General features: G+C 40.3%; 1 protein-coding gene and 1 long non-coding RNA gene across 3 annotated transcripts; one reads left to right on the top strand and one right to left on the bottom strand.

The window, feature by feature from the left end:
* Window positions 1-17,801: 17,801 nt before the first annotated feature.
* Window positions 17,802-26,793, top strand: LOC122612764 (protein teashirt). Of its 2 annotated transcripts, none has more exons than XM_043786580.1 (3): window positions 17,802-19,056; window positions 23,200-26,451; window positions 26,639-26,793. In XM_043786580.1, exons 1-2 carry the CDS (start codon window positions 19,004-19,006, stop codon window positions 26,009-26,011), a joined length of 2,865 nt encoding a protein of 954 aa, XP_043642515.1. In that variant the 5' UTR covers window positions 17,802-19,003; the 3' UTR covers window positions 26,012-26,451; window positions 26,639-26,793. The 2 variants fall into 2 exon arrangements, with proteins under 2 accessions (XP_043642515.1, XP_043642517.1); XM_043786582.1 differs by lacking the exon at window positions 17,802-19,056 and adding an exon at window positions 19,575-19,727.
* An 8,622-nt stretch (window positions 26,794-35,415) lies between these two features.
* LOC122614646 lies at window positions 35,416-36,752 on the bottom strand. The gene is made up of 3 exons (XR_006325751.1): window positions 36,436-36,752; window positions 36,188-36,376; window positions 35,416-36,120 (listed from the first exon to the last, which is right to left on the bottom strand). It is a non-coding gene; the product is annotated as an uncharacterized LOC122614646 (long non-coding RNA).
* Between the last annotated feature and the right edge of the window lie 35,337 nt (window positions 36,753-72,089).

Below are 72,089 nucleotides of genomic sequence, written 5' to 3'. Positions count from 1 at the left end.
CCTTTACATCTTGAGCACGCAATCGCAGTACCGCCATACAATATCAGCCACATGCAATGCGAATAGCTGAATGCACCACACGTGGTCCCTTGTCAAAGGGTTCAGTTCAGATCTGTGAGTCTCTGGCACAATATCAGAAAGACAGCAGCGATCGATTGGTTCTGGGTTTGGTTCTACGATACCACAATGAGGGCATATTTATACCCGTTACTCGTAGAGTAAAAGGGTATACTAGATTCGTTGAAAAGTATGTAACAGGCAGAAGGAAGCGTTTCCGTCCATATAAAGTATATATATTCTTGATCAGGATCAGTAGCCGAGTCGATTTGGCCATGTCCGTCTGTCCGTCCGTATGAACGTCGAGATCTCAGGAACTACAAAAGCTAGAAAGTTGAGATTCCAGGGACATAGACGCAGCGCAAGTTTGTCGATTCATGTTGCCACGCCCACTCTAACGCCCACAAACCGCCCAAAACGATTTGCCAAAAAACTTTTTGCCACGTTCACTCTAACGCCCACAAAACCTCCAAAAACTGTATGTGCTAAAGACTCTCCTTCGCACTTCGAATAGCTGAGTAACGGGTATCAGATAGTCGAGGAACTCGACTATAGCTTTCTTTCTTGTTTTTTATGTAAGCTTTCAAAATTTTTTTTTCAAATTGAACTTTTTCAATATTATTTTTTATAAACATCTAAATACCTAACCGAAAATGTTAGAAAACCAAACATACATTACTCAACGTTCTACATACTAATACTAGCATTCAAAAGCCTGGAAATTAATTAAAAAAGTTGTCTATTTTCCTCTACCAGTTGTCAAAATCAGAAGGACAAACACGTATTTGAATTAGGCAGAAGTGTGGAAATCTAGACAACATACCTGACACCTTTATCTCCTCCTTCCGCCTTGAACGCATTTCGCAGAGGCAAATTTTGGTTTAGGAACCAACTTGCCTAATGCCGTCAATTTCAAAGTCAATTTAATGCAAAATGTGAAATGTTTTCCATCTTTGTTGATTAGCAATAAACTAATCTGTTCGACGTTGCTACCTGCACTGCAGCTGACGTTGGCTTGACAATGGGGAGGAACGAAAGGAAAACTATTTTGAAGGATTCGTTAATGCGAGTCTGAGCATTTTTTAACACAGAATACTATCAATGGCCAGCAACAACAACGATGATTGCCCAGTGCGTGGTCAGTGGCCCGGACGAATCCGTTCCAGCGCACCCACTTTGAGATTTCAGAGAAAAAATATGTTTACTTAGAATATCAAAAACCTCATGTAATCGATTTAATAAACTGTCATCTGCATGCGACCCACCGGGCAGTATTGTATTACTGCTTCTCTGCTCCTCGGCCAGGTCATCTCAAGTCACGATAATTGCACATGTATTTCAAAACGAACAGGTCGAGAGCCTAAAAAATCTGATACCCATTGCTCTATAAAAAAATGGTCCTCTGTTTGAAAATACCGTCTGTTGATAGTTTACTTGACTTGAATGCAAGTCGTAGGTATTGGAAAATAAAATATTTCCCAAATAGTCAAGTACGGTCTTGTATCCCACGAGTTACGGATATTAACATTAATGGTAACTGCGGACAATATTTTATATAGGCTTTCCTTTGCGCTTAGCTACGTATTTAGTGTACATGGGTATTTCATTTTAACTGCAGCATCCTAAATTTCTTAAGATTTTATTGCTCGTCGAGGATTTTTTAAATTTTAAACAATTGCTATTTTTTTGGATTATCTTGTGCCACTGTGCAGCTCAGCGAGACGAAGGGGGCTGGACATCTGCTGGATGATATCTACGTGTTATCTCGTTAAGCGCTTCCATGCTAGCATCAGCAGCAGAAAATTTCATATATGCTCTGTGAAATCCTTTATGTTGATTACATTTCTGGGTTTATTTTATTAAAAATACTCTCGCATCGCATCGAAATGCAAGGATAACACACAAGCCCACTCACACCGTCATATGAGGAGAAGAAAAAAGGGAACTGAAGCGAGAACTCTGGTTCAGTCAATATTGGCAGCGTCTGTGGCTGCCCCTTTCAGGACATCCTGGCCTCGTCCTCGTCCTTTCCAGCGTACTGTTCCGACTGCCAAATGCACGTTGCGTGTCCGGCTACAAACATTTGCAATGCAACCCTCCCTCGGGCAGGTGAGCATCGAAAAACCACCAGCTCGACGGGTTGCAAGGATGATGAGTGCACACGAACGCACGAAATGTTGCCTTAAAAGCTGAAAGCCGTTGAAGTAGAAGCGTTGGTCGACAAAAGGACTCGACTTTCAAAAAAATTAGTTCGCAGAGCAATGGCTTCCCACATACAATAAATGTTTATATTATGTCAATTGTTTTGGTGTAGGCGAAAACCAACAGCTTTTCAGCCCTTTCAATGTGTCTGCGACGGAAAAAGGAAGAAGCTCTGTCAGCTGCCACACACTCAACACTTCCCGCATCAATTACGTCATGTTAATCCAATTGTCCACTATATGTCCGCAAACTGACCGACCATACATCACTCACCAACGTGGGTGGTGGTTGGTGCAACATTTTCTGTTGCAATTTAAACAAAAAAAATGACAGAATGCCAACCAGCCGACATTTCAACTGTTTTGAAGTCCCCTCCGTTTGCTCCACATCATTACTGCAGTGCCAGACAACATTTCAATCAAAAGGGCAGCGATGGCCCTTGTGGCTCCCACTGTGAAGCATCCCATTCGCAGCGTCAGCGTAAAATGCGTTTGTGTCCACATCCTGTCTATGGACTTGTCGGCGTCCACTTCCCTGGCTGCCATCAGTTGCGTTTCACTCACTCACTTCAATTCAGTGCTGCCTCATTCGCATGCAAAGGCGGGTGCGAATAAAGAGCAGTCACGGAACAACAGAAAGTGCAGCGTGGAGTGAGTAGAGAAAAGCGGGAAAAACAGAATTCGATTTAATGAAAACCAATTTTCGACTTTGAGCACACCTTACCTAATGTTGACTGAAAAAGTCTGTAACTTTAAATGCTTTTTTGATTGATGTTTTATTCAAAAGCACGCAACACAAGCTATTACTAAGCTATTTATTTAGTGCTTTTTTTTGTATTAATTTTTAACTCCAGTTGATAGTGACTCCATTATTTAGTGCAACTCAGTGATGTGCTCGCAGTTGAGCTCGCACTCGTTTCAGTGCAAGCTGTGGAATTTGCATTTCGTAGCTAGCTCTGGATTAAAATAAAGTGTTTTACATACTGATAAATGTTGATTTAACCAAATCCTGCGCTTTCTGCTATGCAAAGACGATCAAGGGGGCAAACGCCTTTATTAGTCAAACTGATTAAGACGATGAAACGTGTCTAGAAAGTTTCATTAACCAACCACAATAAAGAGCTTATCAAGCGTGAACAAGGAAAATGTTTTTTTTTGCGAAAATTTCAAAAAAAATTACCCTGTTAACTAATTGCAAATTTTTGCTTTAGAACAAGACAGCTCATCTATGAACAACACTGAAATCTTTAAATTTGCTGTTCATTATAGAAAATGTATTGGTAAAATATGTAAACAAGATATAATATATATAATTTACCAGACTAATAAAAAAAATATTAAAATGCATAATAAATTGTGTTGTATGTATACATTTAACGATAATTATTCCCTTAACTCGACGAGTAAAAAGGGTAAACTCGTAGAGTAAATTGGTAAACTCGTAGAGTACAAGGGTATACTAGAATAGCGTGTCCGTCCGCCTGTCCGTTGTTTCTGTCTTGTTTTGAGTCTCAGTACATCGTACCACAATAAGAGTGTTTATTTTATTTAACAGAGCTGCAATCCCGTAACAGGCTTCATATTCGGGCTGTCCTTTATCAAACTTTTCGACCAATTCGCATATTATTTCACGCACTGTTCGCTCTTTCCCTGCTCGCCCGCCGTCCACGTTGCTACTTCACCCGCCGGATGGCGGCTTGGCTCCTTCGTCCATATCGCAAGCCGTGCTGACTTTGCTGTGCAGTGCATTGAAATCCACTTCATTTCGGTGCGATGGCAGATCAGATTGGCAAAGGGCAAATTCAGAGTGACTGCCTCGGCAGGAGAGGGAGACGCGAAAGAGACAGAAAGGGCCCTCGCACATTGAAGGGTATTAACAGTCATTATTCAATGGTATCTGACTGCGGACACTGCAGGATAGGGACATCATCATACGTGCGGAATGTTCGGATTTGCATTCGCAGTTGTAAATGGATCGATTTACGGCCCACTCCTGGCCTCCGCACTTCCACGAGAGGATCAACAGACACTGGAGAAAAAAAACAAACAAGCGCGGATAATCTATTTATTTAAGTGTATCGACTACCAGTTCGTTGTAGTTGTTTCTATTAGTCTTATTAGTTTGTAATGTTTTTTTAATTATAATTAATTAATTATGTCATCAAAACACTTCGTAGTTTGGGAAATCACTATATATATATTGTGTTCGTATCGAATTTAATTTTTTCTGCGTGCAGGTCTGGAGTGGGATGTCCTGGAATGTGCATTTGCATATCCTTAATTATGATTATTGTTATTTTCGACTCCAAACGTCACATTTAATGCAAGCTGAATCTCTCACCACCCTTTCCCACCGATTCGCCGCAATGCCCGCCGTCTATCGTCTGGCTCGTTATGTTGTCATAAATTTTGCGCTTTGGTGGTGGCCAGGATCCAAATGGCGGGCTCCAAAATGACGTCTGGCCCATTAAAATATCGAACGCAGTCAGTCGACTGTCAGTTCACACTTCTGCCCTTAGTGGCCCGCACCACCCTTTTATTGGTAAAGTGCAACATGGAGCCATTTCAAAAATACCATTATTTTCCCGACTCATTCCTTCGCCATCGCGTCAGATGTTTTTGGCGCAGAGCTCAAAATTTTATGTTACTATTCATGAAAGGCAAAACAAAGGCCTTAGCATCACTACAGATTCCTGGCACTAGTAGGCTGATACTGACAGATCTACTTATCTACACATTTTTAAATCTTTTTATGCAAGCAGAGAAAAGGAGAGCTATTTACATATGTTGATAGCACCAGCTGATATTGAAGACTAGGTTTTAATTCAATAACGCAAAACAGTTTTACAACTGTTCAGCCCAACTTCTCTTTTGTTATATCTGGCTGTACTTAGATTAAAAGGGTGTTTGGCTAAAGCAAACGTTTTAATGTTCCCCAATCTATAAGCACCGTAATTCTCCTCTCAATAGGTGCATTAGAATCAGGGAGATCCTGTGTTGAATGGTTTCGGAAGGGCTTCAATGCTTGCACGATTCATTGAACAAACATATAAAAAATCATTAGTTTTTAGAGCGGCTGCCAAACAATCAGAAAATTGCCACTAGAAGGAGAACCCTTTTATTCCGGGGATCTGGTTGCGGAATTGATGCTTTCAGGCCATGTTCGATTTCGGCTTTTATTTTTGTATTTTTACCGTTCTTCCAAATTGTTTGCACTCAGTTCTTTTTATTTTTGCGCCTCATAACGTATTCAAAATGAAATTGCTTTCACCATTCGTCCAACACGAAACTTTTATTTCCTCTTTGAAACCGAGACGAATATTGAAAATAAAAAATCATTTTCGACCAATAAAATAGTGTACTGCTTTAACGCCCCAGCTAAAATTGTTGGGGTCCTGTAGTTGGACTTTCATATAGTGCTGGAGTGTGGTAATGCGTTTCGCCTGAATTGGCGGCCACTCCTCTACCGAGAAACGATTCGATTTTTATTTTTATACCCGTTACTCGTAGAGTAAAAGGGTATACTAGATTCGTCGAAAAGTATGTAACAGGCAGAAGGAACCGTTTCCGAGTATATAAAGTATATACATATATTCTTGATCCACACTTCTGAAATTTTTTTTGATTTTTTTTCATAGTTTTATTAGTCTTACCAATTTCTCTCGATTTGCCAAAAATCTTTTTGCCACGCCCACTCTAACGCCCACAAACCGCACAAAATTGCCACGCTCACACTTTTGAAAAATGTTTTGATATTTTTTCATTTTCTTATTAGTATTGTAAATTTTTATCAATCAGCAGAAAAAATTGTTGCCACGCCCATCCTAACGCCCATACTTTTGAAAAATGTTGTGAAATTTTTTCACATTTTAGTTTGTCTTGTAAATTTAACTCTATATACAAACCGCCAAAAACGGTCAGTGTTGTAATTTCTCTTCGCACTTTCACCAGCTCACACTTTTGAAAAATGTTTTGATATTTTTTCATTTTCTTATTAGTATTGTAAATTTTTATCAATCAGCAGAAAAAATTGCTGCCACGCCCATCCTAACGCCCATACTTTTGAAAAATGTTGTGAAATTTTTTCACATTTTAGTTTGTCTTGTAAATTTAACTCTATATACAAACCGCCAAAAACGGTCAGTGTTGTAATTTCTCTTCGCACTTTCACCAGCTGAGTAACGGGTATCAGATAGTCGGGGAATCCGACTATAGCGCTCTATCTTGTTTTTTTATAAATTTGAAGTTTTTTCGCTTGTTTTGCGTTTGATTTCATTTTATTATACCCGTTACTCGTAGAGTAAAAGGGTATATTATATTCGTTGAAAAGTATTTAACAGGCAGAAGGAAGCGTTTCCGACCATATAAAGTACATATATTATATATATTCTTGATCAGGATCAATAGTAGAGTTGATCTGCCCATGTCCGTCTGTCCGTCCGTATAAACGACGAGATCTCAGGAACTATAATTGCTAGAATGTTGAGATTAAGCATGCAGAGAGACATAGACGCAGCGCCAACTGCCACGTCCACACTTTTAAAAAATGTTTTGATATTTTTGTACATATTTATTCGTCTTGTAAATATCTATCGATTTGCCAAAATTGTTTTGCGACGCCCACTCTAACGCCCACAAATCACCAAAAACTGTCAGTGTTGAAATTTCTCCTTCGCACTTCCATTAGCTGAGTAGTGGGTATCACGACTATCGTGTTCTCTCTTGCTATACCTGTTACTCGTAGAGTAAAAGGGTATACTAGATTCGTTGAAAAGTATGTAACAGGCAGAAGGAAGTGTCTCCGACCATATAAAGTATATATATTCTTGATCAGGATCAGTAGCCGAGTCGATCTGGCCATGTCCGTCTGTCCGTCCGTCTGGCCGTCTGTCCGTCTGTCCGTATGAACGTCAAGATCTCAGGAACTACAAAAGCTAGAAAGTTGAGATTAAGCATACAGACTCCAGGGACATAGACGCAGCGCAAGTTTGTCGATTCATGCTGCCACGCCCACTCTAACGCCCACAAGCCGCCTAAAATTGCCACGTCCACACTTTTGAAAAATGTTTCGATATTTTTTCATTTTTGTCTTGTAAATTTCTAACGATTTGCCAAAAAACTTTTTGCCACGCCCTCTCTAACGCCCACAAACCGCCCAAAGCTGCCACGCCCACACTTTTGAAAAATGTTTTGATATTTTTTCATTTTTGTATTAGTCTTGTAAATTTCTATCGATTTGCCAAAAAAGTTTTTGCCACGCCCACTCTAACGCCCACAAAACCGGCAAAAACTGTATGTGCTGAAGACTCTCCTTCGCACATCGAATAGCTGAGTAACGGGTATCAGATAGTCGGGGAACTCGACTATAGCGTTCTCTCTTGTTATACCTAATATTTTGCGATACTGCATTTTTATTAAAATTCTCAACAAACACGCCTTATTAGCAATTCTATGACCAGGAAATTAAGAAATAGATGATAACGCTTTTTTTATCTAAAAGATTTCATGAATTCGATAGTGATTGGATCCCATTTTATTGATTTCTGTTGAGCTCTGTAATCCGGCCAACTTTGTCCATATATGTTTTACATCCGACCTTAACTCTCTGCTCGCTGTCAGTTCCAGTCTGTCGTCATCTAAACTTTCATTGTCCTTCTGTGTTCTCTTTTCTTCGCGTTTTCCGGGCAGCAGCTACATATTCTTTCTACGTTATTTGACTAACTGCCTGACGTGTTTTCCTCACGCTGGTAATATCATAAAATTTTACTATTATGCGTTTTAGCTGCTCTCCAGCATTTTAATACAATATTTGTTTTTCTCCGTGTCTGAACACAGCGAAGGGCAAGTAAAAGGTCCTGTGGCAGGAGGGCCGGATAGAATTCATGGACATGCAACGGCGTCTGAGCAAATTTACATTCAAATGTGTTACGCTCAGATGCGAAAAGCGTCTCCTCGTCTCTGGAAAAGTACTTCAGTGCAGCCAATTCCCTGGAGCAGCATATGTTTAAGAAATGCGGCAAGTGGAGAAAGAGCCCTTGTGGAAAGAGCGGGTTTTGATGAAATTTCAAAAAAATTCCCACTAAGCAGCAAAACGACTAACATTAAATTGATTTGCAAGCGAACTACATGACGAACGGAATTGTAGAGGGAAAAAGTCGAATTGCGATCTGAGGGAGGATATTTGGCAAAAATCAGAATTCCTTGCACACTTGAGCATTTCATTTAGAGAGCAAATGGGAGTTGAGGAGGGTGGTACGTCGGATTGGGGAACTTGGGAGTTGGAAGAAGAGTGGAAAATATTCGGGTTCCTTTGTTGCTGCTCCTCATTGGGCTCTGGGTGGTAATACAAATTTAAAATTATGCTTCCTGCCCTCCCTGCTCATTTATTCATTTCATCAGTTAGAGGTGGTGTGCGTGTGTTTAGTCTTTGTTTCCTCTCCACTTTTTTGCTTTTTTCCTATACTTTCATAAATTGTTCTTTTGCGTTTTAAGTGGTAACTGAATAAAATAAATTTTTATTTTATGTGTGCAACATGTGAACTAATTCTCATTGGCCTCAAAGACCGTTTTAGATTAAACATTTTCCAAATCATTAAATTTAAGGGGTACTTAAAGTCTTAGCAATAACCTTTAATTAATATTTCTGTATACCCCCTAAACTAAAACGCGTTTTAGTATTATTGAAAACGTAACATAGCTGTGGCAAGAGAAACTGTTGACTAAAATTATGCCACCCTTTGAGATTTAATTATTAACGTGTATTATTATAATAATTTTATCAGCCAGCTTAGCGCTAGAAGTTGGCCATATAAATAATAAAATGAAAAAGGTTAGATAGGTGCTCCTGATTTAGAATAAATATACATTATAGGGCCAAAAACACTTTCCTCATCAAATAAATATTCCTTAAAGGAATCTGGAATACTCTTTTACTCTACAAGTAACGGGTATATATTTAAGAACTAATTTAAAACTGTTACAAATACGTCTAAGTAAATTTGCCTTAAGCTATGTAGCTACATTCTCCTATCAATCAGCGTAAAAAAGTAAGAAGCTCAGGAAAACGACTCAGTTCACTTTTTTGATGTTTCAACTGATGGGGAGTTGATTGATCGATCGCTCGACAGTTGGCCAAATGTTGGAGGGTCTCCGACTGATTATGACGTGAACCTACACCTGAAGGGAGTAGGGGTTCGGCAACTGCGCTGCGTCATCTAAAAACACGCAACGGGAAAGGAGGCAGCTCACCAGTCAGACACTTCGAAATGCGCCAGCACTTTTGATTGATGGTTGGTGACGATTGCGGCTAACCCACAGATTCAGATAGCCACCTAAGTGGGTCGACGAATTATTTCATCACGGGAGGCAAGAGGCAGTGCGCCACGAGGGAATTTGGAGATTTGTGATGGGGTTAGTGTTAGCAATTTTCTAATTGGTGTTTGTAGTATTACATTTAGCGGATCCGAATTTTGAATTTACGATATTATTAGCTTTCTTATACTCACCTTACTTCCTTACTAACCTAAAAACTCACCAGTTTTAAATCGCTTTAATAACAAAATAACAAAATTTAAAATATCAGATCATAAAACTCTTTTCATTCGTACCCTCGTCCATTTAACAATGTGACTTTCGTGGCCGTTCTGGAACCGATTAATTACGTGATTTCTGGGCCTGGAACTCAGAACTGGAATTAGAACATGTGTGTATATTGAAAATTCAGGGCCGAGAGTGCGATAGCTCAGTGTTAACGAATGTATAGTCTAATACCTGATAAATCTGTCAGTTTAATGTTTAAATTGAAATCTCTCACCACGAGTCCGTTTCGGCTTGAAATGCCAGCACTGAGTAATTGCTGGAGATCTGGAAGTTAGAGTAGAAAATGAAAAGCAACGCGACGGGGCACAGAAAATTCAGCGCTGGGCCAATCAAGAAGTCAACGTCTGCGAGGGGAAGTGTTAGCGGGAGAAGACGGCAGAGGAAAATCCAAGTAGAAACAAACAAACAAATCCACCAGATGCATTTGCTTTGTACAGATACAATTTAGATAATTTGTATCTCAACATTGTTGTCAGGCTGCGAGCGTTGACTGACAGATGTTTTGATATGTGGGGGGCAAAAACACATTTGCCCCATTTCTTGGTATGGGAATGAAGTGTATTTGTATGCAGTAAATGGTGAATGCTAGCTGGTATATAATATACCCGAGATGCGCAGCAGTGCCTCATGAAATCAAAACAAATATCGAAAGATGCCTAAGCACCCAATTAAACCGCTAGCCAGCGGAATCAGTGAGAGATTTATGAGCAATGCTCCTGGTATTTATGGCCCACTCTAAAATTCCTGGGATTCAGTAGAGCTCAAGCCCATTAAAAGCGCATTAAACTTAAAGCTAACTAAAAACTTTAAACACGTTGCATGTTTGTGGTTTTTGCAAGTGAGTGAAAATATGTTCCCAAGACCTTATTACGAGCTAATGTATCACAAGTGCGTTGAATTTCGGAAACTATCAGTAAAATTCTGAAATGGAAAACCACTCTCTTCGCATTGTCGATTTTGTTACTAGGTCATCAGTGCCCAGCGAATATTTTAATAATAGACAACAAAATAATAAATAAATAAATTAAGCGAACACAAACACAAAAGAGATCCATGTAGTCGATTTGCTCGACTAACAGATACTGTTTGTCGCTTGTTGTTGGCATAGCCACAGAAATAGCTGAGGAAAATTGAAATATAAAAGAATTTTGTACAATTACTTCTATCTTTTATGTATTCGGATTATTTTTGTATGTATTATAACGGTAATAAGGTACATTTAAGGTCATGTGATTGATCAAATATCTAAAACTGTAAATCCATTGGTCCACTTAAGCATTTTATAAGCATAAATTTATGGAGAACGCCAGGACGGGTTCAACACTAAATAACACGACTGGTAAATACCTTCGAATTCAATTGTATTGCATGGCCCAGGTAAATTAATGACTCCCACCAACACCACCCACTTAGAGCTTCGTGTTTATATGTGCGCCCACATATAACGGCACAACCTTAAAACAATAACCCATTCATACATCAGCGTCACCGCGAGACAGTTTATTTGCTTAATTTTGTTTTATAAACTCACCGGCCTCGGCACTTGCTTTTTTCTGGAGACATCAATCAAGCTGGGGAACGCCGGTCGGAGAAATCGAGTTACTAGCGCCGCTTTTTGTGGAAGCCAAAATATCAAAATATCACCTGCTAAAAGGAGAACGCGTGGCTTAATCAATTTTCCAAGCGGACGAAACCCAAAGCTCGCTGAATGAATGAAAGAGCGATCGTCGGTGATCCATCTACCATCCATCATAATGCGAGTTAGGCCCGAATCGAGAATTAATCCGTCAAAACCGGCCTGCGCGCGGCATATTGCCAAATTTACAATCGATCAATGGGCTTTTGCTGGCGGCAAAGCGCGGTCAGCTGCGGTAAACCTTCGCCAGGCTTTAACCACTGGTCAGCAAAGGCAAAGAAACAGCTGAGGAGCAGAGCCCCAAAACAAACGAGGCAAATTAAGTGGTTTAAGGCACTAAGACCGTTGATGGATGTGCCGCTAGCAAATGCCATATAAAGATATACCTGTGCATGTTATCAATTACAAAGAGGCAGCGCCCACATTAGGACCAATTAGCCAGTCAGGGCAGTCAGGCCAGTCAGCGGTGATCAAAGGGTTTCGCGCCGCTTTCACATTTGAGCTGTTGCCGCTCCACTGGCGCTCACCACCCACTCACCGCTCGAGGAAATGGGGTGGCCATCCCTACTATTCCCAATTTATCCGCGCTTCGTTCCGGGAACCTGCTTTCCACGCAACTTCATTTGCATCTGACGCTATTGGCACATTGGCGAACAGCCAAAATAAACCGCGGCTGACGTCATAGTTATGACCGGCGGTATCGGCCCCAACTTGATAGTTTTTCCCTTGCTCTTATCGTATTGATAATTGGCGGCGCTATTGGTGGATTTGAATGGACAATTCCCGACTCCCCAAGCCACGCAACCAGAGGTATTTTGGTGCTTGTGGCCAGGCCCGGCGACAGGGAATACGGGCCCGGGGGGAAACACCCCGTCCCCACCCCCTGTCGACGGGCCTGCTTGTGGCTGATGGCGGGGTCCAGGTTACAACCACTAAATCTGGCGCATACGTTTCCGCATCGAAAAGAAAGGCATATTGTTAAATAGTTATGTTTTTGGTCGGTATGAAGTTCTATAGTTCTACAGTTCTACACTTGTATTGATTGTAAGCTTGTAAAATTGTATTCACTTTAAATACAAAAATTTTATGAAACTAAGCAAAGAAAACAAATTAATAAACCAGAAATATAATTAAATATATTTATTAATTTATTGATGATGTGATTCCTAATCACAAAAGACCAATGAAAACAATACACAGCTCTTACCAATTTTATTTCATTCATATTTCTTTTTAGTAAGCTTTGATTTCATTAGTCAAGCTCTTTATACATATAAATGTATGTTATATTCTGTTAAGAGCGCAAGTAAAATATGAATAAAATATATAAGTTCATAATTAACCCATTAAATGTTTTTAGTTTTTTATGTCCCAGGCCTTTACAGCCAATTTTTTTGTATTTAGCTGATTGATTTACCATAAAGTAACAAACTTAGTTTGAAGGGGACATCGTAAAGGCGAGCATTCAATAAAATCATTTCACAATTTTCATTTCGAGGTTGTCCAGAATGAACCCGATCGTAAAGATCGGACCTGCATATGTTAACGATCATTGTACAGACATAGCATGCCCGATTCTGGAGCAGAACCAGATTGGCCTTGATAAAAAACCAAACATATTGGAGACATTTTCAAACTTTACAAACATACTAAACAAGACATTGGGCAGCATCAGAATTCGAGAGGGAAATTTTTTTCAAGACTTTCACATAAATAAACAACAGCCCGGAGATCAACAGGAAAGGCTCGATCGCCGAATGTGACGAGCGATTGCCGCCTGCGCGTGTCAATATAAAGTAACAACTTTATTGAACCTTATTTATTCGAGGGCGACCCAATAAAATGGGCGACTTTATAATGATTCTCATAAATAACGCTTGGGCCAAGAACAAAGCAATCCAAGTCGAGTCCCGAACTCAAAGAACAACGCAGGCGCAGCACGCAGACAACTTCATCTCATCGACGCTTGGACTCGAGGATGTGAATCCCGATTGGGATGCTCCTTTTTTTTTTTGATGGCTTACCACCGATGCGGATTCTGTTCGGAAACTTGAAGTTGCGTGAGTGGCGGGCTTATTAAAATAACTCTGTTTAAAGTTCTAACATTAGAGTAAAATTAAAGTTCTGGAGGTATACAAATTTGTTGATATTCTAAAATGTTAACATTAAATATTGTACTAAACAACGGAATTGGGATAAGTTTTCACCAACCCTAAAAACCAAATTTATAACATCCTCACATGAGCGTTTTAATCTGCAGATATATACTTTGGTAATAAATTCGACCCTTGAAAACATTAAATAAAATATAAATCCATCCACTCTTCTACCGCGAATCGTTTCCATTAAAAAACGTCAAAAAGGGTTAGTTCTGAGTTCAGCAAATGCTTCAACAGCTAGTCGTAAACTTTGAAGCCCACTTTTAAAGCACACGTCAGAATGTCCTAAAATCCCTTTCGCCGATGCGTCGACCTCCCCCTCCCCTTTTAAAAGCCCATCGGCTTTGTTGACGTTTAATTTACCGTACAGTCTGCCGATTGATCCAGTAAAGCTTAGCAGAACCGCTCATAGGTTTGCAGCGCCCTGTTTTTCGTACATATATTTCGGCTTAACTAATTTTCGATAGTATGGATTGTGGAGCCGTTAATCCAGCCTGTAAACTATATAAATAATGCCCTTTTATTTTATCCTTAGTTTGCGATCGCAAATCTTGGTAATGTTGGTTGGTGTATTGCAGGTTATTTAAAAGCCATTCCACTGAATTTTACCCAACAATGTTACCTCATCACAAACGTAACATCAAAACTGATACCAAAAATTTGCTAGTCCTCAAATCTGCTTCCGATTTTCTTTGATTCCCTTACTATTCCTTGTTGTTTTTTAGTGTCCGGCTGTATGAGAAAGTATACAGTGTCCGATAAGTAACGACACTGATCGAAATTCAAGTGAAACATTTGCCTTCGTATAATTTAAATTAATTGTTTGTAACCGGCCAAATTGTTGTATTTTTGTTCCATTCAAAATAATGATTAAGAGAAACCGGAGCCGAGAAAACCAGATTTCGATTTCGAGTTGTCATCAAGATTCGAAAATCTCGAATGATCAATTTGTGGAATTTTTGTGGCGGATAAATTTCACATTTATAATTAACAACTTAACTTCTTAAGCTTTTATGTGAGTCTCTTTTGATTGTCTTCCTTTTGCTGACGCTTTTTGCTTTCTCATATTTATATGGACTTTATTTATGGTCGCTCTTTGTGCTATTCAGTTTTATGATTTTTGCTAATTGTAATTTATTTGATTGATTTATCGAATGAATAAATATTGTCACAGCCAGTATCGCAGACGAGTTTCGCAATCAAATCGAGGCTTAGGTTTATCAAGTGACCGAAAATATTTTCTTTAATTCCACAAGTGGATCGCTCTATGGATCAGTATAATATATTTTTCTATCCGAATATTTCATATCTCAACAAAGTAATATTTAAGTTTAAGCTGATATTTGTTGGTGGAGACTTACGACTATTTATAATTTAAAATTGGATGGCGTTGGCTGAGAGTCTTAAACCCCATCATCACCCCTGCATCATGAAATTTCTTAAAAAAAATTAAACCTAAGCACTGCGGTGATTAAAAACGTATGCACAATCGGTACATTTGACTACCCCACTGCGAATAAATCATTGCGCTATTCGTGGGCGAATATTGTCTTATATCTGATGACTGCCGCTCACGCCTACGTTATTTCCCATTATTATACCCGTTACTCGTAGAGTAGATTCGTTGAAAATTCGGAAGCGTTTCCGACCATATTATATATTCCGTCCGTATGGACATTAAGCCACGCCCACACTTTTGAAAAATGTTTTGATATTTTTTCATTTTTGTATTAGTCTTCTAAATTTCTATCGATTTGCTAAAAAACTTTTTGCCACGCCCACTCTAACGCCCACAAACCGCCAAAAACTGTCAGTGCTGAAGACTCTTCTTCGCACTTCAACTAGCTAAGTAACGGGTATCAGATAGTCAGGGAACTCGACTATAGCGTTCTCTCTTGTTTTTCATTTTTTTTTATTACTATTATGCACATAAATCAAAAGATTAAGATTTTCTTTTACATAGAGACATGTACTATAATGCCTGATCATTTTATTACACATCCATATCATAACTTATTTTGCACTCTATGGAGGGTTTGTTGAATAGCCGAAAATTTTGTATTAAACTAAAACAACTAATAAGGAACTTTCCCCATAGGTTTAGCACGGTGCAAATGAGGAAAAAACATATTCCGGAGAATATTCTCCACTTATGAACAATAGTCACGGATGCTTATGTATACAGGAGATATGTACCTTTGGTGAATTCGAATTCCATGATCAAAAACATAAAAAATTAATGTGGCGCAACAAAATCAATAGATGACCCATCTCGAAGAGATCTCCCTGTCACAGTAAAGGCAGAAAAAATAATATTTAATGAAGATTCCCAAATCAAATCATAGAATCGTAAAAGTATTTATTGCCACGGGTACAAAGAGAACTTCGATGGGGATGATACTGGAGACCCAAATGCAATTCTCTCTTTTGGACTCGAGTGGATTCACGTGATTTGATTATTATCGGTTAATTGGTGGATCGTTAAATCTTTAACGATTCCTTCCTCAGCCTATAAAGGAGCCCGTTCTGGAAGCAACAAGTGCAGCAAGGATTCCCATTGGATGATACCCAATGAACAATAAAACCAGCGGCAGAAAGCAGAATAACCGAACCAGTTTTTCGCCATTTTCACTTAAGTAAGGGTAAGGCCCTCTGATGTAGAGTTTTATGCCTCCCCAGATATAATGTTCGGATTTCGATAATGTGTGCTTTTCGTCCACTAATGGACCATTGAAAATAAAATTAGATAAACCTTAGAATGGAAACATTTTAATAAAAGTATTGAGTATGGGTCCAATACTGAATTACTTCATGGAATTCAATTGCACACTGAAGAGTTTCAAATTGGAATCCTTGTTATCTTGGCTTAAAAATGTATAGCCAATATCTTTGGAGCAGCTTTCGTAGAATCGGAGAGACACAGTAGGGCAAAAGAACAGATGATCATGGCTACATTGAGTGTATATATGTATATTGTATGTATGTATGTACATATGTATGTACTTTACATGGTCGCATATTTCTCCTTCACTGCGTTGTAAACTTCTGATAAAAATCAATTTATCCTCTGCAAAGGGATAAACAAAAGATTTGATAACTTGTTGATTATTGTATAAAATGTGTTAAATTTTCTTCGAAAGATACTAAATTTTACGTACATAAATATGTAAATATGCAATATATTAATTAAAGGTAATATGGTTCTGACCAAAGAAAAATGTGGCAAATTAATTAATTAAGCGTAAGCTTAATTAGCAATGCTAGGATGTATTATAAATCCAATACTATAAATGCACCTAAAAATTCAATAAAATGTATACTCCTTTCAGCTTTATACATATACATACATATGTATATACATACATACATGCATGCATAGACACCATGGCATGAAAACTAATAAAATCGCGGCATTTGGGCTTATTTTCAGAGGACAGAACGGCCGGAGTGTCGCTAATTCAATTGTTTTGGCAGTCCAAAAGAAACGCGGAATGAGTTGATTTCAAGTGAGAATTTCCCCAAACCACTTCTCCGCGTTTTCACCTTCTTTCTCGCTCGCACAGCAATGCAACGAAACGAAATAAGCTAAAAAAAAAACGTCATGTCAAGTGGAGTGAAATCCACGAAGATGCTAAAGAAAGGCGAACAAAAGTTGACAGCAGAGGGCGTGAAGAAAGGAGAGCGAGAGGGAAGAGTCAAAAAGTGACGAGGACGAAAGCTCAGAGAGCAACAACTACTGTTTGTTTTGCCAAGAAATAAAAACAGAGCAGGGCCAGCCAAAATTTGAGTGGCTGCGAGCAGAACGGCGCATGCGATTGAGAGCATTTGTGTTAAACTGTCATAAATCTTAATTGTGATGGAATCGGAATCGAAATAGGGACAAAAGAAGGGTGACGAAACGACAAAACAGATTTCCCACACTTTTGGAGCGAGCGAGACGGAGCGGTCCGACAACGCCATCTCTTTTCCTCGCAATTTCCCCTGTTTCAGTTCCCATCGTTCACTTGCCAGCACAGGGGAACAGCCAGGCCTGCATCTGCGCTCTTGTTTCTCTCTTGCCTCTCTCTCTCGCGCTCTCTTTTTGACTACCAGTCGATTTCTTTTCACCAAGTGTCAGTCAGTCGACAAGAAACCGTTACTGCGTACGATCGTGCGAAAAAGCTCGGCCGCGCGCCGCATCTGGAAAAATCGTACGATAATTAGTTAGCCGAGAGCAGCTCAGTCTGCGAGTGCGAGCGAGAGACTAGCACATTTAATCACGCTGACAGCCAGCTGTCCTGCAAGGGTGTGGGTGGCACTCACGGGACACACAGCACACACACAACTGCGCAGCCGTCGCCTGAACGCAAAATCGAATCAGAAATTGCCGTCGCCAAAACGGGGGCTTCGTGTTTGCTCGTCAACAGCAGCGCAGCTTCCAATCGCTGCGCGTCCGTCGCGTCGCTTCATTTTTTCATCCGTATCAATCAGTGACGGCAGAGCAGCAGCGCCCTGTTGTTGTTTGTCAGCTTGACAGCGGCGGCAGCGCAGCAACAGCGCAACGGCAGAGCACCGCAGCAGAGGCTAGTGACGAAGGAAACCGGCCAACGGAATTCAATCGCCTTTGGACTTTCGTTCGAGTAGTGACGACGATTCCGGATGAGAAGACGCACGCATCGCGACCCGCGGTTCCGCCAGAACAGTGAATTCTCAGTTTAAAACGCGCTTTTGGGGGTGGATAGAACGAGTGTTTTCCAGGGCGCCATCATCATATCTAGTCAATGAAGCAGAGGTTTGATAATTTCAAAAGCAGATAGATGCTCGATCAAGACTGAAACACGCGAGAAACAACTACAAATGGTTTAACAAAGTATACGTAAAACTACCACAAGTTAAATAAAATATACCACAAAAATATATTTATTACCAAAACTAAAGATAAACTATTGCATATATTTACATTAAACGGTATTTAACTCAACTCAACAAAACTACACTACATATATAATGTAAGGCCAGTTACTTAAATCAACAAACCATAACGAAGTATACGATTCAATGCAATTACTAAATTAAATTTAAACCCACACAAATTAGGAATTAAAAATACAAACGCCTCGAAACGTCATTTTTGTCTGACATACGAAAGTTTATAAATTAAAAAAACCAAAATATACAAAATAATTGAAGTTATACGCTCCACCAACAACAAGTTCTATACGATAACGTACCAAGTGCAAAACAATAGATTATATGGTTATTGTGTCAAATTAAAGTTGTTCCGAAATCCAACTGAAATCCTTGTGGTTTGTTTCAAAAAGAGCAAACCATCCGAATCCCAACAAACCGTCAAAATTCAGCAAAATTTAAAAATGTTGCACGAGGCTCTGATGCTCGAGATCTACAGACAGGCGCTAAATGCCGGGTAAGTGCCATAGAACAGTGAATATAGTGAATGATGTAGATTACAGAAAATTCAAATGGCCTCATTTGGGTCACACCTTTATTACGATTAGATACAGGAGATCAAAGTTATGTTCATTCTGACATAGTCAAATTTTAAATTCTAAACTAAAAGTGACGAATTTTTGAAATGATAACACTAATCTCATTCAAAGTACATTTTTTTTTTCTATGTATGTATGTGCGTTCACATATCTGGCCTAAGGCTATACATGTATGGTTAAAAAAAATGGTATATATGTATTGAATATATAACCGTTTCAATCAAAAAAATTAACTTCCGATTTGTTATTCCGAAATTGATCAATGCCCATTTAAATATTATTGTAGACTCTCAGCCAGATCGGCCTAATAAATATATCCAGAAAGTATGATTTCATGGCATTTAATGATTAGCATTGGCACCTCGGCGTGGTCGCACACCTGTCGTTATAAATTCAGCACCTCGCCAATAGCGCGACCATATATCACAACACCCACCCGCCAATCCAAGACTACTGAGTCCGAAAACGGTGATTTGCACTCCCTCAGATCGGAAAAAGCAAAACTTGACGTGAAAAGGGAGCCAGGCTCCCAGGGAAATCTGAAAATAACAGAAAATCGCCATAGTTCGATGATGGGATACTAACTTGGGTAAGCGCTTGTGTATCTGTATCTGGGTGTCTCTGAAATTATGATTAAACAAGTTTGAGATATATTTTCACACTTGCACTCGAACAGTATTTTGAGTCTAAGCAAATTAACTGAAGGCTTAAAACGTGTTTTATGACACTATATTTGTAGGGGCGAGGGTATTTCGGGGTGCATCTGGAGTATTAGTAATAAACTGCGACAAATTGTCTCGCTCTCGTTTGATTCGCATGCAGATACATACGAATTTTTAAGATTTTCCAAGGCGATGACGTAGCTAAATTGAATAAATCATGCGAAAAAGTGAAAAACTCTAAATGCGCTACGCTCTGCTTGCCATCTTTTCATTCTCCACCCCCTTCCACCCCCTTTTCCACGTGTGCGCCTATTACGGGCGAGATTTATGTTCACAATTTGCCGCTGGCCTGTGCGTGTGCGTGTGGTTGAGTCTCCGGATGCATGTGAGTGCTTAGTGATATTTACTCTGTTACCTTAACGGATTCGTCGGATTTGGTTCAAGCGAAAGCGAAGGGTTGTTGTCGACTTAAATAGAGCTTCTTTTATTTGTAACCTTCATTTTGCAGAAACTTAGAAAGATCTCAAGCTCCTCGATAGTTTAGTATTCGCTATAAAAGTATATTTGTGAAGAATAATTTACTATTGAAGTGTTTGTCGAAATTATTTAATTTATTTAAGTTACCATTTTTTAATATAAACAAATTCTGATCGGTCAGCTCATAGTCGAACTCGGTGTATTATTATACCCGTTACTCGTAGAGTAAAAGGGTATACTAGATTCGTTGAAAAGTATGTAACAGGCAGAAGGAAGCGTTTCCGACCATATAAAGTATATATATTCTTGATCAGGATCAGAAGCTGAGTTGATCTGGCCATGTCCGTCTGTCCGTCCGTCTGTCTGTCTGCCTGTCCGTCTGTCCGTCCGTATGAACGTCGAGATCTCAGGAACTACAAAAGCTAGAAAGTTGAGATTAAGCATACAGACTCCAGGGACATAGACGCAGTTTCTCGATTCATGTTGCCACGCCCACTCTAACGCCCACAAACCGCCTAAAACTGCCACGCTCACACTTTTGAAAAAGGTATTGATATTTTTTCATTTTTGTATTAGTCTTGTAAATTTCTATCGATTTGCCAAAAAACTTTTTGCCACGCCCACTATAACGCCCACAAACCGCCAAAAACTGCCACGCCCACACTTTTGAAAAATGTTTTGATATTTTTTAATTTTTGTATTAGTCTTGTAAATTTTTATCGATTTCCCAAAAAACTTTTTGCCACGCCCACTCTAACGCCCACAAACCGCCAAAAACTCTCCTTTGCACTTCCACTAGCTGAGTAACGGGTATCAGATAGTCGGGGAACTCGACTATAGCGTTCTCTCTTGTTTTTATTCTCATCTTAGTTGTAAACAAGTCTCCCATATTAGACTTATAAATACAACTACAGTTTCGCTTTACGCGTGCATATCAATATGTGACTCTCGATTATTAATGAGACATTTCAACTTGTAATTAACTGCACTTGCTGGAGTTGCGTATAAATCATTTTGATTTAAGCTTAATCGAATAACGAGATTTCAGATTATGATATGCTAGCGGAGAAAATGTGTTGTCAAGTATTTCATAGTAGTGTAGCAAAATAAAGGGGAAACGAGCGGGTTTAATCGCCCCTTGCAATCTGGATAGCTAATTAGCGGTGAGTGATTGCGCAGTGCGTGTAATAACTATCTCTGATATGCTGTCACCTGGCAGGTAACTGAGCTCCAAATAGGCTGCACATGAATCAGATTTTGTTTCGACGTTCCTTAAGATACCATCAATATTGTGCTAGGCCGGATTTGTTAGTAAACAATCCATCAATTGAATACTGACTTTCTGAATGGTCCCCAGTGACAAAACTCCTCCGAATCTAACAATTTAATGCCGGTAAAAAATTTTTTTTTCGGTGAACGATCGTTTGTCGCACAATAGCACATGACAAATACTTGATATCCGAATCTTTGACTAAAAAAGACCCCATAAACTGTGGTTATTTATTAAGTTCGGTTATTTCCGCTCGACTCAAATGCAAACCCAAACAGCAAAGCACAAAACGCCCACACACACAAATACATAGTTATTATATAGAGCTATCATCAACAATATATAACCTTTGCATATACTTCAAAGCTAATCAGGCAATCATTCAAAATAAGCTAAACGAAACCCGCTGAATTATGTTTCTGTGAAATATTTTCTAAGCAAACAATCGGGGCTATTAAAATTATAAGTGGTTTTAATTTAAATGTTACACACTTGAACGAATCAAGGAAATAAAGTTTAGAGATTCAGTCTCTCTGATGGTAAATTATTTTCCTTATTCTCTTTTTTTTTTGGTTTTCTCTGCTACGAGGGCAATAAAATTTTTTTTTTTCATCTCTATTTATGCACATTATTTACCAGCCCAATTAATTTATTCAAACCCTGAGGAATTTGTGGTCGGTCGGTCGTCTAAACGATAGTTGCCTCCAAGTTTGTCAAATACTTAAATCTCTTCTCAGATTCTTATTTTTGATTATGATCCGCATTGCTCATAACGCAGGCCTAAAGTCTCGAATTAATCGCCATTCTTTCATTTGAATTTTTACAACCCTCGAACCGACTAAAATACTAAACCACAGCTGTCTGCGATAGAGTTTTATTTTTTCTATTCGCGTTTGCCTTATGGCGCTCATAAATTTGAATAACAAATCGAAATGTTGACATATGTTGGCCATTGATGGCATTGTAGGTTCCCCTGTCCGGTTTATGATTTAGCACAGAACGATGCGAAATAAAAATTAAACCGATCTATAATGATTTCCAATGCTTTTGATGGCTTATCTACATCTCATCAGCAGAAATGATTGTCCTGCGAAAGTCGGTTAAGATAGCTTTGTTGCTCAAATTGTTTTAAAATTCAGCTATTTAGAGGTGATAGATTGGTGATTAGGTCTCAACGATTAGCTTAATTGTCTGACTGTGGCGAATTCGAATAGTAAAATAAAAAAGTTTTTAACGGTCAATAGGTTTTGTTAAAAGTGTACTAGTCCTATAAAGCTCTATCAAGGCTTTTGTTTGTTGGTTATTCTTTTGTACTTGGTTTGGTATCTGCCGCATTTATATTTACCATTAGTTATTTCCTTTTTTGAAATTCAATCCTCTTCTACCTAATGGACTATAAGTATATGTATGTTATCAGTAATGTATGCTATTTACTGTAGTAACACGTACCTATTGTTCTTAGGAATTCTTGTTGAATTATGTTGACATAATGTATTCGTCATGTCATATCTATGTCATATCACGTGTATTTTCCTCTAGTCTAACTTTTTTTAAGCTATGAAAAGTGCAAAAATATTTTTATTTTTTTTTGGATTTTTAAAGATTAATAAACTTTAATTTAATTATGAATACACCCATTTTTTTATTTGCAGCGCTCTGCCCACAGCTCGTCCGCGTTCCACTGAGTCGGCGAATTCCAGCGAGCGGTGTCCATCGCATGACTCAAACTCTTCAGACAATGGTGGTGGTGCTGCCAGCGGCGGAGTAGGTCATAGGTTAGACGCAGCCACTCTATCCACCGGAGTGATGCCCGGAGAAGGGCCCACCACACTACACTCATCATTTCCGGCAGTTCCGCAGTCCCTGCCCGCCCAGCCGCCCTCAATGGAGGCGTACTTGCACATGGTTGCAGCAGCCGCCCAGCAGTATGGATTTCCTTTGGCCGCTGCTGCAGCTGCTGGGGGGGGTCCACGGCTGCCACTCCCACTGGCTAATGAGGCGGCGGCTCCATTTAAACTTCCTCCACAGGCTTCGCCCACTACATCGAGTAATAATTCGGAAGCTCTGGACTTTCGCACCAATCTGTATGGAAGGGCGGAATCGGCTGAACCACCTGCTTCTGAGGGCGAGGAGGAGGACTTTGATGACGGTGCCAACAATCCACTTGATCTCTCCGTAGGAACCCGGAAACGTGGTCACGAATCGGAGCCTCAACTTGGTCACATACAAGTTAAGAAGATGTTCAAGTCAGACAGCCCACCCGCAAATTCCGTGGCTTCGCCTTCAGCCAGTCAATTGTTGCCAGGAGTTAATCCTTATCTTGCCGCTGTGGCAGCCGCCAATATTTTTCGAGCGGGACAATTCCCCGACTGGAATAGCAAAAACGATTTGGTAATGGATCCGCTAGAAAAGATGTCTGATATTGTAAAGGGTGGAGCGAGTGGAATGGGTACCAAGGAAAAAATGCACTCCTCCAAGGCCACGACCCCACAGGCAGCATCTCAGCCACCAAAAAGTCCGGTTCAACCAACATCCAAACAGAATTCCGAATCCGGAGGAGGGCCCGGTGTCGGTGGTGCTGGTAGTGGCACAGTGACCAAAGCAAGGCATAACATTTGGCAATCCCACTGGCAAAACAAGGGTGTGGCCAGTTCGGTGTTTAGGTGTGTGTGGTGCAAGCAGAGTTTCCCCACTCTGGAGGCCCTAACCACTCACATGAAGGACAGTAAGCATTGTGGGGTGAATGTACCACCTTTTGGTAATCTGTCAAGTAACAATCCCCAGCCGCAACACCACCATCCAACTCCACCGCCACCGCCGCCGAATCATAACCTCCGAAAGCACAGTTCAGGAAGCGCCTCCAATCACTCACCATCGGCAAATGTGAAGAATGCATTCCAATATCGAGGCGATCCACCCACGCCACTACCACGAAAATTGGTTAGAGGCCAGAACGTTTGGCTTGGCAAGGGTGTGGAGCAGGCCATGCAGATCCTTAAGTGCATGCGTTGTGGAGAGAGCTTCCGATCTCTGGGCGAAATGACAAAACACATGCAGGAGACCCAGCACTACACGAATATCCTATCCCAGGAGCAGAGTATATCTATCAAATCAGGGAATGCCAATGCCATCTCAGATGCCAAGGAAAGCCACAACAGTCTGAGTTCCGAAGAAAGTCGCACTCTTAGTGCAGTCCTCACGTGTAAAGTTTGCGATAAGGCCTTTAATTCTTTGGGTGATCTGAGCAACCACATGGCCAAGAACAATCACTATGCAGAACCGCTCTTACAGTCTGCTGGAGCGCGAAAGCGACCAACTCCTAAAAAGCGCGAGAAATCGCTGCCTGTACGGAAACTTTTGGAAATGAAGGGCGGATCAGGAACGACGCAGGAAGATCATTCAAACGAAAAATCCTCGGTGCAAGGAAAACCCGGCTTGGGACCTGGGGGAAGCGATAAAAACGATGCCGCTCTTTTTGCCGAACGCATGCGGCAGTATATTACAGGGGTAAAAGCCCCAGAAGAAATTGCCAAAGTTGCTACTGCCCAACTTTTAACGAAAAACAAGTCCCCAGAGTTAGTGGAGCAAAAGAACGGCGGTAGCGCAAAGGCTCCAGGTGCTTCTTCTGTTTTGAGTGCCATTGAGCAGATGTTTACAACCAGCTTTGACACCCCACCCAGACACGCCAGCCTGCCTGCTAGTAGTCCATCAAACTCATCCACCAAAAACACTTCGCCCGTGGCCTCCAGCATACTGAAACGATTGGGGATCGATGAAACTGTAGATTACAACAAGCCATTGATCGATACCAATGATCCCTATTATCAGCACTATAGATATACAAGCAGCGAAAGGAGTGGCAGTGAGTGCAGTGCAGAAGCCAGGCCGAGATTGGGTCCACCGACTCCCGAAAAACAGCAGCAAGGGGGAGGGCAAGAGGAGGAGTCGTCAAAGCCAGCAATAAAGCAAGAAAGGGAGGCGGAGTCGGAACCTATTAATATGGAGATCAAGTCTGAGTTTGCTGATGAACAAAATGAAGCCGAGGAGTCATCCAAAATAGAGACAGCTGTGGTTAATAGGAGTGCCACCAACAATAACAATAATAATGTGGAAAGGTGCTCCCCGAAGGCACCGCCATCGGCAGAAAGTCCTCAGACTAGGTTGCTACCTCCTCAAAGCCCTGCCGAAAGTCAGAGATCTGGAACTCCTAAATCACCCGCTTCTAGCCACAAATCCTACGATGGGAGTTCGGAAAGCACAAAGAAGTATCCAAGCGATTCGCTCAACGCATTGTCATCTATGTTCGATTCCTTGGGTAGCAGTGGCGCCGGGGCAAACTCCAGAGCTAAGTTAGCAGCCGCAGCTACTGCCGGAGGATCAGAATCCCCAGAGAACCTCAGCTCCGGCGGAAACTCCTTGGCGGCCTTGCGACAATTCTGCGTAAAGAAGGAGAAATCCGCCTAAGTCCGTGAGCTGATACGAAAAGCGAAACCGAATCATTTGCCTTGTTTTCGTTGTTTCGAGCTAAACGCATTTTCAACATTTTTTGGTTTGTCAGCGCCTTGCCTTCGCCCCGAACCCAAATACCCTCCCCCAGCGCTAGTCGGGGTTTTGAGTTCAGGCCTTTGGTTTGGCCTGGTGAACCGAGATTCAAGTCAAAAAGCCACGGATAGAGCCACTGGATGAATCTGCTTGTAAAATTATGGCGGGCAAGATCTGTTTTAACTGAACAAAGAAACCGATATGTTCAGAAGAATCCGCCGTGGAAACTGACGATTGTGTTAGCAACTATACAGAATGTTAAAATACACGCTGCAGTGGGGGAGATATTTTGGCCCAACACGATTCCTGCCGCGTTCAGTTGGTCCGGCCCTTCAGCAAGCCGTTAGGCCTACTTTTTCAAGGTAAGTGTCACAGGAGATTTAACAGTAGTAAAGAGTATTTCCTTTATTTTAAATAATTTTTCATTTTTTATTTGCAAATTATTATGTTCGTTTTATCGAGAGTTTTAAAAAAAGTTAAAATTAAATACTGTTTAATGCTCTATAAAAAAGTTGTACTGAAAATTCCCTTCCGTTTTTACCATTTTAGGATAGAAAACAGAAAGCGCCATAAAAATTCCTTGAAAGACTGGTTCTTTCTGCTGATCGGAGGTGGAATGGAAACTGGATGAACCTTACATCCAAAAACAAGAGTCCTTGTTGGGGCTGTCACATGCCAAGGCAAAAAGATATAAAATTGGATAAGAAAACATTGTGATCAAATACAAGATAAAAGTTTTTATGCAACTAATTAGAAAACATTTTCTGGGGGGGACATAACGAGGGGGACATAACGTGTCAGTCAAAAAGGGAAAGTTAAATCAATGAAAACAGTTCGATTTGTTTCTTTAGTTGGTTGTTTCCTTCATTAGACTTAAGGCATTTTTTCCCCGAAAAGTGAGAAGATATGTCGCTAAAATCCAAAAAAATCGTGGATTTTTGAATTCCTAATATTATCCAGATCCTTCTTCGCTTCGGGGTCTTTGACCATTTTTACAGCTAGCCGCATAAGAAGGGCGGCTCTACCCAGAGGTAAAAAGAACATCGATAAATCGCCATTGTTTTCTCTTTCAGAATTGCTTTCGACGGTTGAGGGGTTGAATATGAAGTGTATACGGTACTTGATTGATCAGCGAACGCTGAATGTAGTTTACTTTGCGGGGTTTTCCTTTGGCTGAAAGTTAATATCCGGGTGCTCAACCTACAGGATTTGGCTCCCATTGGGCATTCCAGAAATCAAAAACCTCCATCCAAACGCACAAATGACGCTTTGTTGATCGACAGTGCTAGATAACGAAGACAAGCCCTTTGCAGTTTCCATTTTGTCTACTTGTGTGGCGTTAATCCGACACATTATTGATAGAATAACAATAATTTTTTTAATTTTTTGAGTTTAAAATATTGGTTAGGAAAACAAAAAAAAAAGATCCTTGATTATGATTTTTAAAGCAATAAATTATAGGTTACTGACTTAAAGTTTAAATATAATGTTTTACTTTTTATACCCGTTACTCGTAGAGTAAAAGGGTATACTAGATTCGTTGAAAAGTATGTAACAGGCAGAAGGAAGCGTTTCCGACCATATAAAGTATATATATTCTTGATCAGGATCAATAGCCGCGTCGATCTGGCCATGTCCGTCTGTCCGTCCGTCTGTCCGTCCGTCTGTCCGTCTGTCTGTCCGTATGAACGTCGAGATCTCAGGAACTACAAAAGGTAGAAAGTTGAGATTAAGCATACTGCCTCCTGAGACATAGACGCAGCGCAAGTTTGTCGATTCATGTTGCCATGCCCACTCTAACGCCCACAAACCGCGCAAAACTGCCACGCCCACACTTTTGAAAAGTGTTTTGATATTTTTTCATTTTTGTATTAGTCTTATAAATTTCTAACGATTTGCCAAACAACTTTTTGCCACGCCCACTTTAACGCCCAGAAACCGCCCAAAGCTGCTACGCCCACACTTTTGAAAAATGTTTTGATATTTTTTCATTTTTGTATTAGTCTTATAAATTTCTAACGATTTGCCAAACAACGTTTTGCCACGCCCACTTTAACGCCCACAAACCGCCCAACGCTGCTACGCCCACACTTTTGAAAAATGTTTTGATATTTTTTCATTTTTGTATTAGTTTCTATCGATTTTCTATCGATTTTCCAAAAAACTTTTTGCCACGCCCACTCTAGCGCCCACAAACCGCCAAAAACTGTCAGTGCTGAAGACTCCTTCGCACTTTCACTAGCTGAGTAACGGTTATCAGATAGTCGGGGAACTCGACTATAGCGTTCTCTCTTGTTAAATATAGGGTTGTTTTGGTCTAAACACTTTCATGACGGATCATAAAACACTAACATAGTAATTGGTAAGGGTAAAGTCATTTTAAGCGTTATTTCCATTTTTTCAAAATCTCAAGAGTGTTTGAACTGCTGGATGAAGTCAAAATTTAAAATGCCGCCGGCAAATTGCCCTTACTGAGATACATATGGCTAAGTGCAGCGTCTGATAAAACTCAGACGTAGAATAGCCTCCAAGAACGTCAAACCCTCAGGGACCCTTTCTAAATAATAGCTTCATAATCGTGACCTAAGCTACTTTTGTTCGCCCATCTCTTGCTGTACATATGAATTCATTGAGCGGATTCTCGGCTTGGTCTTGACTCCTTAGCAACTTGGCCAAATTGGCACTTGTGATGAACGTTTTCAGCTTCTGTGCCGCGCGATGGTAAGACGGTCATTTTGCAAATAGCCAGCGAGATCTCAATTATGTTCAACATTTTGGAGCGTGCGCCAGCAATTTATCCATATAATTTGAGTCGGCCCGGATTTCCAATCCCAGATCCCGCACTGCAATGCCGCTGGTGTCGCCATTATGGCAATTTCGTGTTCATCGTTTGATTTAGCGCCACCGCATTGGGCTCGTATGTCCCCTGTCGCATTTTTTGTATTTCAATTTCCTATCCGCTCGATCTTCCATTCCCTGGTCTTCGATCTTTGTGGCTGCCATTAAAAATACTTATTCCTTTTGTGATCTTGATGTTCTGCTCCTGGCTGCGCTGGATTGAGCCTGAAAATTTTAATTATAGTTTGATTGTATTATAACGCGATCGGGGGGTGGGGGAGCTTTCTGATTCAGATTAAGACGCTATAGTTACTTCAAAAAACAAAGTGATACGAAAGAACAAAGAACTGCCACTGATTGAATCGGGAATGTGCAAATGCGGATTCACTTAACGTGCCAAAAAAGATCTTTAAGTCGTCCCCAAACAAATTTTAACAAACTTTGCTTAGTGAAATCCGAAGTACGGTTCAATTATGGGTTGTCTTTTTTAAGCAAAGACGAACTTTCCTAAAGCATTTATAAAGCTAAGTGTTCAAATTTCAACCTTCATACTAAATTTATTGATTGGTTGGCGAAATGAAACTAACCTGATCTAATATAAAGCTTTTATCAATATTTCTTTTAAGATCTATAAATAATACCAATCTAATCTATATGAAAAAAGACAAACACAATATGATCAATAACGATCAAAAACAATGTGTAAATCAATCATTGGAATTGATAGCTAATGACTGATTTACGATGTAAGACTCATATCTGTGCCGTAAATCCGCCTGCGCAATTATTATCAATATCATTATTGTCGCTATTAGAAGGAAGAATTCTGAATACTTAATCCTTATCCATATCGGCAAATGGGCCTGTTCATTGACTTGGAGAGCTTTAAACATTAAAACCATTTTAGCGATTGCAAGATAATCGTTTAACGACTTCGTCGCCGATAGGACAAAGAGATTTACTGGACCCTTATCGAGGGAGCGGGATTTCTATCTGCAGTAAATCACAGCGAACGTGCGGAACTTTCAAGCAAATGTCGCTTCCCTGAAGACCCTTCATAACTGATTTGCTAGGAATTGTTACGTGGCCTGCTGACCACAAAATTCATTCCACAAAATCGGGGCCCACTGACTCCCATAAATTTAAAAGAACCTTTGTCTTTTATGCGGAAAAAAGATACTTTTAAATATTCATGCGTGATATTTGTCGCAGCGACAGGATCGCTTTCAGACCCAACGATCGATTGTTTCTTCCCAAATCGAAACAGAACAACGAAAGCATCCCAACCCGATGTCAGTCAGACAGAACAATTGTTCAGGGGCCAGCGAGGCAGCTACACAATGGGTCATTTAGGCCGAACTCACTCTTGCTCCTGTCTCTTTGCTTGGCTTAGCGATCACGTTGCCCATCATGGCAGCCAACAAGTATTGCATGATCCCCAAATTCGAATGCGAATACGATACCGATCACGGGGTGGATCCCCTCGGGCACCTGGTGGTGTTGTCCTTGTGAGTGATTTATTTAGTTTGTATCTATTCCTGAAATTATTGGCCGCAACTGCAAAATTGTTTTTGCTTTGGTCGTGATGAAGTATCCCTAAATGTCCTAATACACTCGTTCTTCCGTAAAAGATAATTTCACAGAAGGTTAAATAGCAAAAGTAAAGGCTTTCATGCTAATTTTAGCTGGGACTAATACAAGATAGGATAGGGTTTGAGAATTAAGTATATTCAAATGATTATAATCAATAATTCCCAAAAATTGGATAACCTGAAACGATCACTGTTTAGTATTCCAACGGAGGTTCTTTTCAGACATATCCAGTGCCCGAAATACATAATGTATTAGGCATAGCAACTTTTTATTAATGATACTCATGTAAAGGCCATGCTGTAAATATTTCGGCCACTGGCAGCTTCAGATATGGTAGATGCGTTACGATGATGAGGCAGCCAGCAAACAAGATGGAGCGGAGGGAATACACTCCCGTGGATCCGCGGACTGGGTGCATTTTAAACAAGTTCAGGATGCAAACAATGGATCATTATCCGGGCACGAATACTGAAATAAAACCAAAAGCGAAGCAGATACAATCGAGCGCAATCGCCACGGCATTCCCATAGGTTACACGGCCAGATGGGAGATGCCATAGGTCCAGGCCAACATCCCATCCCATCCTGTCCAAAGATCCCGAAGAAGCCAGACGCCCAGATAGTGCGACTGAGAGAGAAGCTCCGATGGCGATGAGTCTCGTTGTTTATTGATTACACGCTTTTGGGGAATGTGCATTGCATTGGGCCACGGTGGGCTACTTCCAGCTCGCGACTCTTGGCCATAATGGTGCGGATGCCAGCGGCTGCAACATGCGCCTGTCATGCGATCGCCGCCAAGAACATAACATTCATTACACAGCGATCGACTGCAGAAGCGGAGCAGCGACGAGGACGCATTCGATTGTGAATGCCATTTTGAGATCGCTCCTGCTAGGGTCCAAACATTGGGCAGGCACTGCAATATGAAATTCAATGCCACATATGCCCCATGAACTAGGAAACACTGAAAGTGTTTAATAGATGAACAGTGGATACTCTTCTGCGGGGTGGTAAAAATAGTTTAGTTTTCAAATGTATTAAAATTTTAAAGGACTAAAAAGGTAAATAGATAATAAAACCAATCACCTAACAATCACGAAATAACAGGATATATGTTGACATTATAGCTAAGTACATAAATGTTAATGGAAATATTATTACAGAAAAATAAACCTTTAGCGGACCTGTTGTTAATGGCATATACTAATCACAGCTCTTGAAACTCTTTCGTACAGACTATAATATTAAAAGAAGCAGAAGCAGCTGCTGATGTTGAAGTTGCAGTTTTAAGAATTGCTGAGTTGGTCTCAGCGCCTGCCTCCCGTACATTTAAATACAAAAAATTTCAAAATTAGCATTTGTAACAATGGCGAATTGGCCCGAAAGTAATGGAACTGACCTGGCCAACGATCATGACCAAGGCATCGTTATTGGCATCTCTACAGTAGTTGGTAGTTCGGCTCGTAAATCATTCGTTGGGTGGGAGAGTTGCTTGGCCAGGAAAAGGCGGGAGTCGGGGATCAGGGCCTTCTGGGGCACGCAGACGACGATGACAACGAGGACTACGAAAATAAGCAAAATTCTTTCTGCACCAGAGTCCTGTGATCAAAAACAAAACCCAGCCAACAAAAGTGTGTGACGATAGGGACATTTGCAGCAGCTACAGGTCGACCGGGCAGCGAAAGATCTTGGCCATTTGTAACCGGCACTTTGGCCAATCCGGGTCGCGATTATAACCACTGACATTCAGCCTTAGACGCAATCAGTAATCGCATATGAATGCTCAACGAATTTGTACAAGGGCAACATGGAACTGGAATATCCATTCCCATATGGATGTACAAACAACTTGATGTGGCCTGCTTAAATAACTCTGAATCGAATTTTTCTGAGTTGGAATTACCAACATATGTATACATATACAAAGATACAACCGTCTTAGAAAGTGAAGGTACTTGATTTCCGACTACTTTAAGAAAATAAAGAATTGTTCATTTCTACTTCATGCCTTGGAAAACAATTTCATAGGCAACCAGCGAGTTAAGACAATAATCCATAAGTATTGGCATCATAAGCTGGTAATTTACGATCGCGCGATCGATGCATTGAATTGGCTTAACTTGCATTGAGCGAGAGGTACCCTCGGGCGGGGTAAACGAGTGCATTCAATTCGGGGAGGTTTGGGGGCGTAATGCATACGTAAGAGCGGGCCATGGAGGACCGTTATGATTATGGTGTTCATTAAAGCATTTTGCACTTAATATAATTTCTAAGGCAATCGAACTGGGGCCTAAACAGCAAGTGATAAAAGGGGTTTGTGAGTTGGCAGTGGCGTGGAGTTTTGTGGGGTGCGGAAACGGGATGTAGGGGCGCCACATCAAGCGCACTGGCCGCTGGGGGCGTGGCAGCCACGGCCGCTGCCTCCAAGGCTGCTGCTCGATATTAGTTTCATGGAACTACAGTCACGATTTGCCAATAACGTTGCTTAAATGCGCTCACCATTCGTACTGCAACTGCAACTCCGTCTGCGAACTCTGAATCGGGGGCGCACCGTGGAAGAGATGAGGTAGTACAGTGGGACTCGGCTGGCTGGGAGCACCAATTGTAAAATATTCGCTGGCAAGATTTGTTTGCGGGATAAAAATAAAATTGTTAATTTAAAGTAGCTGCTTCTGTGCTGGCTTTTCACCCTTTCTGTGTGGATTGCAGTTTTTGTTCGATCTCTTGCCGCCTTCAAATTGGCTTTGTTTATGGCCGGCCAGTACAAAATGCAGCCAAAACCTTATCAATCCCGTTTTTATTGGGAGTCTTTGATTAGATGTTTATATTACAGTTGTAACGAAATTGTTTTATTGTTTTGTGTGTTTATGAGGCCAAACAAGCATTGCAAGTTGTTTTTTGAGAGTGTCACGAACCGAAGCAGTTGTCGATACGTTCGATCGCCGATACTTAGCGCAGCCTGGAGAGATACTGCAATGGCCAGAGAAAGGAAACTGGTGAAAGTTATTGCTCCAGAGACTTGTTTGCTTTTGTGCCTGGAATGTGCCTGGAAAGCAAAATCTGAAGGAATTGTGTACAGGTGTAATCACAAGGCAATCACACATTTTTTTCCCTAAGTACATAAGTTGTATTAGAATCTTTGTTGAGTTTCAAAACTCACAGTCCTACATAAACAATGATCTATCTCTGGAGGTTAAAATTTCATCCGCCGCAATATCGGGAGTTCCAACCCAATATAGTGCAGAAATCATAAAAACCAGCTGCATCCGACCTAACTATCGTCTGAAACGTACAGAGCCTTTAAGTGTCTCAGATATGTTACCGAACAAAAAATAATCCAAAAATATAACCGAAAAGAAAGCCAAAACATCCTTTCTTCCTCCTCTTCACTCTTCTACTCTCGAGGACAGTCAACGGTAGAGAGCTGCCAAAACCCAATCCGAATGTGTGTGCGTTGAATTGTTTCAGAACGGCAGGAGACTGTTTTCCAAAATGGAAAGCCATGCCAAACCGAGGCACACCGCAGGAAAGTGAAGCAAAAGAAACACGAATTTTTCGTCTATTTCGATAGCAATAATTCAAAATATGAAGACGGCTCGATAGTCATAAATCTGTCAAAAATCCATTTCTTTCATTTTATCCCAAAAGCAGCACCGACTGGCGTTTCCTTGCCTTGATTGTGTGAGCGTCTGCTTGCTAAGCGTATCTTTCAGATACACAAACTGGCACTTCAAAAACGGGCAGAGGGAAAAGAAAATGAAATAGTGTCCGCCTGTCGCCGTCTCTTTTGGGCTCTGTTTTCAAAAGATCCACTTGAAATAGCAGCCTTCCTCCACCCAGTATGATTTTTCCGAAATACGAAGACGAGAACAAAACCCATCCAATCAACTCGAGCTGAAACACAACTGAACGGAAAGTGCACCAAAGTATCTGGTAAGATGCTCGTTTGCTCACTTCAATCCAAAAGATTCCTCCCCTCCCACCTCTCGCTCAACCACAAGTAGTTCAAGATGACGGAAAACAGCCATCGCACCATATTTCAGTCAATTAGAACTGTCATAATTCATTCCTCGAATCTATTTTGTTTTACTGTGCTGCCGATCTTGCTTTTGGGTTGTTTCCCATGAACGGCGCATTAATAATGCTTGCCCTCATTAGGAGTGCCAGCAAATTCAAACATTTTCGATCTTACTGAACCCCAAAAATATAAGAAAACTGTTTTAAATGGCTACAGATAATCACAAATGTTCGTAGGTTTTGGGGGTGGCGTTCAACCAAAAGGACAATTATTCTGAAAATATAATATACAAATAATTAAATCGATGATGAAACTTGAAGGTCTCGGTTGTATGATACCTATTACACAGCATGTTAATTATACATCAATACATCCTCAGATACATCATTATATTCTTTGCCTTTCAATCCGAAACTTTATGAACTGAATTACTTTCTTTTTAATAACCGTTACTCGTAGAGTAGGAGGCTATACTAGATTCGTCGAAAAGTATGTAATAGGCAGAATGAAGCGTTTCCGACCATATAAAGTATATATATTTTTTATCAGGATCAATAGCCGAGTCTATCTGGCCATGTCCGTCTGTCCGTCCGACTGTCCGTCCATCCGTCTTTCGGTCTGCCCGTCTGCCTGTCCCTCCATATGAACGTCGAGATCTAAAAGGAAGAAAGTTGAGACTCAGCATAATTTTTCATTATTTTTTTTATTTTTTTGTTAGTCTCTTAAATTTCTATCGATTTGCTAAAAAACTTTTTGCCACGCCCACCCTAACGCCCACAAATCGATCAAAGCTGCCACGCCCACACTTTTAGAAAATACGTTGATTTTTTGTATTTTCTTGTTAAACTTGTAAATTTCTATCGTTTTGCCCAAAAACTTTTTGCCATACCCACCCTACCACCCACAAATCGCTTCAAACTGCCACGCTCACACTTTTGAAAAATGTTTTGATATTTTTTCACATTTTTGTTAGTCTAGTAAGATCTCTCGATTTGCCATACAACTTTTTGCCACGCCCACTCTAACGCCCACAAACCGTCAAATACTGTCAGTGCTAAAAGTTCTCCTGTATTATCGCTCGTGCGAATATTATCTTATGCCACGTTCGTAGAAGTGAGTTATATATGTATATGAAACTATTGAAGTTGTCACGCTTATCGCTCTCATATAATCCAGCTTATTACATAATTCATTTGGCTTCAACATGTATAAATACCCTTCCATCCATCTATACCACCAATGGCTTTCTCCACTTCCCGTCTACAACAAGGACTGGCTTTCGGAATTGATGCCGCCAATTACCAGGCGTTGAAAAACATTTCGACCAAATTGCATAAGCCTCAGGACGGAACATAAACTGCTGTGTCACGAGAGCTGGCAGTGGGTGGCAAATGAACACCTCTCAGTCACGGCTCTCCACAACGAAACCACACGCATATCAGCACTCCGAACATCCGACACAATCTGATGTTGATTACCACACAAAAATCCAGCAGAAGGACCTGACTCCTTTCGTCCACTCGCCTGGGTCAACAATTTTTGATTGCCTTTCTGTGTGAGCAAGCACGGCGTGAAAATTATTCCTAAAACAAATACAAATTCATTTTAGTGGATTTCAACTGCAACACCCCCGCTACCCCACTCGCCAACCTCAAATCCTTTTGGTCCTCTTTGCAATGCATTTTATGCGTTGCGCCAGCTAATGGGCAACGCTCTCTGCCGCCGACGATGATGATTGTCCTGCAATTTGTGTCCTGACCGTATCGAACTGGTCGGCTTGGGGACGGGGGAATGGGGATCGGGTGCCGCGGGGCCATTTCGCTGCGCAATGCGTGCGTGCTGGAAATTGTCGCTGTTATTGCCTTTACGAAAAATTATTCCTCGTTAATGGCAATTACCACTTATGTATGTACCGGCTGCAGTGCTCTTGGTCCTGCTACCGATGCCCTTCCTCATCCTCATCCTCCGCCTCGTCTCATGCGCAAATGCAACTCGAAATTATTTTGAAAGAAATGATTTCCAGTTAATTTATGTTAAGTGTAGTTAAGTGAAAATTGTGTTTGAAAATTAGCCAAACGCATCGCGTGGTTTATGCGGCAACTCAATTAGCTATACTACTTAAATGCTGCAAGTACTGTACGCTGTCGATACTGGTGGCCAGATGACACGGAACGGCTTATTCTACGTGAACTATAAATGTGTACTAGAGACACATTTTTCCATTTTCCAAGATATGTAATGTAGGGACGAAAATGCATTTGGGCTATTTTAATCGATAATTAAACTTCTAATCATGTTAAAGCAGTCAATTGTATTCATTAAATACAATTTTAGTATGTTAGTAAAATGCACAAGATGTTGAAACTCAACTAAGAGAAATAACATCTACTTGTAAAACCTACCATGTACATACATATGTAAATACGACCTTTAAAATCTCTGGAAGCTTAGACACCCTTTAAATTGGTTTTTTGACCATGTCACGCTTATCTGAAGTGCAATGCTTGCCTCGTCCCATTTTAATAATTTTTTTTAAGGTATGTTTTAAAAATAATGTTGGAAATAGGAATACAAATGTAAAGTTTTATAACCATGTGCTTTTCACCAAAACAAACCGCCGACAAGTTTTCTTTTCGCCTCATTTTTGACCTTGCCGCCTAAAAAAAATTATAAAAAATAAAGGTATGGACAATTCAAATTATTTTTTATTTTTGGTTGGGAAAAATATCTAGCATTATGCGAAAAATCAGTATTTGGTACTATCGGTACATCAACCTTAATTTATTTGATCGAGAACAAAATACGTTATGGTGGTGCTATTATTTTTTTCGCAACTGTACATAGGCGTTTACATATCGCTCTTTACTGCATTTTAAATTTCTTGATGTATGTAAGTGCAAGGGTTATTCAACCGTTGAGGCGAGTTTTTATTAAGCTGTACGAAGTCCTTATCCTTGAGAATGATTTCTAATTTCTTTAACTCCCTTAATTTTTAGTACTTTCTTGCCACAGAAATTTTGGACTTTGTCTTCAGTCGCAAAGAAACATCAACCAAAAACTTGAAGTTACAGTTCGCGAGACTGCCCTTGGGTGGGGAAGGGGTAGCTTGGTTGGCGAGTGGTGGGCGTGGGTCAGGAGCTGTAGGGACTATAGGGGCTGTAGTGGTCTTGGCCATTCAGCTAGGGGATTCTACCGACTCACTGGAAAAGAGCGAATCGGCATCTACGAGTAGAGGAGGGGACTGAATACCAGTGAAGTGAAGGCAAGTGAAGGATCCTGGCAACAATGGCACAAGCAATGGAGACGGGAAGAGTGAAACAGCAACAATTGGAATGAAGGCGAAGCGACGCTTTCCAGAAGTATCTGCAGCGAATCAGCAGTAAAGAGGGATCAATAACAAGAGACAGCAGCAGACGTAAATGTCACAAGCCGTAGCGGAGACAACGATAGCTGCATATGTATAAGAAAATGCAAAAATATTCTGAGTCATAAGACGTTTCTTTTCGTGCACCACAGTTAGTCGAAAGCATCAATATTTAATATAGCAACAGCATAGCGTGAATGAAGCATCAATAGAAAATATAATATACATAAAATAACCACGAGAATAGCGGCAGCAATTGCCACTAATGCATCGTCGACAGAGGAAGCTATAATAACAGCAACTATTTAGAAAAGCAGCATAATCTCAAGTGTACAGAATTTTGTTGTTGCTGCCGTGGCAGCAACTTATTCTTCTTGCTCTTCTTGGCGCTGTTTTTTTGATGACCAGAACAATGGTAAAAGGGGTGGAATCGTTGAATCAACGCACACCAACACACTTTCTCTGAAGAGAACTTGTGCAAGGAGGGATGGGGAGAGACAGAGAAAGAAGCACAGACACAGACACAGAGCACACAGCAAAACGAAAATACAAAAATGTCGACCGAGGGCAACATAAAAATTGATGGATTCTTCTTCAACGCTGCGAGAGCATGATACGGGAGAGTGGGTGGTTCGGTTTGTGCGTTTGAGGGTTGAGGGAGAAAGTTCGTTTTGCGATTCGTTTAGCTTTGTTAGCTGAAACAGCTGACATTAAATGAATAAAAGCACTAATACTCGGATTTTGGCGTTAGTGTTACTCTCTTTTATTGTAACGTCCTATCCCGCGACTCGACACTCTTAATTGGAATAATTCATCTTATTAAGTAATCAATTAAGTATAATACCGAATTATTTTTCGGTCTTTGTTTCCCATTAAGAAACTAGCTCTATTGCCTCTTAATATAACTTTCACCTGAAAATATGGCAAACCATTCGAACCCAGCAGGTTAAGCTATAGTGACACTTTTGGCAGTTCGCTTAGTAATGCTCGTATGCATGTGTGTTAGTGCACCTTCTGTTCTCCCTTTCGCACAGGTTGCTGGTGTCCCTCTCCGTCTGCTGTGTTCTGGCTCGGACTTAAGGTTGAGTTTTTTTTATTTTTAGAGCGCATTGAGCTGTCAACTTCATGTCTCAGCAACTTTTCGTTTTCGTTTGCCCCGAAGTTGTTGCCTCTTGGACGCTGTTGCTGTGCTGCTGACGGAATCTGGCCAGAGCAAAGACCAATCAGGTCGGTTGCTGCCTCCTTCCGGCCTAAAGGATTTGCACTTGCCACCTCGCTCACACAAAATGGAAACCATCTACTCGGATACTTGCAAAGTGTATATGTAGGAAGCTCTGGTTTGTTTTTTGCATCTGTACTCGCGTATCTATATTTTTGGGACTTTTCTGTCATTCTAGTCACATGAAGAAACAATTCTTTAGATGGGTACAAACTGAAAGCTCGAACTCAACAAAATATCGTTAAGAGGGGGTGACAAATTGACCCTGACAACTTGAGTCACGATATGATTTAATTACGAGTTTCCACGCGCAATTAATAATGCCTCTTTTTTTAAAAGCAGCCAAGTCGCAAGTGCAACATTGCAGATGATGAGGACTTACATATATACGTATATACATATGTATGTACATACGTTAAAGCGGGGCAGGAGTTCATTTGGAAGGTGAACCACGATTTTTTTTTAGGTTTCGTTAAGCGAAAATTGGGCAAGTAATAATCTTAATGGAACTATAACACGACCCCATTTCTCTTGTTAGTGACAGAAATTGCAGTTTATTTAGTTTTAGTATCTCAAAAAAATATGGAAATTTTGAAATTGTTGTAATTAAAGTTGTTTTTTAAATTAAATTCTATCGTCATATGTAAATTAGTTGAGTTTCTCTTTAATCCCTTTTTTTTTTTTGGAAATATTCAAAGTTATTGTCCTACTGCATAAACGGTAGAGGGAATTCTAATACCTTTTTTTATACCCGTTACTCGTAGAGTAAAAGGGTATACTAGATTTGTTGAAAAGTATGTAACAGGCAGAAGGAAGCGTTTCCGACCATATAAAGTATATATATTCTTGATCAGGATCAGTAGCCGAGTCGATCTGGCCATGTCCGTCTGTCCGTCCGTCTGTCCGTATGAACGTCGAGATCTCAGGAACTACAAAAGCTAGAAAGCTAAACATACGGACTCCAGAGACATAGACGCAGCGCAAGTTTGTTGATTCATGTTGCCACGCCCACTCTAACGCCCACAAACCGCATAAAACTGCCACGCCCACACTTTTGAAAAATGTTTTGATATTTTTTCATTTTTGTATTAGTCTTGTAAATTTCTATCGATTTGCCAAAAAACTTTTTGCCACGCCCACTCTAACGCCCACAAACCGCCCAAAACTGCCACGCCCACACTTTTGAAAAATGTTTTGATATTTTTTCATTTTTGTATTAGACTTGTAAATTTCTATCGATTTGCCAAAAAACTTTTTGCCACGCCCACTCTAACGCCCCCAAACCGAAAAAACTGTCAGTGTTGAAGACTCGCCTTCGCACTTCCACTAGCTGAGTAACGGGTATCAGATAGTCGGGAAACTCGACTATAGCGTTCTCTCTTGTTTTTCATTGAGTAGACACTCAAGCGACTTTTTCCCCTTATTCCATAGATAGTTCCCCTCATAGTTTCACCATGCCGACATCTGACATTTCAATTATTCAAAAGAGTAGTCTCAAAAAGACCTTCCTTTCCAGGTTGTTCTGGACGACATTTTGTGAGATTAATGCGGCAATTGTTCCCATCATCATTTTTATTTTCCCTCTATCAACTCATCCTCTCCTTCGTTCCTTTCTCCTCTCCCTCGTCGGCATTCCATAATAATGCAATTACGATTTGAAAAACGACGTCTGACAGTTTTGAATTTGTCATGGTATTTCTCAAAGTCCCTTCAGACCATGCCGTATGAAGAGCCCACGAGATAAAGTTAAAGATGGGGGTGCTCCAGAGAAAGGAAACATTGAAGATTCAGAAAATCCCAATGGGACTTGCAACCTGCGGATTCTGGGGAGTTCAAGAAAAAATGAAATTGTCACTGAGATTGCAGGTAAATCAGTTCCATTTATGTATAAAGGATTTCCATTTGTATCTGGCATCTTTGCCCATCTCCATCTTATTCGCTCAAGGTTAACTTTTTGAAAGCGTAGCATCTCGCTTTAATAGCTATATTCAATCAGCGATAAAAGGAAGACAGCTATTTTCATTAACGCTGCCAGTTTTAATGCAGTTGCCAAAACTTTTTTAGGATGATTTTTCATGCAGAGTTCCTCAGTTTTTTAGGATCAGAACTTAATTTCTTCTTATTTTATTATCGATTATAACAGAGATCGACTACCATTCGCCCTTCATGTACATACATATGTACATATGTATGTGATGATAGCTGTGAAAAGGACCAGATATAATGGTTTAATTTGGTTACACACCTTTAAATGACATGAAATATGGAAGTGCAGCAAAAACCTAAACGGGCAAAAACAATGGCCAGTAAAATAATAATGGCAAAAAGGGGAATCCGCAAGATAGTCGCATTCACAGCGGTAAAATCATCTAAAAATCTGTGACGCAATAAAACCGAATTAATGGAAACGGAATTATGCGACTCTTGTGGGGCAACAATCACAGGCAGACAGATTTCAAATGGGATCGGGACAGGACAGTGTCCAATGGTAAATGTGTGTGTCTGTCGCATCTAATATTAATATAAATATATCTTCAATCTGCTGTCAGAAAGTGCAAAATAGTTAGGGTACGATACGCAATTAAAATATGGCTAAAAACCAAATGAGAAAAAAACAAGGGCGAGAGGAGGGCGGGGGAACGAAGTGGCGGAAACTACAAATACCCCTGACAGGTAATAAAAGTAATTTATGCGCGCTAAGGGTTGTAAATGCGACATCAGGAGGTGGTTGCAGATTGGAGTTGGAAAAGAAGGAAACCACCCAGCCCGCGTTTTAATGGTGATGACGATGACACGACGCCAGCGCAGCAGTAAGTTCATTCCCTTCCCCCCAAAACACATTCCCCGTTTCCATATTTCATACAAGCTAAGATCACAAATCAAATTTTTAAAAAAGTGTGATGGCAGAGGCATAGCGGTATTTAGAACTTCAGCTTGGGATAGAATGGGTGTTAAGCAGCATAACAAATGACTAAAAAGGCAGTAAATATAGTATGCCATAACTATAAGAAAACAAGAGAGAACGCTATAGTCGAGTTCCCCGACTATCTGATACCCGTTACTCAGCCATTGGAAGTCCAAAGGAGAGACTTTAACACTGACCGTTTTTGGCGGTTTGTGCGCGTTAGAGTGGGCGTGGCAAACAGTTTTTTGGCAAATCGATAGAAATTTACAATACTAATACAAAAATGAAAAAATGTCAAAACATTTTTCAAAAGTGTGGGCGTGGTAGCTTTGGGCGGTTGGTGGGCGTTAGAGTGGGCGTGGCAACATGAATCGACAAACCTGCGCTGCTTCTATGTCTCTGGAGTCTGTATGCTTAATCTCAACTTTCTAGCTTTTGTAGTTCCTGAGATCTCAGCGTTCATACGGACGGACAGACGGACATGACCAGATCGACTCGGCTATTGATCCTGATCAAAAATATATTTACTTTATATGGTCGCAAATCTAGTATACCCTTTTACTCTACGAGTAACGGGTATAACTAAAGAGAACGCTGTAGTCAAGTTCCCCGACTACCTGATACCCGTTATTCAGCTAGTGGAAGTGCGTAGGAGACTAGATTTCTTACTAGTTTCGATGAAAAGTATGTAACAGGTAGAAGGAAGCGTTTCAGACCGTATATTTTTGATCAGGATCTCTACCCAAGTCAATCTTGCCATGTCCATCTGCCAGTCCGTATAAAGGTAGAGATCTCACTTTAACCATCACAAGCCGCCCACTTTTAATAGGTTTGGTTTTTATACCCGTTACTCGTAGAGTAAAAGGGTATACTAGATTCGTTGAAAAGTATGTAACAGGCAGAAGGAAGCGTTTCCGACCATATAAAGTATATATATTCTTGATCAGGATCAATAGCCGAGTCGATCTGGCCATGTCCGTCTGTCCGTCCGTCTGTCCGTCCGTATGAACGTCGAGATCTCAGGAACTACAAAAGCTACAAAGTTGAGATTCAGCATGCAGACTCCAGAGACATAGAAGCAGCGCAAGTTTGTCGATTCATGTTGCCACGCCCACTCTAACGCCCACAAGCCGCCCAAGACTACCACGCCCACACTTTTGAAAAATGTTTCGATATTTTTTCATTTTTGTGTTAGTCTCCTTAATTTCTATCGGTTTCCCAAAAAAATATTTGCCACGCCCACCCTAACGCCCACAAACCGCCCAAAGCTGCCACGCCCACACTTTAGAAAAATATTTTGATATTTTTTCATTTTTGCATTAGTCTTGTAAAATTCTATCGATTTGCCAAAAAACTTTTTGCCACGCCCACTTTAAGGCCCACAAACCGCAAAAACTGTCAGTGTTGAAGACTCTCCTGCGCACTTTCACCATCTGAGTAACGGGTATCAGATAGACGGGGACCTCGACTATAGCGTTCTCTCTTGTTTATTTAATTTAATTGATCGTCTTGCAAATTTCTATTGATTAGTTAGGGATATAAGCGGTTTTTTTTAAAAATCAAATTAATTTTCTTATGATTTAACTTGATGTGTGCTCAAGCAACAATAACCGGCGAAAATACGGTTGCAATAAGAAGTCAAGCCGAGCAAGTCGAGGTATGTGGATGCAAACGCCCAAAACCATATCTAAAGCCACATCGAAGGACATTCAGCCGTTGTGGAAAAAAAGAGCAGGAGAGAACAGGATATTATTTTTAAGATATCTGTGTCCAATCTTCTGATTTATTCGGTTGCACGAATCGGAATTATTTTATTCATAGCGAACAGCCCTAAATAACTGAGAGTCTGACTTAACTGACTGCCATTTTGGGCGTCCGCCCTTTTTCTGGGATTTGGCAGTGGCAACGACGTCCTTTTTGCCTTTAATTTTATACAATTGAGTGATTTATACGTGTCAGAAAGTAAAAAAGAATTATGACTACCCACCCGACCGGGGGAATAAGGGTCAAATTCCTGAACCCCGAAAGTGTTTGCCAAAAACTCGAGTTTGTACGGTGGATGAAATTCACAGGCAAGGCGGACTGGGAGGACTGAAGGCAACAGCGAGAGAGACAGGAATAAAGAGCGAGACGAGTTCGAACATGCTGCGTGGCCATTGCTCTGCCTCTTGGGTCCTTCGATATTCTGGCTGACAGCCTGTCGCTTCTTCATCGTCATTTTCGTTGTCGTTTTCATCGTCATTTTCGTCGTCGTCGGCCATGATGGAATCGCCAAAGTGTGAGTGGGCTTGTGTGTCTGTGTGCCCTCTCCCTATTTCTTTCTAGTGAAAAACCCACTCAACATTTCCTCCGATGCGGGTTTTCATTAAAAGGTTTTCTGCTTTTCAAATTGACGAAAGCAAAAATAAATGAAATCTTCCGCAGCCATTTGCAATGTGTGGATATTTCTCGATTAATAATACATTTAAAGGGTTTTCGATTTTGGAAATATGGTAAAAGTTTTTGTACACATATTGTTCTCATCAAGACTGAGAGCCTGATTGAAAAATAGCTTTAATCATTGTGGACTGCCTTCCACGTAGGGACGAAGCGAACCAGGAGTGTGCGAAGACGACTACTATGTATAAACAATCTCAAGAACTATAAAAACTAAAATGTTGAGATTAGGCATGCACCTTCCAGAAACATAGACGCAGCGCAAGTTTGTTTCCAAATGCTGCCACGGCCACCCTAACGCCCACAAACAGCTCAATACTTTCCACAATTCTGAAAATTCTTTATATTTTTTTACCCGTTACTCGTAGAGTAACTACTAGATTCGTTGAAAAGTATGTAACAGGCAGAAGGAAGCGTTTCCGACCATATAAAGTATATACATATATTCTTGATCAGGACCAATAGCCGAGTCGATCTGGTCATGTCGTAGGAACGTCGAGATCTCAGGAACTATAAAAGCTCCAGAGACATAGACGCAGCGCAAGTTGGTTGACCCATGCTGCCACACCCATTTGATATGTTTTTATTAAACTTGTAAATTTCTATCTAAAAAACTTTTTGCCACGCCCAGTCCAACGTCCACAAGCCGCCCAAAATTAAAACTCCCAAATTTTTATTTTTTTCTACCGATGTTTCAGAAAATTTTAAAAATCATTCACTCTTCGACTACCTAAGTAACGGATATCTATTAGTCGTTGTTTTTAGATGTAATGACAGTGAAAAGGGTTTTAATGACTTTGATAGTTACGTAAGTCTCTGTATTCCTTGAGATATCCTTATTTTAAGTACAAATCATTTAAACTTTTGGAGTTGAACGTGTTACTTACCTCGCTCAGGGATAATAAAAGTACAGCATGTACATAAGTGGACAGGTACACATTTAAACATAAATAAAATTATAATATAAAACATTTAAACAATTTATTATAAATAAACATTACCTCAAACATTATTTTTACTGCAAGAAAGCACGGAATAACACTTAATACCAAAATGCCAAACATCTCAGAGTTGTTAGTGGACAGGCTGAAAAATCAAAATTTATGACAAATGATGATTACAAAAAAAAAACAAGCGAACAGATGCCGTTGAACAAAGCTTTATTCACATGCAGCAAATCATACGTTAGATGGGCAAACGAACGGACCTTTGATAAAGAAAGAGCCGCAGAGGAAATTTCATGAACTGAAAACCATTAATTTAAAAATTGACTTTCAACCAAAAGAAAAAAAAACAAGGGCACGGAAAAATGTCTATAAATCTTCAGCGGGTATTTAGAAAACCCAGTCAGTCACCTTAAAGGGACAAATGCAAAACGGAAATGTACATCATAAAAATATTAAAAATTCTCTCCCATTCTTCTAATATTGTCTTTTTAGACATTCTTGGAAAGATAAAAGTCAGTGCCGGTTGGCCGTCGTTCCAGTGCATTAGAGATCGCGTTTAAAATGGTACCCCGATGGGCTGCCAAGGCCGTAAATCTACAAAAGGGGCACTCTTTCCTGCCCTCTCGTATAGCTCTAGTAATTTCATAATTTTCATATTTCTCCGTGGCTCGGCAGCTGCGCGCCTGCGCCAAAGTGTTTGACGGATGCGGCGCATTCGATTTCGTTCTGCCAAATTAGCCGGGCTCTGTGATTTATGTCGTCCTTTTGGCCCTTTCAGTCAGTCCTCGTGACTCGAGCGTTGCATCACCGTTCCTGCGGGGTGTCCTCTTTCGTAAATTTTCTACATTTACAGGAATTAGTGGAGAGAGCGTAAAGGAAAGCACAGCATGTGGTCAAAGGCGGGTCACCTTTGTCACCACCAAGGGTTCTATTTGCTGCCATGGTTACTTTCAACTTTCTTATCTTACAGTCCCCTATCACATATTTTCGAGGTTAACTATGTAGTCCTTTAGTGCTCTATTTTCGATTGAGCTCTCGCTCAGTTCGCCCTCGCGTAAATCATTCAAATTTTGACCTTTTTCTTCTTTTTATTTTAAATTGCGAGACATTTTGTGTATGTTAATTTTTGGATACGGAGGCACTTTATTAAGATGAAACTTCGCCAACGCCATCGTCAACTAATGTGGTCGGCCACAAAACTGAACTCAGCTGGCTCCCGAGGTAGATTTCCACTGTCAAAACTTGATTAGTTGCTTTCGATTCTGTTTTCTGTTTTCTCGTTTCTTCCTGCCGTCATTCCCTAAAGCGATTTAATTTCCTCTATCATAAATCTAATTAAAAGCGGTTACATTTAGTACGATTTCGTGAATTACGTGAACACGCCCATAGGACTTCTATGACGGTTTAACGGCGAGATGAGAAATAGGTACTTATAAAGTCTTGATACAACAATATATTAAATAAAATGTTATTATATTTCTTTATAATATTATATAAATAAAACACTATTGAAAGCATTCGGTGGCATAACTCCACAAGAAACCAATCAAGGCAGAACCAGTCTGAAAACAAGAATCTTCTTTGGCCGACTATCTTTTTAAATCGTTCATTATTATTATTATTATTGTATTGTATTTAAACTAAGTAAGACAAAGTAGGACAATTATTTCATGAGGTCCATAGCGATGACTTGGAGGCAGTAAAAACCTTTCTTAAGAAGATGAAAGCAATTAACTAAATCCTAGCTGGTGAACGCCATTGGTAAACGACTTACAGTCACCCTAAAAACGAATAACATCCGTTTGGGTCCTGTTCTTTGCGATCGCATTGAATTATAATTGGGCTTATTTAATGCCATTAAAGTCACTGCAACGATTAATGACTAATGGTGGTCGAAGGGGGTTGTTTTTTTTCAGTGTTTGTGCGTTTCGGGATTGATAGAATGATTTAATGACGCCAATAAATGGACGGACAAGCGAGCGGAGATGTGGGACATATTCGAAGCGCTGGGCGACCCGCATGGCTAGTCCAGAAAAACGTAAGATGGCCGCACCAGGGAGGCTTTTCTATAATGTATGATATTGTAAAGCATCCAAATTCGAAATTCGATCGGGATACTATATAAGCAAAATCCCTGGGGAAGGCAGTTTAAGTAGTGACAATCAAACAAAAACACCTCTTAACTTTTTAAAAAATGTTTTTTTCAACTAAGAAAATAGAATATCAAAAATTTACCTACGCCTACTTGAATGCCCACAAGCCACCCAAAAACAATGAAATCAAAAATTGAATGCAAAAACAGGAGGAACTTGTAATTGTCATCCCCTTTCCAATAATCTTAACTCTAGAGTAGATTCGGAGTGAGTTTTTTGTGAAATTGTTATCGCTGTTATCGACGATGTCCTTTCAGCCTGTTCTATATTCCTCCGTATAGTACTGTGCAACTCGTACGCGTGTGTTAGTACGTATACATAAATCTGTCAGTTGGCTTTCTTTTTGTCACTGCCTGGCTGTCAATTCACACAAAAATTATGATCCTGAAAAGTAGATTATCCTTGATTTATCGCTGCATCATTGGAAAGTTGAAATTGCGTTTCCCACACACACACATAAAATCAAGCGCGAGATACAGAAACATACATATATCGTGTATCTCTTGTAGCCTGAATGTGTCTGTCTTACAGAGTTACAGCCTTTGAATTTGGAACCACACACAAATAAAAATTTGTTGACATTTCTCTGCGCCTTCTTCCTTTTCAGAACCTTCCCAGGATTGGGGTTTATTTATTACCCTTAGATGTATCTCCCAGGTCATTTCTTGTGCTGACTAGATAACAGAAGAAATCAAAATTATTTTCTTGAGTGAAAGTCGGGGTAGATTGCAAGTGTGACTATGAAGGAAGCAACACATAAATAAATAAAATTGAATGTGCTTTTGTTTGTACCCATTGAATTTTGTGCGTGTGATTTGATGTTCAAACGGACTGGCTTTAAAAATTTAAAATTCGTCCGCTCATATATATTGGGTTGGTGCGATTTTTTAAAAAATGTTATGTTTTTCATTTCTATTTAAAATGTGACAACTTTCTTTCGTTTATATCGAAAGGAAAATTAATTTACAAGTATTTTTCAGAACAATTAATTTATATTAAAATCGAATACGCCTTTTTTCTTTAAGGCCTAAAATCAGGCCGCAAAACGAGCGTCCAAAACAGAGCGTCATATAACAAGGCGTCACACAATTTTTGGTGGTAAAATTTTGTTAAAAGTCTTTGGGCAGTTAAGGAGGTAAAAAAAATAATAATACTAAATACCGTCGAAGAAATATACATATATGTAATTTTATATATTTCTTGAGCTTTTGAGCATTCTTGATAGATCACCGATTAATTATACCCTTACTCGTAGAGTAAAAGGGTATACTAGATTCGTTGAAAAGTATGTAACAGGCAGAAGGAAGCGTTTCCGACCATATAAAGTACATATATTCTTGACCAGGATCAATAGCTGAGTCGATCTGGCCATGTCCGTCCGTCTGTCTGTCTGTCCGTCTGTCCGTATGAACGTCCACTAGATGATTAACGGGTATCAAATAGTCGGGGAACTCGACTATAGCGTTCTCTGTTTTTTAAATGTAGAATTATTATACTAATTCGGTAATAAATACTCTGTTAGGCCAGCATTGATTAGAAACTTTCATAGATGCACACGCGCTTTATGCCATGTTTTGGTTATATGGATGCGCTCGGGTACAGGAGAATGGCGCGGCAGCTTCCAATAATGTAAGTCAATAAATCGCCCATTAAGCAATCAGACACAATTTATTTCTCTTCTTAATTATTGAGGAGCTGGAGAAGGGCACTAAAGCTCCAATCTCCCAGGAACCTTTGAAGCCCCTCCCTACCACTCAATCACCCCTCCACAAACCAAATGCAGCCGTGTGATTATGACGCTGCTGTTCGACGCCCTGCAGCGGATGGATCTGCCGGTCCACCTTACTAATGGGAAAAAGTCGGGAGGTGTTAAGGCATTGTCTGAGAAAGAGACGGAGCACTGGCACGCACAGAATCGCGGAGGCAGTCGAGATTCCACTTCGCATCATTCTTCTTATTTGATTTGTCGTATAAGGAGACGGTCAGCCGAAGGTTCGTTAGGGAGAGGTGATTCAAGCTTCTCCACCAGTCAAGAGAATTATTAAATTAGATGTAGTTGTCGTTATATAATACACTCTCTATAAAGGGGGACAGCATTTTAATTAATTAATTAATGAATTACTCAGTTAGAGGAAGGGCGTAGGTGGGCGTTAGAGTGGTCGTGGCAACTTGGGTCAACCAAATTGTCTCTTGAGTCTGCATGCTAAATCTTTAGCTTTAATAGTAATAATAAGTAGGAGTGAAACATCTATATGATCGTAAGTTTTTATATAACTAAAAGAAAAATTTGGTGTGCAATGTGTCGGTCCACTACTGCTCGCTTCATTCTGTCTTTGGCCCATTCTGTTCAACGTCTTTGAAACATTTTGGGTAGGGTTCACATTTGGAATTTCATAGTCCATTTTAAAACGTTCTCATCGATAGTTGGTCCTCTGGGCCATCCATTTTAAACCCCAACGCTTGCAGATAAAAAACAGGTAAAGAAAACATTTTGGCCACGCCAACTCTAACGCCAAAAGCTGCCACCCCCTAACCTTTGAAATCTTTTTTGAGTTTTTATATTTTTAAATTGTTTTCTATCGATATGTCAAAAAAAAGTTAAAATTTTCTCGTTCGTAATCCCACTAACTGAGTAACAGGTATCTAGGGGGCGATTAACTTATGGAGAATATAATCTAATCGTAGTTTCTTGAAATTATCTCGATTTAAGTGTTATTTCTCGAAATAATAATTTTTTCAGTCTGGAGCGCTAGAAATTGTATTGTCTAGCTTATGTATACTTTACAATGTTCTACATTTCTGACCAATGTTTTTTTCAAATGATTAGGGAATTACTACTCACTTATTTAAAGTTTTGTGTTGGCATATAGCATTTAAAGCAATTAAGAACTCATAAAAGTTATTGAAAACAATAAAAAAACATCTAAAAGGTTTTTTTTAGTTTAAAATAAATAAAATAAAATACATTTTGACTGCGATAAGACGAAAAAAACGACAAAAAATGCAAAATAAACTATTGTCTTGACGAAGTATTTGATTGTGGGATTTGGATCTTGCGGGTGGCCATTGCACAGGCTCTCACATGACACTTGAATTGATTGTTGGTCCAAATTTTAAAAAAGGAATTTATTTAATTTACTTAAATGCTAATTTATGGCAGATTGATGCTCAGGTAAAGTCTGTGTTTCCGCCGTGTTGTTCCAGTCTAACTGCGATCAAATTAAGGAGGCTGTGCCTCAGTATCGTCATCTTTAGCTCGCTGTCAGTTGCAGCAATAAACATGGGAGGCATGCCCAGATACAGAGGTATTCCTTCGAGGGAATCGAGCACGTTTTGCTGTGTGGGTGAGGCCCCAGGAACCGCGTGAATTCAACAAATGAACGCACCGCAGAGAGTGAAAAAGACTGGTAACCAAAATGAGACGACGTGGCTGACCAACTGCTGCCATCGTTGCCATCACTTGCCACCTTGGCCAAGAAGCGACGAAGGTGCCCCTCTCAGTTGGCGGCGGGCATGATGGACGTGGCGCATTTCTCGGCACTTGGGATATCACCATTGGGTCTCGGATCGCCAGCTGCCTCTATCCCATGTAGAAGTTGCCGCTTCGAGCATATACTCTTGCCCAAAATCGCCACACAAGGAAGGCGTTTCGTTCTTAGGAGTACCTTAAGTTGCAAAACAAAATAAGCGATCTAAGGGATTCTGAAATTTTCGAATTTGCCCACTATATCAGAATGGTATATTAGCTGTTTGAATGCCCGACCCAAGGTCATGATTCTCCTTTCAGGCAATAAAAGCTGCGTTTAGTTGGCTCAAGAGGCTGTCAACGTATCATTGACAGAATACCGATATCAGAAAGGGAAGCCCAGTTGGACTGCCATCAAAGTTGGTCAAAGGCAGACAATGCAGCTGCCTTGATCCAAGGCGCAAAGAGGAATGGTTCCTCGCACTGGCGGACGAAGAGAGACAGGAGAAGCAGCAAGAGCAGGGTCTGCAGCGGCGGTGGGTATCAGAAAGACCGTCCCACCGTCCATAGAAAAGTGGCACAGTCATCGCCAATTGCAATGGCACTGAAGCCTGTGCAACAAGTTCCAGTTCCTGCTGCGTTGCAGTTTTAATTGACAGCGACAAACGTTGTGCGACCACCACTGCCACCCACCCGGCTCTGGGGCACCCCCTCGGTACATACATATGTAGATACCCCTCTCCACACTTTATTCAAACAAAGCCAGCGAAACAATGCGACGGATAGGGCCCAGTTTCCCTTCTCCGAATCGTCACCTCGGCTTTCGGATTTATCGGACTGAGGCGGCAGGCTAAAGTGCAAATGGTTCTCGGCCGAGGTATGCAGAATAGACTAGCCCGCTCAATGGTCAAATTTGGCTTGTGGAATTATTCAGAGCTGTTCGTCATGGTTTCTTCTGTGATTTAAATAAGCGAAACTTCTTTAATATTCTTGCATGGGGTGTATATACATATATCTTTTATCAACCGCCGAATCGATATAGACATGTCCGTCAGCCCGCGCTAGTCTTTTACTACGCAAACGAATGTCTTAGTTTTAAAGCTTTTTGCAAGGAACTTCCCAAAAGTCTTATTTCTATTGCAGGTAGTTGATACATAAGTTAAATGCTGTCATAGGAATATTTGATAAAAGTTTTTTGACCATTTAGATTAAGAGAAATTGGACGACTGTATCAAATAGTTGGAAACAGTAGGAAAGGAATTAGCTAATTAATGATAACTGAAAAACTCAAATAACAGAAAATAAATCAATTTCGTATTCAAATAATAATATTCAAATTAATTAGTTCTATGCATTTGGGAATAATTTTTTTCACTATGTAATTTAAGTGAGTAGCTCGTGCAAGGGCTCTTCATATATAATATATGTCATATTACCCAAAACTAACTTCGATTTGCCTTGTTTCTGGTATCTAGACACATTCTAAATCGGCACCAGAAGCCTTACGTGCAGTTCGTTCTTATTTGAACTCTTCGATTATCGAAAAGCGACAATTTGGTTCTCTGCGCCCCGAATGAAAAGCACTCAAAAAGACGTATTTGCACAACAGTGCGTCGGACGTGTAACAGGTTGCCTGGCTTCGATGGCTGCTGGAGTGTTGCATTCGTATGTGTCGTGTGTGGTTGTGTGTTTACTGGCCAGAACTGCAGCCCAAGCCGAAAATCCCCACCGCATGGCGAAAGACCATCACCGTTCTGTGGATCTACCGCCTTCTTGGATGTGCCTTGATTTTATGGCATTCGCTTGTCGAATTGCAGAAAGCAGCGGTGCGGCCGCAGAAATTCATCAGGCGCAGCTTGATGCATGTAACTTGTCGTGCATAATATTTTTTTTTAACATATTCAGCACTGGACGTGCTACATAATTTTGCCACAACATTCGAGACAGCAAACGGCTTGGGGCGAGGAGTCGACTGGGCAAGTGTAAGGGAGTGGCTGGGCAATATGGTTTATTGTTTATAGAAAAAAATCGAAGGAAATCTGGCGTTATGCTAATTTTACTGCCGAACAAGCCAAACCCAAATTGTGTTACCGGTAATTAAGTGGGTTTCCATTGATGGTGTTGTGTGAAATCCCGGGACTGTGTGAAATTTCCTACGCAAGGCTAGCGAAATCAGTAGGCAAATAACTACTTAGAGGGCCCGACTAAACAGTGACAAATCTCTCTGGACAAAGAACTTTAATGAATCTTGTCGAGAGTTATGAGGGCTGAAAGAAGAAGACTTCCCAGTCCTCTGATGATTATTTGCGGAGGGAAACGCTTTGAATATCGAAACCACATTTGCGCCACATATTAATTGTCATGCCGAATTGAGGAAATCAGTTCCTTTGAACTAGCTAATAAGTTCTCATAATTGTTTTTGTATCTCGGCGGGAAGCAAACACAATTTCGGCCATGGTGCTGGTCTCCTCCCGGCGATTATCAACCGGATACATTTTTATCTCTGCTCGAGATTGTTGTCCGTGGCCGAGGCGGTGGCGGTGGCGGCAAAACAATTAAGAAATGAACTATCACCACCGCCGTAATTCCCGAAAGGGATGGGTGGCAGCGGATTGTGGATCGTTTTTGGGATGCCAATTAGCAGGTCGCAGTGTTTGCCGATCAAATATGGAAGGTCTGAAGCCCGAATGGACCACTTTCTCGGCGGTTTTCTTTCATTAACTGAAAATCGGGTGGGGCGTATGTGTTTACATACGGCCGCTGTTGCCTGAGCTTTATGACCGCCTTCCGGTTGCAATATTTACACGGAGTTTAAAAAGTCATAAAGCACCTATTATGGCCTATTTTTGTCTGGCATGTGTTTGTCGAATATTTACCAACCTAGTAAACTATGCGATTCTATCAAAGGCGTTCCGAGGTAAACCTTATAAAATTGTAAAACGCCGGTTGGCCGATCGCGATCCCATGAACAATATTTGAACTTGTTTCTAATTAGATCAGAACCTAGTTGTAGGTTGCTGACGTAGTTAATTATGCAGCACAGCATAAATATTTACCTTATACTATCTAATACTTCTTAAATGAATTGCTAAAGGCGAGTTCTCCGACTCTCTGATACTCTTTACTCTGTTAATGGAAGTACGTACGAGAAATTTCAACAATTTTTGGCAAATCAATAGAAGTTTGCATAAAATATAATAAAATTAAGGTAAATACTTTTATGTAAGCGTGAAAGATTTGAGCGACTTTTGCGCGTAAGAAGGGGCGTGGGCAAATTGATTTTGGGATACCAATAGTAATTGGCAACGTAAATAATAAAACGAGAAAAAATTAAAACATTTTTCAAAAGTGTGGGCTTGGCAATTTCGAACGGTTTCTGGGTGTTGGAGTGGATGAAGTACTTCGGCAAATTGATGTAAACCTATAAGACTAATAAAAAACAAGAAAGAACGCTATAGTCGAGTTCCCCGACTATCTGATACCCGTTACTCAACCAGGGGAATTGTGAAGCAGAAATTTCAGCACTGACAGGTTTTGGCGGATTGTGGGCGTGGCAAACGTTTTTTTTTTGGTAAATCGAGAGAAATTTACAAGACTAATAAAACTTTGAAAAAACATCTGAATATTTTTCAAAAGTGTGGGCGTGACAGTTTTAGGCGGTTTGTTGGCTTAAAGTGGGCGTGGCAATATGCGTGGCAACTTGCGCTGCGTCTACGTCTCTGAAGTGTGCATGCTTAATCTCACCTTTCTAGCTTAGAAAGTTCCTGAGATCTCGACGTTCATACGGACGGACGGACATACGGACATGGCCAAATCGACTCGGCTATTGGTCCTGATCAAGAATATATATACTTTATATGGTCGGAAACGCTTACATCTTCCTGTTACATACTTTTCAACGAATGCAGTATACCCTTTTACTCTACGAGTATAAAAAAAAACAAAAAATACAATTTTTAAAAGTTTAGCCATGGCAGTACTGGGCGGGTTGTGGGCATTAGAATGGGCGTGGCAACGTTCTGATACTTGCGCAACGTAGGCGTCACATGAAACTGCATGTCTAATCTTAACTTAACTGCAGAATAGATCCTGATTATTCACTTCCTTCTACACAGTACATACTTTTTAACGAATCTAGTTTACCGTTTTACTATACGTGTAACGGGTTAACAAATACATAAACATCAGTTACAATAGTCATTTCAAAGAACCTTTCTATAATTGATATTTACAAAATTACGAAAGAAATAACTATTGTTAACAATAGTAACCGCAAAGTTATTCACATTTTTATACGAATCCATTGATTTCCTCCCTTCAGCTAAAAAACCATTTTCCCGACTTACGTCTGGTTCCCCTCCAATCCCTACTCGGCCCCTGTAGTCTAGGAATTGATCAGGTGTACAGTCGTCGTCGCAAATCATGACATGAGTTCAATTTGTGACCATTATTGTTGCAACATTTCAAATCGAAGCATTTTGCATTCTGCCTCAGGCGGACTTGGACAGTTGTGTGATTTTTATCGTTTTTCATTCGATTTGAGTTCAGTTTTTCCGACTCTTTATATTTTTCATTATTTTTCCCAACTTTATATACGCTTTTATGCAGCTTTTGTTGCTGTTTCTGTGTCGATGCTGATGTTGATATGGCCGTGCTATTTAAACATGCTACATATGCAAAACCTGGCTGAGTTTCCGCTGCCTCCTTTTTTAGCACATTCATTTTTTATTGAAAATTTCTTGAGCATTTTTCAAACACATACATATATGTATGTAAACGGTAAATACGCTAGTGTGAGCATTAAAATTGGACGTTGACTTATAATTGCATTTCGTATTTCATTTCATATTATTGTCGCATTCATTTATCATCTCATTTATCTCATTTTGAAATACTTATCTTTCCTTGATAGGACTCTCTCGTATTTGTTTAGTGCTAAATCTTTTCTTGCCCAATTAAATCAATGGTACGATCTTATTCCTTAGATGTGCTTATTGTACCATACATGATAAGCAGACTAAAAGCAGTCTGAACGATCAGAGCTTTAGATTTTGTGTGGGAGAGCGAGAGAATGAGAGAGCGGGTGCACAGTGCAGTTTATGTGCATACTAAAGCAACACCAAGCAGCACTGCAGATAACGCACCAAAAAGTAAGTAAAGAAAACACCAAGACAGAAAAGCTAAAGATTTAGTTAATTTGTTTAAACTTGTGCACAACTCAAAAGAGATTCACTCCCAAAGCGAACGGAGTTGTAATAATTATGTTTACAAAATATAACTAAAAAGAAATTATAATAAACCCTTGCTGGAGCGCAGAAAAAAAACACGACCGTTCGCTTTGATGCTCCGAAGACAATCTTTGCGTAACTAAATCTATATTCGGTGAGGTCTACACTACGTTACTTTATTATTCTTGCAAAACAGAAGTGTAATTTAAGTCAAAAGTTTGTAACACACTCAGAACACAGAATGGAATGCAAATCGAACTTATTTTGCCCATTGCATTTTATTATCATTTCCCAATAAAGGTAAACATTTTTAACCAACGCCCCAGTATTGCACATCATATTTCGTTTAAATTTGGTTTAGATATGTGAAAGGAAAAAGAAATTTAACTTTGTTTTTCCAAAGCTAGCATCGGTTTTTTGTTTTCTTATGTGAAGTTTAGCTCAATCTTATACTTTGTAAAGATGAACACCATTCTCATACAATGCTTTTAAAACCACTTATTTCGACTTTTTGAAATATAATTTTTTGCTCAGCTTTGCGCTGAACGTGGACACGTTTTGTGTCGCACCTGTTTGCCAATTTGAAATGAGGTTATGAACCCAACTGTAGTTTCTCAACCGTTTAGAATAGCAACAATACCAGCCGCGTTGACCAAAACGCATTTGCCCACCTCTTAGCCGGTTTTCCATCGCTCGCCTCGCTCCCTGCAAATTGACCCGCGGCGCAAGCGCTTTTCCTTTTGTGGAGACGGAGACCAAAGAACTTGTTGGCCAGACCGAATGGTTGCCATGTGGCTCGGATGAGATCGGATCGCATAGGATATGCTCGGATCGGTGGCTCGGAGGCTTGGAGGTTATATGCAGCTATAGCTTAGTCGGCCAACACCGCTGGAGATTGATGTTTGGTGCCTCTGACATTTGTTTCGCGCGCCATCTCATCGGGCGTCCCGCTCGCTCTCGCACGATTAATAACCAAACAGGTTTTCGCTCCCGTGTGCTTTAAATGGTTTTTTCTTTTCTTGTGCAGCATAAAGAGTTTTAGTGGATTTACTGGATTTTCCACTAAAATGAAAGATTGCACTCATGTAAACAAATTCATTAGGCTATGAAAATATTTTAAATATTTAATAAAATTTCCATACAAACTTCTTTTAAAACCTAGATTTTACATTTGTATAAGTCTAGAACAAGCAAAATAACGTATTTAACGAAAATACTAAGTGCTATTGTAAACAATTTTATAAATCTTAATTCGGAGTTCTGAAATCGAAAAATAATTATCGAAGTGCTTATCAAATTAAAACCGAAATGATAAAAAAAAAGGCAATTTGTTTATGATGATATGGCTTATAGGCAGGTAGTACCAGAAGGACCTAGAGAACTCAGCACAGTCGACCATTCCTAGAATAGGATGTTACATTTTAAAACTCAGACCTAATTTGCGCCGAAACAGACGGCTGAATAGGGGAACTGGGGCTTTGGAATATGATTTAAAATGATCAGTCTTAGTACCTTCGTAATAAAATATATGTATCCAGTTATCTATTGTTCATCAAGCAAATTCATACTTATTTTCTTATTCAATCAACTCCTTCTGCAGTGAGGGTTTTTGTGGCATCGATATGTGCGCACAAAACGTCAAATGCCAATTGGCCGGCAATTGCGTATAGCATTTCGCCTCATTCAGCCATCATACCAACATGTAAATTTGCGCTCCTTGTGCCAAATGGATGAGAAGTATTGAAATGTCGGCAATGACAATGCGGCTACATATTCCATTTCCGTTGCATCCAAATGTACGAGGCCTTTAGGACAACTTCTTCGGCCAAGTTCCGTGGTTGTGTGGAGTGAAAAAAGGTGCGGTGGCTGAAAGGCGACGATTGCTGCAATTGCACATAAAGGTGTCATTTGTGTAATACATGCATTTTCCGACTGGGCAACAAATCGCTGCGATGTTAAAGGCGGGTTCAGAATGCACCTACGGCGGGCAAATACCATGAGAGTGCCTGTGCTTTGGCACAATGATAGGAAATTATTACAAATTTTTAATCACAAATTATTATATTGCCTATATTACTTTTATAAATTGACACTTAAAAACTTATAATTTCCTAAAAATAATACGTTGATTTACCATACGCCTGTTAATTGCACACAATCCTCTTTCTCTTTTCAGGGAATTATTTTAGTTTTTACAACAGTTATAGACTTTTTTCCGTTCTGTCAGTTGTACTCACTTTTGTTGTTTTTATTTTACTAGCCGCATTTTGTACAATTCTAACATTTTAACAATTTATGAAGAGCTCTGATAGCAACATAGCTTTGACAACGAAATTCAATTCACACATCATACTTATAGAGGTGGTTTTCTCTCCAGTGATGGCACAATTATTATACCCGATATTTTTGTATATACACGAAGTATTACAATTTGTTTAGATTTTTACTATTCGGGATTAGGATAAAATTATACTAACAATCTATACTAACATTTCAATTTGTTTTACCGTTAGCATTTCATTTAAAGCTCGTGAGAAATGCCCTACAGATCAGACGGTTAAAATCCTAAAACAATAAAAACGAAATTCTTATTTCTTAGAATGCATTTAGAAAATAAGATATTTAATTTTATATCGGAATATTGCTTTTGAATGGCTTCCGAGGATCTCATCACTTGAGAAACCACCTGGCTTTCCACCTGTTCGGAAAACTGCGTGTGTCAAAGTGCGTGTGCAGCGTCGCCGACATTTGTTTCGACTGTAACGGTATCCTTGTCCACTTCAGTTTCTCTTGCAGTTGTCAGTTGCGCTTTGATAATTTCATGTTGTCCCACTGGCCCCATGTGCAATTCAATACAGGTGCTTAGTTCCCTTTTCCACAACTCCATCGCGCAAAATGGCTATGGACTGGTTTGGTTTCCGTCTGTCCGTCTGTCCATCCGTATAAACGTCGAGATCTCAGGAACTACAAAAGCTAGAAAGTTCAGATTAAGCATACAGACTCCAGAGACATAGAAGCCGCGCAAGTTTATCGATTCATGTTGCCACGCCCACTCTAACGCCCACAAACCGCCCAAAACTGCCACGCCCACATTTTTAAAATAATGTTTTGATATTTTTTCATTTTTGTATTAGTCTTGTAAATTTCTATCGATTTGCCAAAAAACTTTTTGCCACGCCCACTTCAACGCCCACAAACCGCCCAAAGCTGTCACGCCCACACTTTTGAAAAATGTTTTGATATTTTTTCATTTTTGAATTAGTCTTAAAAATTTCTATTGATGTGCGAAAAAATGTTTGCCACGCCCACTCTAACGTCCACAAACCGCCAAGAACTGTCAGTGTTGACAGCTGAGTAACGGGTATCAGATAGTCGGGGAACTCGACTATAGCGTTCTCTCTTGTTTTTAATTCTCAATAGAAGATTTTGTTTATTATTGTTATTAACTTATAATTTGACAACTAGTCTAGTACGACATCCTGTAAATCCCCATTACCGAAATGTTTTTGAATGCCAGATGTATGTTTCTGTTGAGCATCAAAATATTTGTTGATATCGGGCTCGCCTTTTCGGTGCCGCCTGAGTCAACGACATTCCGGATCAAAACTTTACGGCGCTTAATCTCAAATAACTCTGAGCTGAGCATCAGGGAGTCAAATGAAATGAACAACAGCCGCCAAACATTCTCAGCCTTCGAAATTTGTATACCCATTACTCGTAGAGTAAAATGGTATACTAGATTTGTTGAAAAGTATGTAACAGGCAGACGGAAGCGTTTCCGACCATATAAAGTATATATATTCTTGAGCAGGACCAATATAGCCAAGTCAATATGGCCATGTCCGTCTGTGCGTTTGTCTGTTCGTCCGCATGAACGCGAAGATCTCAGAAACTATAATAGCTAGAAAGTTGAGATTCAGCATTCAGACTCCAGAGAGTTTGTTGACCTATGTTGCCACGCCCACTCTAACGCCCAAAAGCGACCAAAGCTACCACGCCCACACTTTTGAAAATTTTTTTGATATTTTTTCATTTTTGTATTAGTCTTGTAAATTTCTATCGATTTGCCGAAAAACTTTTTGCCAAGCCCACTTTAACGCCCACAAACCGCCAAAAACTGTCAGTGTTGAAGTCTCTCCTTCGTACTTCTTCTAGCTGTGTAAAGGGTATCAGATAGTCGTGGAACTCGACTATAGCGTTCCATCTTATTGAAGTTGTATACGTAAATGTACGTTTTTTCGTTTTTGTCTTTGCGTTAATTTATAGTCACTGATTGGGGCGTTATTCTTATTGATCCAGGCCATAAATTAGGAGAACCCTGACATACCACATACATTACCAACATTTCAGCGTTTGATTTGTTATTTATCATACAAGCGTCGGGGCGAAAGAGACGGCTGCAGCGGTTACCGAGTGGGAGCGAGAGAGAGAGCCGCGAGACCCAATGGCGATGGACGAATCTCGTAGCATCTGATCCGATCTCAGCTACATCTCGGGGCTTACCTGTAAAACTAGTTTCGATCTTTTCCAGCATTTCGTTCTTCGGCTTAGCGCTCGGCTCTTATTTTGCCTTTTTTCTTCATTTTTTAATGATGAAATATACATTTTGAGTTTAATATATCAAATCGAAAGGCGGGCAAGCGAATGTTAATTTGATCCGTATTTTTGCGAGCTTTTTTTGAGCACTCGTTTACTACGTTCTTTTTTCTTGATTTTGATTTATTTCATTTTAAAATTAAAAATCGATTGAATAACGAAAAATCTGTCGATCTGTTCGCTGTTCAGCGAATTTTAATTTTCGTTTAAATATGGATTTCGGTTCCGATTTAGATTCACTTTCAGATTCGCGATCAGAATTCGATTTTTGTTTTTAGGTAGTCAGAAGATCGTTTAATATGCAAAGAGTTTCTGATAAGGCGATCCAAACGTGTTTGTCGTTCTACTTGTATCTGTATCAGAGTCTCCTCTGCGGTTGCGTGTGCGTGGTTTTTTGAGTGATTAATTAAAACTATGCCCAGAAAGCGAACTAATGAGTTTAATACGACGAAGTCCATTAATTAACTATGAAGCCAGCGGCGGGACGACGTTGACATTAAGGCATCATCAGCAAAGTCGACCTCTATAATTAAGGCTGAACCCGAGAGAGAGCCACAAGAGCCGCAAAATGTGGACAAGAACAATTGAGGAAACCTGTATCAATGCATCGGAATAAGACTATGGTGTACCCAGTAGTAAATCGTTTGAAAACGATTTCGGAGTCGAACCTTTTTGCTATAAGTTAGAACAAGTAACGAAATCAATAAAGAGTTTGGCTGATGAATAATATATTCAAACCCTCCTTACTGTTAGTTAGTTAGTTCAATACTCGCAAACCATTTAAAATACATATATGCCCTTTTCAGTAGCGAGTATGGAAAGAAAAACAAAAGGCGGGAGTCGAAGCTTCAACATCGCCATCATGGATGGAGATGAAGTCACAGAGCCACCAAATGAGCGTTGATGAGTTCCATTTAAATAAAATCTTGATCGGCAGGCAGACCAAGTCGCGGCATCCGTTTTGAGGCCCATAGAGACCATGCTGAGAGGCAGTCGGAGCAAAATTAATATCGTAAAAAGATACATCCGATAATTTATGAAACATAAATAACTAAAACAAAAATACAAATCATTTGTCCGATGACAGTTGCTGCTTTTTCGAATTGATTCCGTTGCTTGATGGCGTTCATCGACGAATTTCGTTTCTCTGTGGTTTTTTATTATCTTTCATTCCCTTGGTCGAGTCCAGCTGGCATTTGCTTATTATTATTGGTTAGCCCGTATCGGGACCGTTTCATCTTGGTGGTGAATCGACGGATGGAACGTTGAATTTATGTAAATCGGGCCCTCTGAATCTGAAGTAGGAAGTCCATCTGGGAGAGTCAGGTTTCTTCTTGAGCCGCGTACCCCGACGAATTATAAATTTATTGTGGCTGTTCAGAGGATTTTTGTTTTATTTTTGCGGCACCTATCTGGAAAGCATTGATATTGATTCCAGATACATAGATGCAACGCAAGTTTGTTTCCTGATGGTTCCACTTCCCTTCAAACGCCCACAAACCTCCCAAAAACGCCCAGACTTTGAAAATTCTTGTTGGAATTTTTTTGTATTCGAAATTTTTTAATTTCTCGCTCGCACTTCCACAAGCTGAGTAAGGGGTATCTAAAAGGGGATTGTTGGATTCGTTGAAAAGTATGTAACAGGCAGAAGGAAGCGTTTTCAACCATATATAATATATATATTCTTGATCAGGATCAATAGCTCAGTCGATCTGGCCATGTCCGCATGAACGTCGAGATCTCAGGAACTATAAAAGTTTGAAGATTGAGATTAGGCTTCCAGTCTCTAGAGATATAGACGCAGCGCAAGTTTGTTTACCCATGCTGCCACGCCCACTATAAAGCACACAAACTGCCTAAAAACTGGCACGCCCCCACTTTTTAAACATTTTGTAATTTTTTTCCATTTTATTCTTTTTATACCCGTTACTCGTAGAGTAAAAGGGTATACTAGATTCGTTGAAAAGTATGTAACAGGCACATGGAAGCGTTTCCGACCATATAAAGTATATATATTCTTGATGAGGATCAGTAGCCGAGTCGATTTGGCCATGTCCGTCTGTCCTTCCGTCTGTCCGTCCGTCCGTCTGTCCGTCCGTATGAACGTCGAGATCTCAGGAACTACAAAAGCTAGAAAGTTGAGATTAAGAATACAGACTCCAGGGACATAGACGCAGCGCAAGTTTGTCGATTCATGTTGCCACGCCCACTCTAACGCCCACAAACCGCTTAAAACTGCCACGTCCACACTTTTGAAAAATGTTTCGATATTTTTTCATTTTTATATTAGTCTTGTAAATTTCTAACGATTTGTCAAAAAACTGTTTGCCACGCCCTCTTTAACGCCCACAAAACCGCCAAAAACTGTATGTGCTGAAGACTCACCTTCGCACTTCGAATAACTGAGTAACGGGTATCAGATAGTCGGGGAACTCGACTATAGCGTTGTCTCTTGTTTTTTTTTCTATTTTAACAATGTTAAAATTTCTTGTTTGCACTTCCATAAGCTGAGTAACGGGGTTAGGATAGTCGGGGAACTTGACTATAGCGTTTTCTCTTGTTATTATTATTATTATTATTATTATCTTCCATTCTTGCAAACAGATATATTTTTAGTCATCTTAGAGCAATGGTCACTTGCTATTTTAGCACAATGTAAAAACCGAAACTGTAGCTAGAAGTCTCTGAATTTCTGCAATCGCTACCACGGCAACCTCCTATCTCAAGCGAATGGAAGCGCGGGGGACAGAGCAGCGAAGATGTAGAGGTGGGGGGGGCAGGAGAAAGGTTAATAACTGCCATAAGATGATGCACAGCATGACGGGGCACAGAACAGTTGACAGTTGACTGGCAGCCGGGTGAGAAAGAGGAATGGTGAATGAGGAAGCCATGTTCTCTCTTGGCAGCCATTTTAATGCCTCTGGGCGGCGGACGTGAAATTTGGCCAAGTTTAGCCAGACCACCTCCCCCGCACTACCCCCAAACAGGCGCTATAATCGCACCTTTGCACCTTTCTGCTAGCTTGTCTGAGCGACTCAGGTGTGCCACGAGCACAGGCACAGCCGCATCGGGGCACGGACGCAGGTATAGATACAGGCACAGGCACAGACACAGATACAGATAAATTGGCGACTGGGTCTACGGGGCAGCCAACCAGCGAGTGAACTCAACTCTTGCCAGCGGGGTGCATTTTCATTAAGAATGAAAAATGATGAGCAATCAATCATGTGCCCGGGAGGGTGTTTCTTATATACAAGTATGCTGCCTTCCCTTCCCCGCCACTCAGCTCCATTCCATCCCTTTCAACAAACTGTAGTGCCGCCTCTCTCGCACTGCAGTGCCTCTGTTAGATACAACTTGTAGATTGATAGCATTACCTGCCTCTGGTGTTCGGAATGGCTCGCCGTCTTCCAGTCCTCCATGTTGTGGCTGCTCTTTGGTTGGTCAATGCCTACCATTTCGTAAAATTTACATCTTCATTTTCATGTATATAGACTCCTCGATTCGCTTGAGGTCTGTGTCCCTCTTTGCTGAATTTATATCGCTCGCCAAATATATTTTACTCTTCATTTGTGGGCAGTGACGAACGCAACCAAGTGCAAGGGGGCTCGGATGTGTAATATGCACTCCAAGCAAGAGACTGTAATAAGAAGTCGTTCGCCTCCGTTGTTGTTAGATTGATGATCTCAAAAATTTGGTCAAATTAACACAGCGTCGATACCGACTGCGAGGGAAAAAGGCTTGCGTGAGGTGGTAGGGTAGATGGAAGAGATGGGAAAACGACACTAATAGGTGTTAGATCCCACTATACTCCTCACAGAAATCATTTCGGTGATTAGATATGGGGTCAAATGCGGAACTGTCGCCTACTCTGGTAACGGGCATTATCATTAATCATTTTTATTTGCACGCCAAATGCACGAGTTTTAAGGAGCAGCATAACCACCCTCGTCAAAGACTAAAATTCAGCAAGTTTGTCACATTGCCGGGCCACGCAGCGAACCACCGAACCAGTCTGCCATCATCAATAGCATCTGAGTAAACAACTGAACATGGACAGTGAATTGTAGTCGTCATAATGTTGAGGGCGAGCAGCACCGACAACAGTAGCAACAGTATGAAAATCGTGAACGGCAACTGTATAAATTATTTCAATGTGTACTCTTTGCGCACATAAGAATAAATATTATTTATGATTACTCGCATGTAGAATATATAGCGCACTATTCTGTGAAACATCTTCTCTCCTCCTTCTACCCCACATATACCACTCTTCAGCTTGTTCATCATCGAGCTCTACCCCATAAACTGATGTGGAAAGATGGGAGGAACGTGTGCAGTGGACCCGCTCAGAAAGCCAAAAACACTCTGAACCTGTTAAATATAAAGAAGAAGCAACTGAATGTGCAACAAAATAATTAATTAAATAAATAATAATACTTGAATTTTACGAAATCAATAAATCTTAATTATTAATAATAGTAAAAAATAAAATATTCTTTCCTTTCATTGCAAACTCATCTTAATATTTTGGCAATTGTTAAATTAGTTAAAAGCATTTAATTTTGTTTAGATGTCATTCTGTTTATGCCCAAGTCGTAAATAATTATATCCATTACTCGTAGAGTAAAAGGGTATACTAGTATGTTGAAAAGTATGTAACAGCAAAAAAAAAGCGGTTCCGACCATATAAAGTATATATATGTATTCTTGATCAGGAACAATAGCCGAGTCTGGCCATGTCCGTCTGTCCGTCCGTCTGTTCGTATGACCATCTGTCTGTCCGTCCGTATGAAAGTCGAGATCTGGGGAACTATAAAAGCTAAAAAGTTGAGATGCAGCATGCAGACTCCAGTGACATAGACGCAGCGTAGGTTTGTCGGTTCATGTTGCCGCGTCCACTCTATCGCCACAGTCCGCCCAAAACTGTAACGCCCACACTTTTTTTGATATTTTGTCAAATTTGTTTTTTTGCTCTTGATTTGCCAAAAAATTGATTGGCCCACAAACCGTTAAAAACTGTCACTGTTGAAATTTCTCCTTCTAGTTTTTGTTGAATTCTTGGTTTATTTATTTACATATAAGATTTTATTTTATGGCAAATGGTACTTAAACCGTATTTAACCCACTGAGTGTTGTGTCTGTGTGTTTTGAATGAAATTTGTTGTTTTAGAAGGTAAAGATAAATAATAAAAACATTTAAAGAGAGTTTTTGCCGTTAGTAAATAAGTGATCAAAATCGGATGTCTGCAGTGCATAAAAATCGCGTGGACATAACTCTGCCTTTGCACTGACAATCGATCCATCCAATCTTGGGCCTGTGAGGAAAGGCCATTAACTTGATATATGCGCATCGACCGCCTAATGATTGCCGAATTTCTAATTATACGCATAAGGAATTATATCTGTCAATAAATTTGCCACTGTGCTAGAGCCGAGGCCAAGCGAGGGCGATTCCGCTGGGGAACGAAAAAAGGGCGAAAAAGAAATCAGCCAAGGCCATAATTCACTCACACACAGGCACACACACTCTCTCAGACAGACAAACAGGACGTCTTGCCTTGGCTAGCGTAAATCCTTCCACAACTGACAACGGGAATGACTGCTCACTGCTTATATAAATGATGAGTCCAAAAGTCCGAGCAGCGTCTGGGTACGAATTCGAGTCTCCTGCAGGGGCACGATGAGCTAGGCAAGGGTGGGACAGGAAATATTTGGCCGAGTGTCGCATAAAACAAATCCAAGGAGCTCGAAACCCCAAGCCCCAAGGTCCGCCTTACGTTGAGTTGACGGACCTCCCTTGATAGAGGAGGGTGAATACTGCTTCGCCGGCTGGCTCGTCATCATTATCATCAGTGGCAGTCATCGTGGCCGAGACGAAAAGTCTTTTCGGCCAAGCCCGAAGACAGTCGCTAGGGTTTTTGAGACGGAGGTGGAGGAAGGAGCGTGGCCACAGCTATACTATTAACATCGGCCCCATATATTTTCCCTCGTCTGACATTAACGGCTGCTATCGCAGAGTGGAGCTATGCCCAGAGCTCTGCCAAGCTGGCATCATTACAGGCACTCTACGATTTATTGACGAGCAGACCGACCGAAGCAAAGCAAGCCAAACCTAACCAACAGGACAGAACAGAACACACCCGAGCTGACAGAGCAGCCGAAAATTTAGAATAGTCTTCTTGGCAGGACGGCGTAAAAAGGATTGCCGGGGTGGCCGTCTTGGGTATGGCTAGGTTGCCAACTCGGCCACCAAACCAAAACCCATTACTATCTAAGACCCATTCCTCTGACGCTTTGGCTTGGTAGGCAGTCAACGCAAGATGTCGTTGACGACTCCTTGAGGTTTGTTGAATCGGGCAATATGCCTCAGCATCAAAGTTTGGTGCTATGCTCTGAGAAAATTGCATATTAGATATAGGCTTATTGGATGGAGGAAGACAGAGTTTTGATTAGAGTGGCAAAACGTACGTTCGCAGAACTTAACTCGGATCAGTCTAGATCATAAGTCTATATCAAAACAAAATTCTAGCTGTGTTGTTATACACGTCACTCGTAAAGTAAAAGGGTACACTAAACTTGTTGTAAAGTATGTAATCTTTCCGACCCTATAAGGTATTAATATTCTTCATCAGAATAGGCGAGTCGATCTGGCAATGTCCGTCTGTAAGAATGCTGTAATCTTGGGAACTATTCATGCTAGAAAGTAAATTAGACATGCAGATTCTAGAAACGGCCAGAAATAGGCCAAAAATGCCAAGAATGCCAAAAAAAAGTTTATAAGTTTTTTCATTGTATTTCTTTCTTCCGAGTTTATTTTTTTAATTTTTTTTATTTTTTATTTTAATTTACATTTTCTGTGTGCTAATGTTTAACATTTTGAAATATTTTCCTTTTACATCAACTATCTGAGTAACGGGTATCTGATAGACGAGGAAATCGACTGTTTCAAATCTTCTACTCATCTACTTTATTGTAAAAACATTAAAATAAAAAAAGGTCGATTGTAAAAATTAAAATCCTATCGTTTGAATTTATTTATTTTTTGTATTACGCAAATATTTAATAAGTTTGTAATAAATTTGATTTTATTTGCTTATCACTGTCTTCGTCTTCAGTGACTTAAATTAGATAGATAATTTAGAATTATAAATTAAAGTATATTTTCTATATTCAGATTATACGAAATAAATACAAACTTTCTTTGGGGACATTATAGGTAATAAAATTGATACGTGGACTAAAATTTTAACTTTCTAACTTTTTACTTAATAACTTTTATTTAGTAAAACCCTCTCAACATTAACTCAATCGTTTCTTCTTTTCCAATTTTTTGATCGTTTTAAAGGCGTCACATGCGCAGTCGTATGGGATATTCTTCATCGGATGATATGTCATGGCAGCTCTTTTGCGAAACAGCCTCCTTGCCAAGCTATTTTCAATGTCAATGGATGCTGTGGGCCTACGTCCTACCCTGCTCCTTGCAGTAATTTCTATAGCGCGCCTTCGGCATATTTTTAATTGCCTAATTTTGCGACCTGACTGATGGGCCCACTAAACGCTGCGAGGGTGGATGCTACTGCTCCTGTTTTCGTTGCTCAAATTTTGTCGTTCAGCTTGATAAACGCCCGCTTGCCGCCTTTTGGCATTTTAAAATTGTCGCCAAAAACATCCACCGAGTCCTTACATTCTCACCGGTTGGCAAGTGGCTTCATTTGCAGGCGCTGAAATATTTCACCGCCCCACCAAGCGTCCTCCTGGCCCAACATCCTACACCCACCACCCAGTATTGTCACCATCCACAGTGCTTGCGGCAAATTATGGGACAATATTTTAGGCTAATGTTAATGTTTTCCCAAAAATGATCTCATTGTACTGAGGAGGGTTCTCCGCTACCCTCCACCCTCCTCCCCATCACCACACCACCACCCATTAGACTCGTTGCCTCTGGCCAAAATCCGTTAAATTATTGAGCTGAAGGTACTTTTCAATGCGGTTCGCTGGCCTGGGTTACTCGATTTCTCTTCAGACTGAGCCGCAGAGTTTGGGGTTAAATGAGCAGCGACACTTTTGTCGTTCTTGCTCCTTGCTGGGGTATTCATTATTCTTGTTGGGCATTGCAATTTCAAGTCGCTCAGGTTCTATTGTTAAATGTTTCGGAAATGTTGCTCAGAAATAAATAAACCCAAGGCAGAGAAAGAATCGCAAATGATTTCGACCAATGAAAATTAACAATTTTTCCTAGCAGGTTACATTAAAAGATGTAAACTGCGATTACAGCCAGAGTATAAATCTGAGGTGTTATTTTTTTTATTTAGATTAAAACATATACAAAACTGTTTAAAACAAAAGGAATCTTAACATATACTATCCGATCTCGAGGGTCATGTTTTTTCAATCTGTACTTTTGTGTGGTGAGTCCCAACTCTTTAGCTTTTATAGTAACCGAGATCTCAAAACTTGGCTACCAATCCTCATTAGAAAAAACAAGGAAGAACGCAGTTTTTGACGGTTTGTGGTCGTTAGGGTGGGCGTGGCAAAAATTTCGTTTGCAGATCGATATAAATTTACAAGAATAATAAAAAAATAGCAAAACATTATTTAAAAGTTTGGGTATGACAGTTTTGTGCGGTTTGTGGGCGTTAGAGTGGGCGTGGCAACGAATATACTTTATCTGCGTCAATGTCTTTGAAGTCATGCATGCCGAGTCTCAACTTTCTAGCTTTTATAGTTTCTGAGATCTCGACGTTCATACGAACGGACAGACGGACATGGACAGATTGACTCGGGTATTGATCCTGATCAAGAATATACATATATACTTTATATGGTCGGAAACGCTTTCTTCTACCTGTTACATACTGTTCAACGAATCTAGTATACCTTTTTATTCTACGAGTAACGGGTATAAATATACGATATAAAATATAAGTAAACGTAACAAGTGCACCATGGTACGTGTGGCTTAAAGGTGAAAATGGTGAACAAGATAGAAGATACCCGTTACTCAGCATGTTGACAGAAATAGGGAAAAAAGAGAATTAAATAAAAAGAGAATAAAAAATGTTTCAACAGTGTGGGCACTAGAGTGGGCGTGGCAAAAAGTTTGATAAATCGATAGAAGAGAGAAAGGTCGACTCGGCTATTGATCCTGATCAAGACTATATATACTTTATTGGGTTGAATACAGCTTAACAGTTACATACTTCTAGTACGCCCTTTCACTTTACGAATAACGGGTATAAATTCGTATTTATTTTAAAATTATTTTAAAATTATGTTGTGAAATTAGTATCCCTTTGTAACTTTATAAATGTCAATATGCTGCTTATCCACTTGTTTGAGACGCACCAAACAGATAAGGAAAAAAAAACAAAAGCGGAAACATGCTAGGAAAACCACTAAATAGTGTTGGTTAGGTTCGTCCAAGAGCCGGCCCTGATGCCATTTATTTTCCGGTAGCCCTTTTTGCAACGTTCGTCCTGTCTTGGCCACCATAAAACACTTTAATAGTTCTCTTATGCCAACACCACGACAGCCTCAGCACCAGAAACACACTAACACAAACCAAGGTTTTCTCTGACTGAAGATTGCCAATACCTTTATTCCTTCGTTCTTTCATCGGATTCGAAAAGCTCGCGTTTTTAAAATTATGGCAATGCTGTCACTTTAATGGCGCCCGACGAGGGACTCTCAGACTGAACCCACCACCATCCTGAACTCAATTGTTTTTAGGTTTTTGTTTTTCTCGAGCGCCTTCTTTGTCCTTAATTTAAGGCCAGACACTCACTGAACTTTTTAAATAATTTTTGTTGTAAGCCTTGGGGACTCATTTCTTGGAAGCGAGAGTGAGACCCCGCCATATGCTCGGAGACGCAGCAAATTAACCCCGTTCACCTGCAGGGCGCCAGGCAACCCTTAAACAATTCTGCCCAACACCCGGTATCGCTCAGCTTCTTAGGCGCTTCATCACTTCGATTTGATTTTGTTTTCTTTTTCAAGTTGCGTTTTTGATTTTAACGCACGCTTAATCAATTGGTGGAAAGCCCGAGATGACCCCCGTTCAACCCATTCTCTACTGCCCACTAACCTGCGCGAACTTGTGCGCGTGGCAGGACCACCACCGCCACCACCACACCCACAGGCCCCCGACCTTGTCACATGACACCTGCAACCTTTTGCGCGTCGATTTCCGTTTCCGTTTCGCCGCCGTCGACGCTGGTAAAAGTTTTTCGGCGGGGTTTTTCGTCTTGCTGTTGTTTGTGGGTGAACTGAGGAGGATTCCCCTCTGCCTCTTGGCTTATAACGATTTTTGATGCCTTTTGATCTTGGCCTCGGCTATTGTTGTGGACTTGGCGTGTTTTTAATTTAAATCCTGCGCCTGTCAGCGTAATACGACAAAAAATTCAACGCAATGTTTGATGTTTAATTTTATTAAAAGGATTTTGTTGTTCCTGCTGCCGTTCAGTTTTGTTGATTTTGCTGAGTTTGCAGACGGCTGCTGTTTTTGTTACCTGGGTTTTGTCAGAATCCAATTAAAATTAACCGCCGGCGATTATTTGTCAAAAATATATAAGACTTAAAACAATGTCGGAACCAAACAGAAACCGAAAACAAAAAGCAGGTGCACGGAGGTGCTGAAAATGCATGGAAATGCTGTCAGATCAGAGAATATCACAAATGTACCCATGACTGTTTATTTCCCTTTCAATATGGATATATTTTATTATATTTTTTTAAAAAAGGTTACCTATGCGTTACCATTTAGAAATTCTTGTGCCAGTGATTCCAATAAATTCTAATTACCCTGTAGGCCGAATAAAGAATTTTCAGAAACTCGAATCGAGTCAGTTGAGCTCACTTTCACTTCGGTAGCACTCTAGACTGACGAAATTCCGACCGCTTTGTTGTCTTGACGGAAGACGTCATGCAGAGAACTTAGCGCTTGAGTGATTTACGAGGGAAAGCCAAACGACTAACCCAGAAAACAGTCGGATCACAAGGAAAAGGATCTATAGAACAGGCCCTAAACTGCATCGCATCGAAAGTGAAGTTCTGCGGACCATAAATCAGATCAGTGTCCTGACTTTGCCCTTTTGTTTTCCATCGGATGCAGGCTGCAAATGTGCAAATGTTATGCCAACACACGTTTCTCCTCGGGAAATCTGCGGAAAGTGTTTTGTAATTGTTGCAGTTGCCGGAAAGTCGATTCGGCAACATTACGACTCCTTTCTGATG

The sequence above is a fragment of the Drosophila teissieri genome, chromosome 2R (assembly GCF_016746235.2).
Source record: "Drosophila teissieri strain GT53w chromosome 2R, Prin_Dtei_1.1, whole genome shotgun sequence".
Lineage (NCBI taxonomy): Eukaryota > Metazoa > Arthropoda > Insecta > Diptera > Drosophilidae > Drosophila > Drosophila teissieri.
The sequence above is the reverse complement of the archived record's forward strand: the minus strand, read 5'-3'. Positions and strand labels throughout refer to the sequence as shown.

Coding starts and splice junctions, on each gene's coding strand:
- LOC122612764 (XM_043786580.1), top strand. CDS start 19,004: ATGTTGCACGAGGCTCTGATGCTCGAGATCTACAGACAGGCGCTAAAT. Junction 19,057..23,199: donor AGACAGGCGCTAAATGCCGG/GTAAGTGCCATA, acceptor TTTTATTTGCAG/CGCTCTGCCCACAGCTCGTC.